Genomic DNA, 72,089 nt, shown 5'->3' on the forward strand with positions numbered 1-72,089 from the left:
ATACAATGCATTTAAAAACACACTACAACCTCCCCTGGATACAATGCATTTAAAAACACTACAACCTCACCTGGATACAATGCATTTAAAACACACTACAACCTCCCCTGGATACAATGCATTTAAAAACACTACAACCTCCCCTGGATACAATGCATTTAAAACACACTACAACCTCCCCTGGATACAATGCATTTAAAAACACACTACAACCTCCCCTGGATACAATGCATTTAAAAACACTACAACCTCCCCTGGATACAATGCATTTAAAAACACACTACAACCTCCCCTGGATACAATGCATTTAAAACACACTGCAACCTCCTCTGGATACAATGCATTTAAAAACACACTACAACCTCCCTTGGATACAATGCATTTAAAAACACTACAACCTCCTCTGGATACAATGCATTTAAAAACACACTACAACCTCCCCTGGATACAATGCATTTAAAACACACTACAACCTCCCCTGGATACAATGCATTTAAAAACACACTACAACCTCCCCTGGATACAATGCATTTAAAACACACTACAACCTCCCCTGGATACAATGCATTTAAAAACACACTACAACCTCCCCTGGATACAATGCATTTAAAAACACTACAACCTCCCTTGGATACAATGCATTTAAAACACACTACAACCTCCTCTGGATACAATGCATTTAAAAACACACTAAAACCTCACCTGGATACAATGCATTTAAAACACACTACAACCTCCCCTGGATACAATGCATTTAAAAACACACTACAACCTCCCCTGGATACAATGCATTTAAAACACACTACAACCTCCCCTGGATACAATGCATTTAAAAACACACTACAACCTCCCCTGGATACAATGCATTTAAAAACACTACAACCTCCCCTGGATACAATGCATTTAAAAACACACTACAACCTCCTCTGGATACAATGCATTTAAAACACACTACAACCTCCTCTGGATACAATGCATTTAAAACACACTACAACCTCCCCTGGATACAATGCATTTAAAACACACTACAACCTCCCCTGGATACAATGCATTTAAAAACACACTACAACCTCCTCTGGATACAATGCATTTAAAACACACTACAACCTCCTCTGGATACAATGCATTTAAAAACACTACAACCTCCCCTGGATACAATGCATTTAAAAACACTACAACCTCACCTGGATACAATGCATTTAAAAACACACTACAACCTCCCTTGGATACAATGCATTTAAAAACACTACAACCTCCTCTGGATACAATGCATTTAAAAACACACTACAACCTCCCCTGGATACAATGCATTTAAAAACACTACAACCTCACCTGGATACAATGCATTTAAAACACACTACAACCTCCCCTGGATACAATGCATTTAAAAACACTACAACCTCCCCTGGATACAATGCATTTAAAACACACTACAACCTCCCCTGGATACAATGCATTTAAAACACACTACAACCTCCCCTGGATACAATGCATTTAAAACACACTACAACCTCACCTGGATACAATGCATTTAAAAACACACTACAACCTCCCTTGGATACAATGCATTTAAAAACACTACAACCTCCTCTGGATACAATGCATTTAAAAACACTACAACCTCCCCTGGATACAATGCATTTAAAAACACACTACAACCTCCCCTGGATACAATGCATTTAAAAACACACTACAACCTCCCCTGGATACAATGCATTTAAAAACACTAAAACCTCACCTGGATACAATGCATTTAAAACACACTACAACCTCCCCTGGATACAATGCATTTAAAAACACACTACAACCTCCCCTGGATACAATGCATTTAAAACACACTACAACCTCCCCTGGATACAATGCATTTAAAAACACACTACAACCTCCCCTGGATACAATGCATTTAAAAACACTACAACCTCCCCTGGATACAATGCATTTAAAAACACACTACAACCTCCTCTGGATACAATGCATTTAAAACACACTACAACCTCCTCTGGATACAATGCATTTAAAACACACTACAACCTCCCCTGGATACAATGCATTTAAAACACACTACAACCTCCCCTGGATACAATGCATTTAAAAACACACTACAACCTCCTCTGGATACAATGCATTTAAAACACACTACAACCTCCTCTGGATACAATGCATTTAAAAACACTACAACCTCCCCTGGATACAATGCATTTAAAAACACTACAACCTCACCTGGATACAATGCATTTAAAAACACACTACAACCTCACCTGGATACAATGCATTTAAAAACACACTACAACCTCCTCTGGATACAATGCATTTAAAAACACACTACAACCTCCCCTGGATACAATGCATTTAAAAACACTACAACCTCACCTGGATACAATGCATTTAAAACACACTACAACCTCCCCTGGATACAATGCATTTAAAAACACTACAACCTCCCCTGGATACAATGCATTTAAAACACACTACAACCTCCCCTGGATACAATGCATTTAAAAACACACTACAACCTCCCCTGGATACAATGCATTTAAAAACACTACAACCTCCCCTGGATACAATGCATTTAAAAACACACTACAACCTCCCCTGGATACAATGCATTTAAAACACACTGCAACCTCCTCTGGATACAATGCATTTAAAAACACACTACAACCTCCCCTGGATACAATGCATTTAAAACACACTACAACCTCCCCTGGATACAATGCATTTAAAAACACACTACAACCTCCCCTGGATACAATGCATTTAAAACACACTACAACCTCCTCTGGATACAATGCATTTAAAAACACTACAACCTCCCCTGGATACAATGCATTTAAAAACACTACAACCTCCCCTGGATACAATGCATTTAAAACACACTACAACCTCCTCTGGATACAATGCATTTAAAAACACTACAACCTCCCCTGGATACAATGCATTTAAAAACACTACAACCTCACCTGGATACAATGCATTTAAAAACACTACAACCTCCCCTGGATACAATGCATTTAAAAACACACTACAACCTCCTCTGGATACAATGCATTTAAAACACACTACAACCTCCTCTGGATACAATGCATTTAAAACACACTACAACCTCCCCTGGATACAATGCATTTAAAACACACTACAACCTCCCCTGGATACAATGCATTTAAAAACACACTACAACCTCCTCTGGATACAATGCATTTAAAACACACTACAACCTCCTCTGGATACAATGCATTTAAAAACACTACAACCTCCCCTGGATACAATGCATTTAAAAACACTACAACCTCACCTGGATACAATGCATTTAAAAACACACTACAACCTCACCTGGATACAATGCATTTAAAAACACACTACAACCTCCCCTGGATACAATGCATTTAAAACCACACTACAACCTCCCCTGGATACAATGCATTTAAAAACACTACAACCTCACCTGGATACAATGCATTTAAAACACACTACAACCTCCCCTGGATACAATGCATTTAAAAACACTACAACCTCACCTGGATACAATGCATTTAAAACACACTACAACCTCCCCTGGATACAATGCATTTAAAAACACTCTACAACCTCCCCTGGATACAATGCATTTAAAACACACTACAACCTCCCCTGGATACAATGCATTTAAAAACACACTACAACCTCCCCTGGATACAATGCATTTAAAAACACTACAACCTCCCCTGGATACAATGCATTTAAAAACACACTACAACCTCCCCTGGATACAATGCATTTAAAACACACTACAACCTCCTCTGGATACAATGCATTTAAAAACACACTACAACCTCCCCTGGATACAATGCATTTAAAACACACTACAACCTCCCCTGGATACAATGCATTTAAAAACACACTACAACCTCCCCTGGATACAATGCATTTAAAACACACTACAACCTCCTCTGGATACAATGCATTTAAAAACACTACAACCTCCCCTGGATACAATGCATTTAAAAACACTACAACCTCCCCTGGATACAATGCATTTAAAACACACTACAACCTCCTCTGGATACAATGCATTTAAAAACACTACAACCTCCCCTGGATACAATGCATTTAAAAACACACTACAACCTCCCCTGGATACAATGCATTTAAAACACACTACAACCTCCCCTGGATACAATGCATTTAAAAACACTACAACCTCACCTGGATACAATGCATTTAAAACACACTACAACCTCCCCTGGATACAATGCATTTAAAAACACACTACAACCTCCCCTGGATACAATGCATTTAAAAACACTACAACCTCCCCTGGATACAATGCATTTAAAAACACACTACAACCTCCCCTGGATACAATGCATTTAAAACACACTACAACCTCCCCTGGATACAATGCATTTAAAACACACTACAACCTCCCCTGGATACAATGCATTTAAAACACACTACAACCTCCCCTGGATACAATGCATTTAAAAACACACTACAACCTCCCCTGGATACAATGCATTTAAAAACACTACAACCTCACCTGGATACAATGCATTTAAAAACACACTACAACCTCCCTTGGAAACAATGCATTTAAAAACACTACAACCTCCTCTGGATACAATGCATTTAAAAACACACTACAACCTCCCCTGGATACAATGCATTTAAAACACACTACAACCTCCCCTGGATACAATGCATTTAAAAACACTACAACCTCCCCTGGATACAATGCATTTAAAACACACTACAACCTCCCCTGGATACAATGCATTTAAAACACACTACAACCTCCCCTGGATACAATGCATTTAAAAACACACTACAACCTCCCCTGGATACAATGCATTTAAAAACACTACAACCTCACCTGGATACAATGCATTTAAAAACACACTACAACCTCCCTTGGATACAATGCATTTAAAAACACTACAACCTCCTCTGGATACAATGCATTTAAAAACACTACAACCTCCCCTGGATACAATGCATTTAAAAACACACTACAACCTCCCCTGGATACAATGCATTTAAAACACACTACAACCTCCCCTGGATACAATGCATTTAAAACACACTACAACCTCCCCTGGATACAATGCATTTAAAACACACTACAACCTCCCCTGGATACAATGCATTTAAAACACACTACAACCTCCCCTGGATACAATGCATTTAAAACACACTACAACCTCCCCTGGATACAATGCATTTAAAACACACTACAACCTCCCCTGGATACAATGCATTTAAAACACACTACAACCTCCTCTGGATACAATGCATTTAAAAACACTACAACCTCCCCTGGATACAATGCATTTAAAACACACTACAACCTCCTCTGGATACAATGCATTTAAAAACACTACAACCTCCCCTGGATACAATGCATTTAAAAACACACTACAACCTCCCCTGGATACAATGCATTTAAAACACACTACAACCTCCCCTGGATACAATGCATTTAAAACACACTACAACCTCCCCTGGATACAATGCATTTAAAGTCATAGAGGATGACATTAAAAAAAAAAATTATTCAAAAGAAAAAAGCATTTCCATTGTGTCCTTTAATTTTAATACTGTAGAATTCCATTCATTCCTATGGAGGACTGTTCCTACTGGGGAGTACCAATATGTCCGGCCGGGAGCTTCAAAGCCTCTCAATGGCCAATACATAGCATTAGCAATTCAGGGTTTATATTTACTGAACAAAAGTATAAACACTTGATACATCATGATACATCAGAGAGAGAGTGTATTTTGTTACAAAATACAGCACTGAAGCAGAGAACATTAAAATAATCATAAAAAATAATTGAGGAATCATCCAAAGTGATACGCTACTACGCCAAGTCTTCCCTGAGCCACCAGGCATAAGCTTCAAGAGATGTCCTACCCTAAATGACAAATTTGTCCACAGCTATCTTCCTGGTGACTCTCATCTATAGATTGGAATGTCCACAGTGCAAGGTGTCCTACATTGGACAGACAAAGAGATGCCTTCAAGACCGTTTAGCGGAACACAAGTACGCCATACAGGTAGGCAATGAAGACTATCCAATGGCAAGGCTCTACAAGTCCCTACACCATGGCAACCCTGCCTCCCTACAAGCTATGGGTATTGATCATGTTCCGGTCTCAATTAGAAAAGGGAAAGCTTTGGGATTTACAAGCTACAGGCCACTGAGTACCCTGGTTTAAATGAAGATCAGGATTTCTCACCTTTCTTGTAGGGTTGTGATAGGTCCATTTGCTGTCATCTAGTGGACATTTTGCTCAATTTCCCTCAGCTATGCTAATACTGTTGTTCATGTTTTGCTGTGTTCTAGTGTACTATGGAATATATTGCTTTCTTATTCTTGACACTTCTCACAGTCATATTTAAGGTTAGAACTACCTTTCCAGGTGTTCTGATACTTCTAGCTTGGAGTTGATTTTTTTGATAACACAGTTACATTATTTCACTTTTTATTGTGTATAGTATTGCTTACTAGGTGTGTCCAATCAATTTTGTAACCACTCCCTCTTCAAATTATGGCTAATTGGAAGAGATGTTCAAAAGAGGACATTGTATTATATCTTTGTACTCCCTGACGAAGGCCATGCAGCCAAAATGCGTCTATTGAACTTTCTTTCTATTGAACATGCCATACAAATAAAGGCATTTTAATTAATTATATGAAGAGTGCCTTGGTCCTCCTTTCTTTTTGATTACCAATTTACCCCTTTTACCAAAGAGCACCTTCTGTCTACCAAAATGTACTATTGTAACCTTAGTAGCACTTCCCTTCCTCCTCTTGCAACATGTAAAGTGTTGGTCCCATGTTTCGTGAGCTGAAATACAATATCCCAGAAATGTTCCATATGCACAAAAAGCCTATTTATCTGAAATGTTGTGCACAAATTTGTTTACAACCCTGTTTGTGTGCATTTCTCCTTTGCCAATATAACCCATCCACCTGACAAGTGTGGCATATCAAGAAGCTGATTAAACAGCGTGGTCATTACATAGGTGCACCTTGTGCTGGGTACAATAAAAGGGCACTCTAAAATGTGCAGTTTTGTCACACAGCATAATGCCACAGATGTCTCAAGTTTTGAGGGAGCATGCAATTGGCATGCAGACTGCAGGATTGTCCATCAGAGCTGTTGCCAGAGAATTGAATGTTAATTACTGTACCATAAGCCGCCTCCAATGTCATTTTTGAGAATTTGTCAGTACATCGGCCTCATAACAGCTGACCATGTAACCACGCCATCTCAGGACCTCCACATCCGTCTTCTTCACCTGCGGGATCGTCTGAGACCAGCCACCCGGACAGCTGATGAAACTGAGGAGTATTTCTGTCTGTAATAAAGCCCTTTTGTGGGGGAAAACTCATTCTGATTGGCCTGGGAGGGCATGAAATCCATAGATTAGGGCCTAATGATTTTTTTTTCAATTGACTGATTTCCGTATATGAACTGTAACTCAGTAAAATCGTTGAAATTGTTGTGTTTATATTTTTATTCAGTAGAAATGATTGCTTTTTTGCGCCATATGTAGTTCTCTGTAGTAAAACTGCATCCACCCGGGGGCGCTAATTTGTGTTTCTGGGTTCGCCATACCCACTCATTAGAACGGAAGAAGAAGACAACACGGATGTAGAACTGGGAGAGCGAGTTTCTTTTTTAACATTCCTTCCTCGTAGACGAATTGTAGACTACATAGGTGAATAAAACCTGAGAGGAACAGGCTCTTTTGACAATAATAATACCACAAGTCTACTAACAATGTCTAAATTACAGTCTTTGAATTCGTTTCTTTCTGAGTGTTTGACTGCGGCGACGGTGGAGATTTTGGGGGCAGTTGAGAAAGTCGTAACTGAGTACCAGGATGAGATCTCACGATCTAAAGAGGAGAATGATCGTCTACGGAGACAACTTGGGATTACACCGGGTATAAAACTATGTACAATAGGTTTGTGTGTAGATCCCATTTACTCACTTAATATACTGTTTAGGCTATCAGCGATTATCATTTCATTATCTTTTTAGTTGATTTTGCAAAAATAATGTGTACTCAGTCATGTCTGCGCCTATCATTTCTTCCATCCAGACTCCCAGCAGCTCTCTCTCCCTGTCTCTGAAGAGGAGTTTCCCCCTGAGCAAAAACACTGTGAGCAGGAGTGGTGCCCTAGTCTGGGACAAGAGGAACCAGGGCACATACTGATTAAAGAGGAACTGAGGACCAGCCAGGAGGAAGAGCAGTTTCAAGGGCCAGAGGGTAATACCATAGAGTTTATATTTAGTTCTCCCTGTGTGAAAAGTGAATGGGATCAGGAAGCCATCAGCCACTGCTCAGCTGTAATTAGTGACCAAGTAAACAGTCCACCATTGGCTCCCGAACCAACATTGGGGGCATACTGTTCTAAACTCAGTACCATGTCTAAAAAATCTCACTGCTGCTGTGACTGCGGCAAAGTATTTGCTCTAAAAGCTGACCTTCAGAGGCATGTGACTCTCGCCAGGGAAAGACCCGTTGAATGCCCCTACAACTCCACCAGTAAACTGAAGGCCCATGTCCCACTCTGTCACGGTGGGAACCCCTGCCTTGTTTGTGGCAAGACCTTTAAAAACAGAGCACATCTATCCCAGCACATGAGGATTCATACACGGGAGAGGCCATTTAGCTGTGGTGACTGTGGGAAATGCTTCTATAGCGAGGGGCTGCTGAATGTGCATATACAGACTCATAAAGGAGAGAAAGCATTTAGCTGTGGATACTGCGGGAAAAGCTTCTATCAGAAGGGGAACCTAACCCAACATGTACGTACTCACACAGGAGAGAGACCATTTAGCTGTGGTAGCTGCGGAAAGAAATTCAGTCGAAAAACACATCTGAACAGGCATATACTGACTCACACAGGTAAAAAACAGCATGGCTGTTCTGTGTGCGGTAGAAGATTCACTGGGAATGCTTACCTGCTGAAACATGTGGATAAAGTCCACAAATGACAAAAACAGAACCAAAACAGAATGGCGAAAGACAGTGAGGACACGGACATCTCACGTCAGAAGATGGGACTAAAAATGCAGGATGTGGACAAAACTCGAAAGGAAAGCAACTGGATCATTCATGCTGTTGGTTCCAAATTAATATATATAGACTCTTTAAACATTAGCCTGTTAACAATTAGATTGTTTTGGAACGTCTGAGCCACGGTGAAGAGAAAATGATCAGACTGATGTTAATACAGAAATAACAAAAAAAAATGATAACAAATGTGCCTGGGGTGATCAATGGTGCTGTTTTTTGAGGATTTCAGCTTTAACCCAACATCAGCTTTAATCCAAAATCTGTTCATATACACCCCCAGGAAAATGACACCTTTAAAATAAACATTTATAATAATCTGACAAGCGAGCACTTAGATATGATAATTCATAGAATGTTTGGGATGTATAGTACTGCTTTTGTGAAAATTCTATAGCAATATAGAGTGGGAAAGCAGCTGATATTTAATAGACACTGCAGTAAATAAAACATCTGTCTAGGACCAGAGTTTACGCAGACCGGTGCGCCATAGCCAATCAGAGCTATAGTAAGCCTATATGCAAATATGTCTTTTGCCACACGGGCCTGCCATCCTTAACTTTGAACTGGACTGTGTTTACATGTAATAGCAACAGTGTGACTTTAGATCATTAGAATGTATTCGCCCAAAAGCCTCAAAATACACCTGAATGGATTTCTGCAAACATGTAAATAGTCCTCTTCCATTTGGGAACTTCACAGTCCTATTGATAAAACAACCATGAAAAGGTAGGCTGTCTCTCCCTCAGTTGCCGATGCACATCAACAACAACAAAATCAACATCTAATGCTATTGTTAGCGAGATAAGCTAAAATCTAACGAGGACACCTTAGATAAACCCTCTCAAACCTGTTAAGCTAGTTGGCCATCAAAATTCCACTGAAACGATGGGGAATAGTAGCCTGCTCGTCCTTCTGCAGCTTGCCTGCCAATGCCCGCTTGTTCCAAACCGGGTTTTGACATCTGAATGGGAATTTGCCCGTCTGCCCGCCCATTTGATCGACGCCAAATACATCATTTGGTTGACAACTAGGAGATATGCTAACTGTGGATAAGTTCAAGTTCAGCTCAGCTAGCAAAGCAATTTCAAATGTTTTGAATAACACCTGCATCTCTAGCTGTAGCCACTGAAAAACTATGAGGGGGGAAAAAGTCAGTCACTCACCCACTCCTCCAATGACAAGACATCCTCCCAGCAGCTAGCTGGTTAACGTTAGCCTCTGTGTTTTTAGCTTGCTAAATAAATAGCTAGCTACATAAATGCACTGAACAAAAATATAAATGCAACATGCAACAATTTCAAAGATTTGACTGAGTTACAGTTCATATAATGAAATCAGTCAATTGAAATAAATATATTAGGTCCTAATCTATGGATTTCACGACTGGGAATACTAATATGCGTCCGTTGTTTACAGATACCTTTAAAAAAACAAGTAGGGGTGTGGATCAGAAAACCAGTCAGTATCTGGTGTGACCACCATTTGCCTCATGCAGCGTGACACCTCTCAGCATTGAGTTGATCATGCAGTTGATTGTGGCCTTTTGAAATGTTGTCCCACTCCTCTTCAATGGCAGTGCGAAGTTTTTGGATATTGGCAGGAACTGGAACACACGGTTGTGCACATCGATCCAGAGCATCCCAAACGTGATCAATGGGTGACGTGTGCTGAGTATCCAGGCCATGGAAGAACTGGGAGGTTTTCAGCTTCCAGGAATTGTGTACAGATCCTTGCGACATGGGGCCGTGCATTATCATGGTAAAACATGAGATGATGGCGGCCTTGGGCCTCAGGATCTTGTCACGGTATCTCTGCATTAAAATTGCCATCGATAAAATTGGATTTGTTGTCCGTAGCTAATGCCTATCCCTGCCCATACCATAACTCCGCCACCATGGGGCACTCTGTTCACAATGTTGACATCAGCAAACCACTCACCAACACGACGCCATACACGCTGCTTGCCATCTGCCCGGTACAGTTGAAACCGGGATTCATCCGTGAAAAGCAAACTTCTCCATGTTGCCAGTGGCCATCAAAGGTGAGAATCTGCCAACTGACGTTGGTTACGTCACCAAACTGCTGTCAGGTCCAGACTGGTGAGGACTACCAGCACACAGATGAGTTTCCCTGCAAACCCACAGTTTCCCCAGTTGTCCAGGTGGCTGCTCTCAGATGATCCCGCAGGTGAAGAAGCCGGATGTGGAGGTCCTTTGCTGGTGTGGTTACATGTGGTCTGTGGTTGTGAGGCCGTTGGACATAATGCCAAATTCTCTAAAACGACGGAGGAGACTTATGGTAGAGAAATTAACATTAAATTCTCTGGCAACAGCTCTGGTGGACATTCTTGAAGCCAGCATGCCAATTGCATGCTCCCTCAACTTGAGACATCTGTGTTATTGTGTTGTGGACTTTTATTGTCCCTAGCACAAGGTGCACCTGTGTAATGATCATGCTGTTTAATCAGCTTCTTGATACGCAACACCTGTCAGGTGGATGGATCATTTTTTGCGAAGGAGAAATGTTCGCTAACAGTGATGTAAACATTTGAGAAAAATAATATTTTTGTGCATATGGAACATTTAAAAAAAAAAAATTAAGCTAATGAAAAATGGGACCCACACGTTACATGTTGCGTTTATATTTTTGTTCAGTATAGATACGCTAGCCCTAGGGTGTCAAACCGAATCGGCAACAGGGCCAAATTTCTTTATTTTGAATTTTTTTTTTATTACAAAACAAATGTGCAACCGAGACCCAAATTGGCAATTTTTTAAAGAATAAATATGGCACTTTATAATGCCAATTTATTTACATAGGAGGCTGCTGTATATAGCATTTGAACATATTTAAATAAAATATGAAATTATATTTGTCCAGCCTTTGTTGTTATGCTTGTAGATGTGCATGATATGCTGTGACCCTATTTTAAAAAAATAATTTAAAAAAAGTATTTCACTCCAAATAACAAAAACGTAGCTATAGGTTTGTTGTAACATTTAAACTTAAATGCAACGTTGCTGTAGGGTACACTCAAAATGTAAGTCATTGTAGTTGAGTAGCCAGCCTAGGCCATTGCTTTAATGTTGCTGTAATAGGCCTACATCTTTCTCCTTTGTGTGGTGTTTTGTTGCAGGTTACATTTTTGTCAAGCTTTAAAAACCGAAGCCAGACTGCGACATTTTAGTAACCTTCCCTCAGCTGTGCGCTGTAAACGGGATACACGACAGCAGCACAATTGGAGTTGAATTCACCGGATGGGAGCAGTGATGCCAATTTAGCAATTTTGTTGCTAGATTTAGCAACTTTTCAGACTACCCTGGCAACTTTTTCAAACAGCACCTAGCAACAAATTTAGCTACCTTTAAAAATGTATTTTGAACTTTTAGCAACTTTTGAAAAGTGACAAACTCTAAAATGCATGCATTTCCCCTCTAAATGACACAAAATTGCAACTCCTGGATAGTCTGTGGTGCAATGTGGTGTTGGTGGATGGAGCGAGACATGATGTCTCAGATGTGCTCAATTGGATTCAGGTCTGGGGAACGGGCGGTCCATAGCATCAATGCCTTCCTCTTGCAGGAACTGCTGACACACTCCAGCCACATGAGGTCTAGCATTGTCTTGCATTAGGAGGAACCCAGGGCCAACCACACCAGCATATGGTCTCACAAGGGGTCTGAGGATCTCATCTCGGTACCTAATGGCAGTCAGGCTACCTCTGGAGAACACATGGAGGTGTGCGGCCCCCCAAAGAAATGCCACCCCATACCATGACTGACCCACCTCCAAACCGGTCATGCTGGAGGATGTTGCAGGCAGCAGAACGTTCTCCATGGCGTCTCCAGACTGTCACGTCTGTCACATGTGCTCAGTGTGAACCTGCTTTCATCTGTGATGAGCACAGGGCGCCAGTGGCGAATTTGCCAATCTTGGTGTTCTCTGGCAAATGTCAAACGTCCTGCACGGTGTTGGGCTGTAAGCACATCCCCCACCTGTGGACGTCGGGCCCTCATACCACCCTCATGGAGTCTGTTTCTGACCGTTTGAGCAGACACATGCACATTTGTGGCCTGCTGGAGGTCATTTTGCAGGGCTCTGGCAGTGCTCTTCCTGCTCCTCCTTGCACAAAGGCGGAGGTAGCGGTCCTGCTGCTGGGTTGTTGCCCTCCTACGGCCTCCTCCACATCTTCTGATGTACTGGCCTGTCTCCTGGTAGCGCTTCCATGCTCTGGACACTACGCTGACAGACACAGCAAACCTTCTTGCCACAGCTCGCATTGATGTCCCATCCTGGATGAGCTGCACTACCTGAGCCACTTGTGTGGGTTGTAGACTCCGTAGACTCTGTCAGCATTCAAAAGTGACCAAAACATCAGCTAGGAAGCATAGGAACTGAGAAGTGGTCTATGGTCACCACCTGCAGAACCACTCCTTTATTGGGGGTGTCTTGCTAATTGCCTATAATTTCCACCTGTTGTCTATTCCATTTGCACAACAGCATGTGAAATTTATTGTCAATCAGTGTTGCTTCCTAAGTGGACAGTTTGATTTCACAGAAGTGTGATTGACTTGGAGTTACATTGTGTTGTTTAAGTGTTCCCTTTCTTTTTTTGAGCAGTGTAGTTGGTAACGAATGATTGATCTTGAACAGAACTTACAACATCAATCAACAAGTGTCAAACAAAATTGTACAGCCAGAAGTACAGAAAAGAGTGGGAGTCGACATGAACAAATGTCAAATCTTATTTTTTGCAGAGATGGCCAGTCAATCTGAGTAACGTTATTGTGTATTCTACGTAACGCAGTTTTACGTTATCACGCAATGACATCACAACGTCATTTAGCAACAAATCAACCTGCCTCTAGCAATTTACCTTGAAAATTATTTGGCAACACTGGATGGGAGCACATCAGGCTGTAATTTCATAGAGTAGATGACTGAACTGTTGACTAATTTATACTTGCTTGTGTGTTCTATTTGGCCCGCAGGCCTTGTTTGACACATGTGCGCTAGCCTATTAACCCCATTGTGACTGATTTGGGATTATTGCCCTTGCTAGTTTGATTGTATGGTCATTCCCAGCCTTAGTTACAGTTGTCCATTTTTGTTCAAAATATGGAGTAATTGAAACTGAAACAGTGCATCCCAAATGGGTGGAGGCAGTAAACAATCTACCAGGCCAGCTGTGATTTACAACCTGCTAGCAATAAAAAAATTAGACTACCAAGAAATGTAGTGGTGTATTATGTAAATCATGCATTGAACTGTATCCATCTATTCTGCCAACAATGCCTTATTGTAAGTCACGTCGTGGATTTGTCAAAAATAAGCTAATTTTTAAACCTCCTTAATAAAGTTGGTTTTGAAGCATAAACTGAGATTTTTATATTTTTGACTGATATTATGATTGTCTGTTTGTTTCATATCTGCAACGTATTTAAAACCCTGTCACTTCCACTTTCAGTGGCAAAGGAATGTTGCCGTGTGTGGATACTAATGTTTAGCTATGCAGTGAAATAATTTAATCATTCAACGATGGTGCATACATTTTGTAAATGCTTTGGAGATAATTATGGTTTAAGAGTGATGACTTGACAGAAATAATAGGTTGTATATTATGATGAATATTATTATTCTGGTTGAAATACTGACTGCATTTATGTTATGGTTTGGATACTGGCTCTGAAGTTATGTGCTGGGGATAATTACATTTATGACATTATGTTTATAATATACAATATGATATGAATATGATCATGTGAATTCCTTATTCAATTATTTGAAATATGCTAATACAAATGTTTATTTGTTTTAGCAGATACAGGTCATGTAGTGTATGTGGACACCTGCTTGTCGAACATCTCATTCCAAAATGATGGGCATTAATATGGAGTAGGTCCCCCCTTTGCTGCTATAACAGCCTTGACTCTTCTGGGAAGGCTTTCCACTAGATGTTGGAACATTGCTGCGGGGACTTGCTTCCATTCAGCCACGAGCATTAATGAGGTCTGGCAATGATGTTAGGCGATTAGGCCTGGTTCGCAGTCGGCGTTCCAATTCATCCCAAAGGTGTTCAATGGGGTTGAGGTAAGGACTCTGTGCAGCCCATTCATTTCTGTATGAACCACACTTTTTGCATGGTGGCATTGTCATGCTGGAGCAGGAAGGGGCCTTCCCCAAACTGTTGCCACAAAGTTGGAAGCACAGACTCGTCTTGAATGTTATTGAATGCTGTAGATGGTGAAGCGTGATTCATCACTCCGGAGAACTTGTTTCCACTGCTCCAGAGTCCAATGGCGGCGAGCTTAACACCACTCCAGCCAACGCTTGGCATTGCGCATGGTGATCTTAGGCTTGTATGCGTCTGCTCGGCCATGGAAACCCATTTCATGAAGCTCCCTATGATCGGTATTGTCCTGGCGTTGCTTCCTGAGGCCGTTTGGAACTCTGTACTGAGTGTTGCAACCAAGGACAGACTATTTTTACCTGCTTCAGTGCTCGGCAGTCTCGTTCTGTGAGCTTGTGTGGCCTACCACTTCACGGCTGACCCGTTATTGCTCCTAGACGTTCCCACTTCACAATAGCAGCAATTAGAGTTGACCGGAGCAGCTCTAGCAGGGCAGAAATTTGACGAACTGACTTGTTGGAAAAGTGGCATCTTATGACGATGCCACGTTGAAAGTCAATGAGCTCTTCAGTAAGGCCATTCTACTGCCAATGTTTTGTCTATGGAGATTGCATGGCTGTGTGCTCGATTTTAGCAATGGTTGTGGCTGAAATAGCCAAATCCACTAATTTGAAGGGGTATCCAGATACTTTTGCATATATCATTTATATCAATAAGGAAACAAGGCAACAGTAAATATGTCGTCCCCTACCAATGATGCAGCCGCCCCCACCCCCTTGGACCAATTGAGATTATGTGTGACTAATACATTTCAGTTAATTATCTACCCCCATTGTAGCCTTGTGCGAACCATCCTGATCTCACAAGCTTACATTCTGTATCGCTACACATAACAGAATGTAAGCTCGCTAGATCAGGATTGTATCAAGATGGACCAGAGCCTGTCATTTCAAATAGGAACAAATGAGCCATAGTGGGCGGAAAAATCTAAGAGATGGGCAGAGCCAAGCACGAGCTAGCAAGATTCGATTGGCGCATTCTAGCAGGCACTTGCATATTTTCGTTGGGGAATGCCTACTCTGTGAAGTGCGCTTGTGCAATAACTCAATTTGCATTTGCACCTTTATAAACTTTTGCAAAGGGTAAAGTCTACAGAACTTAGTCCACTCTGTTCGTAACAGATGGTAGTTTTGGGAACAGATGCCTCACAAGTCCTCAACTGGCAGCTTCATTAAATAGTACCCACAAAACACCACTCTCAACAGTGAAGAGGTGACTCCGGGATGCTGGACTTCTAGGCAGAGAGAAATGAAAAAAAGCCTTATCGCAGACTGGCCAATAAATAGAAAAGATTAAGATGGGCAAAAGAACACAGACACTGGACAGAGGAACTGTGCCTAGAAGGCCAGCATCCCGGAGTCGCCTCTTTACTGTTGAGTTGAGACTGGTGTTTTGCGGGTACTATTTAATAAAGCTGCCAGTTGAGGACTTGTGAGGTGTCTGTTTCTTAAACTAGACACTAATGTACTTGTTTTCATGCTCAGTTGTGCACCGGGGCCTCCCATCCCTCTTTCTATTCTGGTTAGAGACAGTTTGCGCTGTTCTGTGAAGGGAGTAGTACACAGAGTTGTACGAGATCTTCAGTTTCTTGGCAGTTTCTCGCATGGAATAGCCTTCATTTCTCAGAACAAGAATAGACTGACGAGTTTCAGAAGAAAGGTCTTTGTTTCTGGCCATTTTGAGCCTGTAATCAAACCCACAAATGTTGATGCTACAGATACTCAACTAGTCTAAGAAGGCCAGTTTTTTGCTTCTTTAATAAGGACAACAGTGTTCAGCTGTGCTAACATAATTGCAAAAGGGTTTTCTAATGATCAAGTAACCTTTTAAAATTAGCTAACACAACGTGCCATTGCAACACAGGAGTGATGGTTGCTGATAATGGGCCTCTGTACGTCTATGTAGATATTCCATTAAAAAAATCGGCCGTTTCCAGCTACAATAATCATTTACAGTGTAGACATTAATGTTAATGTGCTTTTCTTTAAAAACAAGGACATTTCTAAGTGACCCCAAACTTTTGAAAGGTAGTGTATGTATGTAGGCAATGTCCTTGTCTATAACTGTTCCGTACTTTGTCATGTTTTTGTACGTTTTATGTGGACCCCAGGAATAATAGCTGCTGCATGTTCCGTAGCTAATGGAGATTCATAATAAACTAATCTTTCCGCCCCGGGAGATGTAAAACGAACGCTGCCAGCATACGATCTGTGACGTAGGTGGCGACAGAATTCGGTCTTTTGAATTTATACAGAAGTAGTTTTGACAGCTCAGGTTTGCTAGAACCTTGTTCACAATTATATCGAGATAGACCGATGCATACCATTGTTAACATTGCACTTGTGAATAATTGACCGTAGTATTAGCTATCCAACTCCATAAATGCGCACTTAATTCAACACAATGGTGATTATAGGTAGAATTTCGGACGCAGACAAATCAACAAACCAAAAGTCTTCACAACCGGACGCCGATTTTCAATCCCCGCAGAATTTACCGAGGAAGTCCGCACGCTTGACTAAGGTGAGTTGAACAATTCTAGTGTCCTCATTTGAAAACTATCAGTCACCTCAGCTCTTCGCAAAATCTGCAAATGTCAACCGATAAAAAAAGATATATATAATTGTTGTACATTTCTAAACTTTGTCTTAACAAACTACTACTATTTTTTTTAAAATTTGAGTTCTGCTGTTCTCTTTCTCAGGGATATGTTGATGAGAAGGAACGGCATATTATCTCCTTGGAAGAGCTAAATGAACAAACACCAGAGAATGGGAGACCTGTCAGAAAGATAACAAGGCAAGTCAGAGTACGCACGAGTTAAATATTAGGGATGTATACTGAACGAAAATATAAACACATCATGTAAAGTGTTGGTCCCATGTTTCAAGAGCTGAAATAAAATATCTGACATTTTCCATATGTACAAAAAGCTTATTTCTCTCAAATTTGATGCTCAAATTTGTTGCGTCATACCCAAGACTCGAGGCTGTAATCGCTGCCAATGTGCTTTAAAAAGGTGAAGGGTCTGAATAGTTATGTAAATGTGATATTCAAGTTTTATTTATATACATTTGCAAAAACAATTAACTTTATGGGGTATTGTGTGTAGATTGATGAGGAAAATGTCTTATTTAATCCATTTTAGAATAAGGCTGTAATTTAAGAAAATGTGGAAAAAGTCAATGGGGTCTGAAATACTTGCCTAATGCACTGCATAAACATTTTGGCATGTGGTAAGCTAATGTTTCTATCCCTAAGCCAGGTATAAAGTCAAGATGCATCGTTGTCTGCAGTCTTACAGTAGCCTGGGTACCAGTCTGTTTAGGTAACGTTCCACTCCCTGTAGGCCTACTCCATGTCATTGCTGGGGTGGAATGTTAGCTAAACAGACTGGTACCCAGGCTACTGTAAGACTGATTTTGATACCATCAAGTATTCTTCTTCTGACATTTTAAGGTAATTGTTTTTCAATGTTATTTTTGATTCCTTCCCAGGAAATCACCCAGGTTTCAGGTCAATGGGGCCAGTGAAGATGACCAAACTGGTGAGTTTAAAGCATGTTTGACATTACACAATGCAAACACAATCTAGGTCTTTCCTAGAACACAACAATTCACCTATTTAGACATGCCATAAAAAACACACAGCAATAAAAATAAAAAAATAAAAAGAGGATGTCCCACAATTGACTCAAAAGAATCATTCACATTCACACTCATTCACCTACACGGAATTGTGAATAAGTTATGAATTGTGTTTTGAATACCTGTTCCAGAGAGGTCCCCTAGACCCGGAGGATCCCAGGGGGTTTTGAGACGCAGCACCAGAACCACCAGGGACCAACAGTCCATTATCTACGACTGCCTCATCACTGAGTAAGGAGCATCACCACAAAATCCTGATTTCCCCCCGTGTGTCCTTGCTCCCTAGTCTCTTGTTTACTTCCCCGGTAGAGTGTGTAACATGGGGGATAGTCTTAATACAGGGACTATTTGGGTTATTACAGATGTCAGACGTGGGTTATTATAGGCATATTACAAATTCCTCTGCTTTTCCCCCAAAAAATAAGTACACAATTAATGCTTATTTCATTGGGACCCAAAACCTCCACGAAGTCATGCTAAAGAAGGATACCATCAGAAGTTTTTATGTCGTCACTTGTTTTTCTCCGTAGTACTGCTGAGGCGGTCCTCCACAAGATTGATGACATGAAGATGTGCCGCCACTTGAAAAACTCAAAACAATCAGTGAGGCCTTTTCCATCTTGTGAAATATAATTTTGTCATTCAGCCACCCACAAAGGCAGGGAATAATTTGCAAACAATAAGAAACCATTCATTGACATTGAAGACCCACACTAACTGTACCCAAACACAAGGGCTTGTTGCCCTGTAGAAATGTTTACGTAGTAACTGGCCACTTTTTCCAGGTTCTGTATCTTCTGCTACCGCACACAATCTCTTATCAGGCCATTGTAAGGGTGTTGCACCCATCTGTGGTCCACCACCCTCTCTCTCTCGCTCTCTCTCTCTCTCTGCCCTCAGCAGTCCTCTGTGCTGTGGTTTTGGGGAAAGTAAACACACTATTGTGATGTTGTTGCCTCATTCACCAGCAGATGACTTATAAAGGGTTTATCAGTGGCCACCATATTTGAAGAAACCGGAGTAGTAATACATTTAATTAGAATTTCACACAGTTATCCCTGGCTTATAGCCTTGAGAAATGAGACTAATGCATGGAAATGACCAATGATCCCCTTTGAGATTTGAAGTCTCACTGAAATATGTACCATTGTGTCATACCGGTCATTGAAAAAGGACATGGCTATACCATACCAGTTGTATCTATGAAGTTTATAGATTTTTTTTGTTAAATCGCAGATGATGTATTCTAAAGCCCAGCGAAAGAAGACTACCGCCTCTCCAACAGTAAAAACTGTTTCCAAACAAGAAACTGAAGGTATGTTTCTATTGTAGTTTAGGGGAAAGCTACAGTATGTTTGACCATAACGCTCTAAACAGGAGTTCATTAACTTTTGGTCCAACACCTATTTCCAGAGTACTCTGATGACGGTGGAGACGATGAGGACGACGACGATGATGAGGACGACGATGATGAGGACGACGAAAACGACAATAACGGCAAGCGCTATGAACCTCGACAGAAAAAAGCGGTGGTTCGTTACCATGCGCCACTGGATGGTTGGTCCTTTTCACATTTGAATCCCGTAAAAAGCACATCCCAACGTATGACTCTTCACTGAACTAGAGCCTTCTGAGAAATGTTCTCTGTAAATTAGCGTAGTTCCACCAATTCGGTGCCTTTTGAGAAGTGTAACTTAGTTCAAATTAAAAATAAAAGGATTTCATCACATTTTAACGTTGTTTAACATCAACCTTCATCAGAGCATATCTCCACAAACAATATTCTGATCTAGAAAGCAAAACTGAGCCTAGATCAACACTCCCACTGAAGTGCTTGACTATGGGCAGGGAGATCAGTGCTTATCATGTTACTCCTCTCACTGTTTCATCTGTAGAATCCAGGAATCAGCCGCCCGTGTTTTTCGACCGTCAGGCAACTTCCACTAGAGGGAGCTACCGCATCAGTGCCTCAGTGCCCAGGAGTGCCTATACTACCAGCCGAAGGAGTGGCAGGTCTGCACTGTTGCTCACCCTCCCACAGTACTCTACATCACTGGCACTTTACCAATAGTCTTAGTCCATATGTATATTACATTGGTTTTTTTTAGGATCAAAATCTGTTTTAACCAGAATATATTGTAGGGTCCAATAAGGCTGTGTTTCATGTGTTTGGTCTTTGTAAATGGTTCTGGTTTGTTGTCTAAGGGCTACTCTTGTAGGACATTGTGAATATAGATTACTTTTCAATGTGAGGTTTTAATGTTTTTCATCTCTTTTCTTGTTTCACTGTTTCAAACAACAGGATTGGGTCCATAGGCAGGTGAGTCTATGGCACAATTTAAACAACTTTGGTCTCACATTTGCTATTGGGGACTGACAGCTTGGGAAGAGAGGAGCACCGTAAAGTAGTGAAGAAGTTTGTCCTTTCTCTGTCTCCTTACGGTTTGGTTTGACCCACAGGAAAAGGTATGCTTGGCACACCCGGGAAGCCAGCTCCTCTGATGAGGACGACTCCTCTGATGAGGAAGACGCAGAGCAAGAAGCCAAGAACAGGTCAGTTAACATGTCATCAGTTTGATACACTGTAACAGTTTTACTTGTCCCTAGAATGGTAAAATGTTTAATTTAGTTCACAGATGACATCTCCGCTTGAAATTGGTACTACAGAAAGGATTAAACAATGTTTTGTTACATATTACATCATTTTTTATACTGATCGTCTGTTATTTGACGTCACATATTACCTTGGACACGATTCAATCATATTTAAAGGATAATGAACATGCTAGAAAAAAAGGGCCTGCTGAGCAGACAATGATTCCCCACTCTTGAATGTTTTTTGAACTGTGTCTATGACAACATGAGTGGTGGTCGTCGATGATGTAATAATTGACGAAGGTTCCAGCTTGGTTGTTCTAGTAATATCTCCTTGGTGAGGTTCATTGGGAGCCAGACCTTTTAGAGTGAACACATGATCTTACTCATGAGTTTCTCCTATATGAGACTAACACAAGGAACAATATTAATATCTGGATTTGTCAACAAAATCTCAGTCTAATATTTTACACGAGCGGAATCCGGTGTGGTTTTGAGCTTTTGCTCAGAATAAGCTTGCCAAAACCGCACATTTTGGGATCCCTCTCAGGTGTCTGCCTCTGAATTTGCGAAAAGAGGACATTTTGGGAATCCATAAGGACAGAATGAAGATGGGTGCGAGCCTGGCGGATGTCGACCCCATGGTGATTGACCAGTCGGTACGTTCTAACATCACAGTCAGCTGAATTGAAACGTGAAATGATTTTTAAGCCATTTTTTTAATTTATTTTTTCATCTAAAAGTTGGTTTGCCTACATGCTATGGTCTTTAAATGATCTTCCTGTTTCTTCTGTGTAATGTACCAACCCTCTCTCTTCCCTCAAGGTGCGCTTTGACAGCGTTGGTGGTCTGACAAGCCACATCTCCGCCCTGAAAGAGATGGTAGTTTTCCCTCTGCTCTACCCAGAGGTGTTTGAGAAATTCAAGATCCAGCCCCCAAGGTGAGCACTTGTTTTAGGGTTGAAAAGCTAACATAGTTTATTGGGTAACTAGCAGTTGATTTACTTACTTGTGGGTGAGCAACTAGAATGGATCCTGTCAATGGATTTAAGCCCCACCCCCAACCCTAATCACAGCCTTATCCACTCATTTAATTGGCTCTTGGATCAGTTGTGTCCTTTGCAAGGATCAGTACTAAGACAATCCCTGTTGTCTATTGCAGGGGCTGCCTGTTCTATGGTCCCCCGGGTACGGGGAAGACCCTGGTAGCCAGAGCGCTGGCCAACGAGTGCAGCCAGGGGGACAGGAAGGTGGCCTTCTTCATGAGGAAGGGGGCCGACTGCTTGAGCAAGTGGGTGGGCGAGTCGGAACGCCAGCTCAGGCTGCTCTTTGACCAAGTACAGTACATTTCCTCATACAACACACTGGAGATCATTCATACAATTATCACTGGTGCGTTCAGTTTTTGTGAGACCATTGAGTCTAGTATTTGCCTATCTATCAGAATTTTCTGCTCAAGTCACTATTGGTCTCTTGTTGTAAATCTGCAAAGTGAAATGCGAGGGTGGCTGGCTGGCTATACAGTGTTTTAGGGTAATGCCTATTATATAGGGATGTACTTGCACTGACCGCAATACTCATTATTTGTACCCACAGGCCTACCAGATGCGGCCAGCCATTATCTTCTTTGATGAAATCGATGGGCTGGCTCCGGTTCGCTCCAGTCGCCAAGACCAGATACACAGGTGAGACATTTCAGCCACTCTTCATTTCACACCAGTGAAGTCACTGCTTACAGAGACTTACCCTTGATTGCACCTGCATGCCAAACATTGTGTACTCCCCCCTTGTGGTTCCTTCCCACAGTTCCATCGTGTCCACCCTGCTGGCCCTGATGGATGGCCTGGATAGCCGAGGAGAGGTGGTGGTGATTGGAGCCACCAACCGACTGGACTCTATCGACCCCGCCCTTAGACGCCCCGGACGCTTCGACAGGGAGTTCCTCTTTGGCCTCCCTGATCGTGAGGTAAGACTGATCGCCTGTGTGTGTGGGGGGAGAATCCTCACTTGAGTTGATATGTGTGCATGTGTAACTCCAATGTTTATCTGACTCTTCCACTGAAATCGGAGACCTACGTGCAGTTACGTTTCATTTGTGTGCTTTACCTTTGAATTTATTTCTCCAACTCCAGTCCCGGAAAGATATCCTAAAGATTCACACCAGACAGTGGAATCCTACACCGTCCGATCCTTTCCTGGAGGAGTTGGCTGATAAATGTGTTGGTAGGTGCCTAATGTATTCCAAATCAACTGTAGCATTGGGGAAGTCGAGATTTCACTATAATTGTGAGAACAAAAAGGACTATGTAGTTTTGCTGTCTCATAATATCCAGACATCACCACAATTCAACTATCGATTTAACACAGTTCCACAGTCAATCTGACACATGCCACGTATTAACCACAACATCTTCCCACTCTGTACTCCAGGCTACTGCGGCGCCGACATCAAGGCGGTGTGCGCCGAGGCGGCCCTCTGCGCGCTACGCCGCCGTTACCCCCAGATCTACGGCACGTCCCAGAAGCTCCTGTTGGATGTGGGCTCCATCAACATCAACAGCAGGGACTTTGTGGCCGCCATGAGGAAGATGGTGCCAGCCTCCCAGAGGGCCGTGTCGTCCCCTGCCAAGGCCCTGACCCCCGTGGTCACGCCTCTGCTGGGCCCCGAACTCACCAACGTGCTGGACGCACTGCAGAAGGTCTTCCCCCACGCCGAGCAGGGCCTCAAGAGGAAGAGGGACACAGGTGGGTCCGGGTCGCGGTTCAGTTTGGTCTGGAAACACAGTCACGGTCGTTGATATCTGGTCCCAGATTTATTTTGTGCTGTCTTGCCGATTCCTATGGTCATTGTCATGCCAATGTTGGCTATACAGCACAAACAGATGTGGGACCAGGCTAGGTCACTGTTAGAGTGGATCGTTGGTTAAGTTCAGTTGATGCAACTTCTTAATCAACTTTTTCCTTTGATCAGATCTGACAGCTAGCATTCTGGAGGATGACCTCATGTACAGTGGGGACGAGGGCCCCTCATCCAATAATTCCATCACCAAACAGACCACCACCAAAGGGAGCTTCCTCCATTTTGCCAGGTAAGGCAACCTATAAGCTACCTATAAGCTATAAGACGTAGATATGTAGATTAAATAAACCCCCTATTCTCGTTGTTTTCGTTCATAATCACATCCCGGAGTCTCCATTCACTTCACCTCTCGCCTCCTGTTCCAGGAGTGCGACCTGCCACCCCACCACCTACCGGCCCAGGCTGCTGCTGGTCGGGCGTCCCGGGGCGGGTCAGAGCTCCCACCTGGCCCCCGCCGTGCTGCACGCCTTGGAGAAGTTCACCGTCTACACCCTGGACATGGCCGTGCTGTTTGGAGTCAGCTGCACCTCCCCGGAGGAGGCCTGTGCTCAGGTACTTGCTGAACCGAATGTAGTCTTCTAGAAGTGAAGTGTTAACATGCTCCTCTCATTTGTGGTGGAGAGAACTATAGCCCGAAAGTTGACTTCATCAAGCACATAATTACTAAGTCAAGTGCAATTTGCATCCCGAACTAAGTGCTAGGTTGGTGAGTGATAGTGTCGGTGACCTCTCGCCCTGCCTTCCCCAGGTGTTCTGCGAGGCCAAGCGGACCTCCCCCAGCATCCTGTACATCCCCCACATCCAGCAGTGGTGGGACACGGTGGGCCTGACCCTCAAGGCCACATTCCTCAGCCTGCTGCAGGACATCCCCTCCTTCTCCCCCATCATGCTGCTGGCCACCAGCAACGTGGCTCACCACGACTTGGCTGACGAGGTAGGTCTTACCTGGGCCTCCCCCGCCATATACAGTGGGGCAAACCACCTGGGATGTATCGCTTCATTGCGCTTGACTTATCAGAATTAATCACATTACAACTTGTCAATGAACGCCGTTAGGAATTAAGCTCATCGCCGATACAGTTAGGCTACTTTAAAAAGTGTGTGCAAGACTGGGGTAAAACCAGGACCAGTTTATAACAATCAGCCCAAAGCGAGATGGAAGCTGTGTAAAATGGAGCTAGGCAGGAAGCTGCTCATTCGAAGATGTAACAAACTAACCTTAAATTACAATACACAGTGCATGACAGACAAAATGAGGGAAAAAAATCCAGAAAATCACATTGTAGGATTTGTAATGAATTTATTTGCAAATTATGGTGGAAAATAAGTATTTGGTCATCTACAAACAAGCAAGATTTCTCGCTCTCACAGACCTGTAACTTCTTCTTTAAGAGGCTCCTCTGGCCTCCACTCCTCCACCTGTATTAATGGCACCTGTTTGAACTTGTTATCAGTATAAAAGACACCTGTCCACAACCTCAAACAGCTCAACTCCAAACTCCACTATGGCCAAGACCAAAGAGCTGTCAAAGGACACCAGAAACAAAATTGTAAACCTGCACCAGGCTTGGAAGACTGAATCTGCAATAGGTAAGCAGCTTGGTTTGAAGAAATCAACTGTGGGAGCAATTATTAGGAAATGGAAGACATACAAGACCACTGATAATCTCCCTCGATCTGGGGCTCCACGCAAGATCTCACCCAGTGGGGTCAAAATGATCACAAGAACGGTGAGCAAAAATCCCAGGACCACACGGGGGTACCTAGTGAATGACCTGCAGAGAGCTGGGACCAAAGTAACAAAGCCTACCATCAGTAACACACTACGCCGCCAGGGACTGAAATCCTGCAGTGCCAGACGTGTACCCCTGCTTAAGCCAGTACATGTCCAGGCCCGTCTGAAGTTTGCTAGAGAGCATTTGGATGATCCAGAAGAAGATTGGGAGAATGTCATACGTTCAGATGAAACCAAAATATAACTTTTTGGTAAAAACTCAACTCGTCGTGTTTGGAGGACAAAGAATGCTGAGTTGCATCCAAAGAACACCATACCTACTGTGAAGCATGGGGGTGGAGACATCATGCTTTGGAGCTGTTTTTCTGCAAAGGGACCAGGACGACTGATCCGTGTAAAGGAAAGAATGAATGGGGCCATGTATCGTGAGATTTTGAGTGAAACCTCCTTCCATCAGCAAAGGCATTGAAGATGAAACGTGGCTGGGTCTTTCAGCATGACAATGATCCCAAACACACCGCCCGGGCAACGAAGGAGTGGCTTCATAAGAAGCATTTCAAGGTCCAGGAGTGGCCTAGCCAGTCTCCAGATCTCAACCCCATAGAAAATCTTTGGAGGGAGTTGAAAGTCTGTGTTGCCCAGCAACAGCCCCAAAACATCACTGCTCTAGAGGAGATCTGCATGGAGGAATGGGCCAAAATACCAGCAACAGTGTGTGAAAACCTTGTGAAGACTTACAGAAAAGGTTTGACCTCTGTCATTGCCAACAAAGCGTATATAACAAAGTATTGAGACACTTTTGTTATTGACCAAATACTTATTTTCCACCATAATTTGCAAATAAATTCATAAAAAATCCTACAATGTGATTTTCTGGATTTTTTTCCTCATTTTGTCTGTCATAGTTGAAGTGTACCTATGATGAAAATTACAGGCCTCATCTTTTTCAGTGGGAGAACTTGCACAATTGGTGGCTGACTAAATACTTTTTTGCCCCACTGTACATCACAAGTACTGTAGAGGAGTACCTTACTGGGCTACTCAACCCATTTAGCTTTTTAATTTTAATTTTAAAATTTTAACGTTCAGTTAATACTCTTTATAGAGGTGAAGGCCCTAAATGGTCACTGATGTAACTATTCCACAATTTGTCTCTCGCAGATCCAGACTCTGTTCCGGTTGGAGTACGGAGAAGTGCACTCTATCAAAACTCCCACCCAGCAGGAGAGAAGGAAGTTCTTTGAGAATCTCATCCTTAGCCAGGCTGCCAGGGCACCTGCTTCCAAGAAGAAAGCCTGTAAGTACAAGACCTTTTGATAATCACTTGGTATAATTGCTGTATGTGTCCCATCTCCATTTGAACCATCCTTCTCCTTTACCCGCTCTGCTTCCCCCGCGTCAGTGATGCATGCCATGGAGGTGCTCCCCCTTGCCCCTCCTCCTCCCCCCAGGCAGATGAGTGAGAGGGAGCGTCTGCGTCTGGAGGAGCAAGAGGAGGACACACTCAGGGAGCTGAGGCTGTTCCTGCGCAACGTCACCGAGCGCCTCTCCCAGGACAAGCGCTTCAAGGCCTTCACTAAGCCTGTGGATGTCGAAGAGGTAGGGAGAAAACACAGAGAAAGAGAGAGGAACAAGGAAGGAAGATGTGGTGTTGTCGTCCTGTGTCGGGTGCCGTCTTTTGGATGGGACGTTAAATTGGTGTCCTGACTCTCTGTGGTCACTAAAGATTCCATGGTACTTGTTGTAAGAGTAGTGGTGTTAACCCCGGAGTCCGGAGTTCTCATTCTGGCCCTCAAACCATCATGGCCACCTAATAATTCCCAGCTTCCAATTGGCTCATTCACCCCCCCCCCCTTGTAACTATTCCCCAGGTTGTGGCTTTAAATGAGAATATGTTCTCAGTGAACTTAACTGGTAAAATAAATAAATACAAATAGTCAAGATTACTTTTACTCTAATGTAAGCTGAGTGTTGAATGACCCAAACTTAACTACTTAACTAGCGAGTCTGAATACAAGTACATACAGTCTAAGTGAGCTGTGGTTCCTTGGGCTGCACTGTTATCACCTCAGATCTGTAGCCTCTCTCCGTTACTGACGCTCTCATCCAAAACAACCTATCAGAGTGGTATTGTCCCCCATCTTATCAATGGCTTGTGTTCTTCTCTCGCCAGGTCCCTGACTATATTAAGGTGATCAGGCATCCCATGGACCTCTCCACTGTGCTGTCCAAGGTCGACCTCCACAAGTACGTGACCGTCAGGGAGTTTGTCAACGACGTGGACCTGATCTGGAAGAACGCCCTGGAGTACAACCCTGACAGCGACCCATCTGGTATACCTACAATCATCTCCATCTCATTCAACTGAATGCTGCTATTAAATGATAACTGAAATGTAATTCTAGCCTGGTTCCAGATCTGTTTTCCGCTGTCTTGCCAATGACCGTATGAGTTGGCAAGACATCACAAACAGATCTGGGACAAAGCTTATCTTACTCCATTGAGTATGCTACATTTATTTTTGTTAGTTATCTCCCGTCTCATTGTTCCACTGCAGTTAGTCAGCCTTGCGGATGACAAGGCCCCCTACCTTTGTCATCAATGTCTCTCTCTCTCTCTCTCTCTCTTTGTGTTTCCAGATCGTCAGATTCGTCACCGGGCTTGTGCCCTAAAGGACACGACCCACGCCATCATCCGGGACGAACTGGACGAGGACTTTAACAGGATCTGTGAGCAGATCAGAGAGTCACGCAACAAGAGAGGTAACAACGTTGCCGTATTGCTGGAATTTAAAAGCTACGGTAGTGACGTCCAGGTAACATCTGTAGATGCATCTATCAGTAACATTTCAACTAACTATCTCCTAACCCTTATTCTAAACCTAAACCCAACCGTAGCCTTAGCAAGCAGTTGCTTTATCAACAGATGGTTTGTTGATGGAATTCAAATAAAGTGTGACCAACCACTCTCTAGACGAGTTCAGCTAGTTGTCGTGTCGGTGTCTAGTGTCAGCTTCTTCAACTATTTGTCCAATGATGAGATGAACCCTATCTTATTTTCCCTGAAACGTCTTAGCTTTCACTGGCAAAGCGAATAACATGTGAATGTCTGCCAACAGGGTGCACGTCATCAAAGTTCGCCCCCTCTTACTACCAGACCTTGCCCAGAGAGGAAGGGTTCGCAGAGTCCAAGAGGCCAGGCGGTAACACTGGCAAAGACGCCAGCACCCCGTTCACTGCCAACACCCCACGGCCCGCACGTAGGTCTCACCACTCCACTTCTTAACTGTTTATTGGTAGGTCATTTGTTGCAGAGGAACATCCAGTGGAAATGACATGCCTTCAGAAAGTCTTCATACTGGTAGACACTGGGCAAACATCAAGGTTTTTTTACTGCTTGATTTACAGTACGTAAGCAGTTTTTATCAGTAGTAGTGTTTCAAAATGTAAGGGCAGAAAACTAATACCAGCCAGATGTGTTGCGAGGGATAGAAAGTGGACGTACCAACGATCAGGACAGGAACAGAAGGAGGAGTCTTTCCAGTTGAGTGCACCAGTCAGAAGTCCAGACCAAACAGTTTTTAAAAAAACACCATGACATGGAAGAGCAGAAATTGAGAGCCAGGGAGGAGAGGAAGATGATATTCATGGTTACAGAGAAGTCTGTCTTTCTGCCTGTCCATTTCTCTATCATGTTAAATGACCTTCTCTATTTAACCTCTTTCCTAGCCCCGTGAGAAGAAACGGCCCAAAATTAAAATTGACCTCCGGCATCATAAAGAAGAATTAAAAAGAAAAGTCTTCCTTCCAACAATGAGATCACAAACTCTGGGGAGGAAGAGGGGGATGAGAGGGATCGCATAGAGGAGGGTGAAGAGAAACAAGCTAAGCCTTTGGAGACTATTCTAGAGAACGGCTGTGGAGACTCCCCTATGGAGTGTACCTCGGAGAAGACCAGTGCCGAGGATGTGGAAGAGGCCTGTGTTACAGAGCAGCTCACCACCCCCATCCCCAATGGAGACTGGCAACAGCAAGCTCAAGACCCCACAGAAGAATCACACAGGTCCAATCTGGGGTCTAAGCCGGTTCAGTGGTGGCAGTCAATGGGAGACCACCATCAGCCTGCCAGCCCTCCAGTGGAACATGACCCAAGTCCAGTTAACAACACCCCTACAAAGGAGATAGATCAGGGGGAGAAACACCACGCAAAGACCAAAGAGCCTGACATTTTGGAGGAGGACTGGGACATAGGTCTGTATTAGGGTCCAGGACACGGGCAGCGAAGCAAGCTACTGCTTCTGGCCGACGGGAATCGTTCAGTCAGTCTCACTGACCTTTGGTCTCTGGGGCTCCTGCTGTTGGAGCTCTAACTCAGCACAACGCATCAGTTAAAGGGATACATCCATCTCTTGACTTATTTAAATACTATTGCGAAAGTGAGTGCCTTTGGATGTACTGTAAATGTGATCGCCACAGCATGAGGGCGAGTGAACGCATGCAGAAAGGTTGACTTTGTTGTAAATATCAAACGAGATTAATAGTGCAAATGCTTATAATGGTCTTCTGTGCCTTAGTTTGCACGTTTTTCAAAGTAACACCTCTAAGGTCTAGAATAGGAAACCATGCCCCCACTTAATGCTTCAGATCCAATGTTCGAGTAGAAACCTAATTTGCATGTTAGGAGATATGTATGTCAACACCAATTGCACATTGTGTTAGCAACAGCCTGTTCAGCCAGCAGGGGACTTCAGCTTATCAGCCCCCCCCCCCCCACACCCTTCTGATTGCTTCCTGTGTTTCCCTCCAACAGAGAGGCGTGTGACCCGTGCCACTATGACTCTGGTGCAGCAGTTGACTCTGGTGCAGCAGCAACAGCAGTTGATTGACGTGGACAAGGCCCTGGAGATTCTGACCCAGAAGACTCCTCAGCTGGTTGTGGACCACGACAAACTCAAGGTACTGTACCCTCCTGACCAGTCTTTTAGGTCAGGCCATGCTTCTTACAATGTACCAGAACTACAACCAGAACGTTGTAGATCAGAAATCTGGGTCCCGAAAACAATCATGGTCACAGCCAAACGCTTAACCATTCATCCTATATTCATAGTGATTTGTGTAATATTTCTTGTCCAGCAATTGCTCAAAAGAGCTGTGTCCAAGACTGAGGGTTATGAGGTGCATCAGCTGGAGAAGCTCTATGCGTTGTTGTGTCAGAGCATCTACAGATACCGCAAGAACTTTGATAAGACGGAGCTCGTACAGGTATGTGGCTTACAACTTATGACTCTTTCACGTCACTTGTTGTAGGAAATACAGTGCATTGAGTATGGAAACCAAAAAGATTCCCTACATTGAAATGTGTGCTTAGTTAATTGATGTGCATGTGAGTCACTTGAATGACTTAATCTTTGTTAATTTTCCTTTCATTCATTTTAGGAAATGAAGGGAGACATTGACAACTTTTCCTAACTTCGCTTGATGTTTTGCTTATTTCCATATTGTAATAAAATATGATGCATTTAAAGATTCTCTTTTTTTTCTTTACCTATTACAATGGTCCTAATCATGCATTACATTGGTCTGAAATGAGTTTTTCCATAAGTCCATGCCTCAGATACAGTAAATTGAGTCAGAATTGACTTGAGACTTGCAAATCTTACAAGTCAGTGTGTGGGACCCACAGGACCAAAACAGCTGAGAAGTTTGGCCTCGCACTTCAATGCTCCTAGTTGCTCCTAGTATGCTGTTTACTTTCTGCATATATGTCATATCGCTGAGTCTGTCTTTAATCTACCAGCTGGTGCACGAAATCTAATATTAAAGGTATCCAAACACACCAAGACAGTTGTGAAGAGGGCACGACAACGTCTATTCCCCACAGGAGACTGAAAAGATTTGCCATGGGTCCTCAGATCCTCAAAAAGTTCTACAGCTGCACCACCGACTGCGTCCTGACTAGTTGCATCACTGCTTGGTATGGCTACTGCTCGGCCTTCGACCGCAAGGCACTTGCGGGTAGTGCTTATGGCCCAGTACATTACTGGGGCCAAGCTTCCTGTCATCCAGGACCTCTATATCAGGCGGTGTTAAAGGAAGTCCCTAAAAATTGCCAAAGACTTCCTCCACCCTAGTCATAAACTGTTCTCTCTGCTACCGCACGGCAAACGGTACCGGAGCGCCAAGTCTAGGTCCAAAAGGCTTCTTACCAGCTTTTACCCCCAATCCATTAGACTCCTGAACAGCTAACCAAATGGCTACCTAGAATATTTTCATTGACCCCCAACCACCACCCAATTTACCCCTACCTACATGTAAATATTACCTCGACTAAACTGTTCCACCGCACGTTGACTGCATGCCCCCCCCCCCCCCCCCCTTGTATATAGCCACATTGTCCCCCTGTATATACAGTTGAAGTCGGAAGTTTACATAAACTTATGTTGGGGTCATTTAAAACTAACTTTTCAACCACTCCACACATTTTTTTGTTAACAAACTATAGTTTTGGCATGTCGGTTAGGACATCTACTTTGTGCATGACACAAGTCATTTTTCCAACAATTGTTTACAGACAGATTATTTCACTTATAATTCACTGTATCACAGTTCCAGTGGGTCAGAAGTTTACATACATTAAGTTGACTGTGCCTTTAAACAGCTTGGACAATTCCAGAAAATTATGTTATGGCTTTAGAAGCTTCTGATAGGCTAATTGACATCATCTGAGTCAATTGGAGGTGTCCCTGTGGATGTATTTCTCAAGGCCTACCTTCAACCTCAGTGTCTCTTTGTTTGACATCATGGGAAAATCAAAAGAAATCAGCCAAAACCAGGAAAAAAATGGTAGACCTCCACAAGTCTGGTTCATCCTTGGGAGCAATTTCCAAACACCTGAAGGTACCACATTCACCTGTACAAACAGTAGTATGTAAGTATAAACACCATGGGACCACGCAGCCGTCATATCGCTCAGGAAGTAGATGCGTTCTGTCTCCTAGAGATGAACGTACTTTGGTGCGAGATGTGCAAATCAATCCCAGAACAACAGCAAATAACCTTGTGAAGATGCTGGAGGAAACATGTACAAAAGTATCTACAGATGAAGTCGGAAGTTTACATACACTTTAGCCAAATACATTTAAACTCAGTTTTTCCCAATTCCTGACATTTAATCCTAGTAAAAATTCCCTGTCTTAGGTCAGTTAGGATCACCACTTTATTTTAAGAATGTGAAATGTCAGAATAATAGTAGAGTGATTTTATTTCAGCTTTTATTTCCTTCATCACATGTGGGTGAGAAGTTTACATGCACTCAATTAGCATTTGGTAGCATTGCCTTTAAATTTAAAAGCTTCCCACAATAAGTTGGGTGAATTTTGGTCCATTCCTCCTGACAGAGCTGGTGTAACTGAGTCAGGTTGGTAAGGCCTCCTTGCTCACACATGCTTTTTCAGTTCTGCCCAAATATTTTCTATAGGATTGAGGTCAGGGCTTTGTGATGGCCAATCCAATAACTTGACTTCGTTGTCCTTAAGCCATTTTGCCACAACTTGGGAAGTATGATTGGGGTCATTGTCCATTTGGAAGACCCATTTGTGACCAAGCTTTAACTTCCTGACTGATATCTTGAAATGTTGCTTCAATATATCCACATAGTTTTCCTTCCTCATGATGCCATCTATTTTGTGAAGTGCACCAGTCCCTCCTGCAGCAAAGCATCCCCACAACATGATGCTGCCACCCCGTGCTTCATGGTTGGGATGGTGTTCTTCGGCTTACAAGCCTCCCCCCTTTTCCTCCAAACATAAGGATGGTCATTATGGCCAAACAATTCTATTTTTGTTTCATCAGACCAGAGGACATTTAACCAAAAGTACAATCTTTGTCCACATGTGCAGTTGCAAACCGTAGTCTGGCTTTTTTTTATGGTGGTTTTGGAACAGTGGCTTCTTCCTTGCTGAGCGGCCTTTCAGGTTATGTCGATATAGGACTCGATTTACCGTGGATATAGATACGTTTGTATCCGTTTCCGTCAGCATCTTCACAAGGTCCTTTGCTGTTGTTCTGGGATTGATTTGCACTTTTCGCACCAAAGTACGTTCATCTCTAGGAGACAGAACGTATCTCCTTCCTGAGTGGTATGACGGTATGATTTTCCCATGATGTCAAGCAAAGAGACACTGAGTTTGAAGGTATGTCAACTTCTGACCCACTGAAACTGTGACACAGTGAGTTATAAGTGAAATAATCTGTCTGTATACAATTGTTGGAACAATTACTTGTGTCATGCACAAAGTAGATGTCCAAACTGACCTCAACCCTATAGAACATTTTTGGGCAGAACTGAAAAAGAGTGTTCAAGCAAGGTCTACAAACCTGACTCAGTTACACCAGCTCTGTCAGGAGGAGGTGTATGTAAACTTCCAACTTCAACTGTAGTCTTGTTACTGTTATTTTATTGTTTTTTATTTTATTGCTGCAGTTTTAAGAGTGTTTTAAGGGCTTGTAAGCATTTTACTGTAAAGTCTACACCTGTTGTATTTGGCGCATCTGACAAATACAATTTGATTTAATTGCATATTATTTACATCCTTTTTTATGACTTTCTTTTATTGGTCAATTTTATAATTTTCCAACATTTCACGTTAAAATTATGGGCTTTTAGGATAATTGAGAAGAGTTCAATTCTTTCAAAGATTATTTATATAATAAGCCTCTTCCTCTGGTGGTTTTAATTTTTTTTCCCCCATGGAGGAAGTCGCTTTACGATGACGTTATGACGTAAAATATTTGTCATGACGCTCTGGAAGAAAAAATGACTCGTTAGAGTCGATGAGCTATCGATGCCTACATCTAGGTCGGTTTTAATGCATGAACAAACCAAACAAGGCGACGTTTTGTAGGCAAAGGGAGTGAAAAACCAAACGAATCTCGGCGCATTCACTATTCTGCTCAGCGTCTATGGTAACAACAGATGGACTTGCTGCGCCTGTGTGCCACTGCCGGAGTCGACAGTGCATTTGTTGGTGAGGGAACGACGGCAAAGGCGGAAGAAGGCGCATCAGCAGTCAGATTGGAAGCTAAGTGGTTGTTGCAAGATGCTTGTAAACGACAGTTATCTGCACGGGTATGTAATAAAATGAACACCATGCGAAGTTAATCATACATTCACGTAATAGCTGCCTTTAATAAGATTTGACTACCATTTCCCACTTTTTGCAAAATACTCCCATCCCCCCCAAAAAACAGCAACATACCGTACACTCGTGACAGAGGCACAAGGGTACAACTAACAGATGAATATTCTTTGCAGTGTAACTGACTGACAAGTTGTTAAACACACTGGTAGTTAGCAGGCTAATGATACAGAAGTATTATCAATATTCCACGATTTAGGAATCAAATGTTTTATACTGCAGTTTTCTCACATCCATTTGCGTTGGGAATGCATACAGAATGCATACAGTACAAACAGCCACTTATTAAGCGTGTTTTGTACAGCGCTCGCGCTATTTAAAGTCTAGCATCAATGTTGCGCGTGGAGTTTAGTCATGGCAGTGGAAACAATGCAACGACTTAATGTTTGCGTATTAGTGGAATTAAACTTGATATACATGTCCCACCACACCTACAACAATCTGTTAAAGTACACTGAACAAAAATATAAACGCAACATGTAAAGTGCTGGTCCCCTGTTTCATGAGCTTAAATAAATAAAAGATCCCCGAAATGTCAAATCAAACTTTATTTGTCACATGCGTTGAATACATTAAGTGTAGACCTTACTGTGAAATGCTTGCTTACAAGCCCGTAACCAAAAGTGCAGTTTAAGAAGAGTTAAGAAAATATTTACCAAACAAACTAAAGTAAAAAATAAAATAAAAAGTAACACAATAACGAGGCTATATACAGGGTACCAAGTCAGTGTGCGGGGTACAGGTTAGTTTAGGTAATTTGTACATGTAGGTGGTGGTGAAGTGACTATGCATAGATAATAATGGGGAGGGGAGAGTGTCATTGTAAATAGTCCGGTGGCTATTTGATTAATTGTTCAGCAGTCTTATGGCTTGGGGGTAGAAGCTGTTAAGGAGCCTTTTAGTCCTAGACTTGGTGCTCTGATACCGCTTGCCGTGCGGTAGTAGAGAAAAGTCTATGACTTGGGTGACTGGAGTCTGACAATATTTATGGTCTTTCCTCTGACACTGCCTATTATATAGGTCCTGGATGGCAGGAAGCTTGGCCCCAGTGATGTACTGGGCCGTACGCACTACCCTCTGTAGTGCATTACAGTCGGATGCCGAGCAGTTGCCATACCAGGCGGTGATGTAACCGGTCAGGATGTTCTCAATGGTGCAGCTGTAGAACTGTTTGAGGATCTGGGGACCCATGTCAAATCTTTTCAGTCTCCTGAGGGGGAAAAGGTTTGGTCGTGCCCTCATCACAACTGTCTTGGTATGTTTGGACCATGATGGTTTGTTGGTGATGTGGACACTCTCGACCCGCTCCACTACAGCCCGTCAATGTTAATGGGGGCCTATTTGGCCCGCCTCTTCCTGTAAATCACGATCAGCTCCTTTGTCTTGCTCACATTGAGGGAGAGGTTGTTGTCCTGGCACCACACTGCCAGTTCTCTGACCTCCCTATAGGCTGTCTCATCGTTGTCGGTGATCAGGCCTACCACTATTGTGTCGTCAGCAAACTTAATGATGGTGTTGGAGTCGTGTTTGGCCACACATTCGCCAGTTGGTCCGCACATGCTTTGGGTACACGTCCTGGTAATCCGTCTGGTTCCGCGGCTTTGTGACTGTTGACCTGTTTAAAGGTCTTGCTCACATCGGCTACCAAGAGCGTTATCACACAGTCATCCAGAACAGCTGGTGCTCTCATTCACGCTTCAGTGTTGCTTGCCTCGAAGCTAGCATAAAAGGCATTTAGCTCATCTGGTAGGCTCGTGTCACTGGGCAGCTCGCGTCGGGGTTTCCCTTTTGTAGTCCGTAATAGTTTAAGCCCTGCCACATCCGACGTGCGTCAGAGCTGGTGTAGTAGGATTCAATCTTAATCCTGTATTGACACTTTGCTTGTTTGATGTTTCGTCTGAGGGCATAGCTCGATGCGGATTTTGCCTGTAATCCATGGCTTCTGGTTGGGATATGTACGTACGGTCACTGTGGGGATCACGTCATCGATGCACTTATTGATGAAGCTGATGACTGAGGTGGTATACTCAATGCCATTGGATGAATCCCGGAACATATTCCAGTCTGTGCTAGCAAAACAGTCCTGTAGCTTAGCATCTGCGTCATCTGACCACTTCCATATTGAGCGAGTCACTGGTACTTCCTGCTTTAGTTCTTGCTTGTAAGCAGGAATCAGGAGGATAGAATTATGGTCAGATTTGCCAAATGGCGAGTGGGGGAGAGCTTTGTATGCATCGCTGTGTGTGGAGTAAAGGTGGTCTAGAGTTAAAAAAAATAATAATTCCCCTTCTGGTTGTACATGTGACATTTGGTAAAACTGATTTAAGTTTGCCTGCCTTCAGTCACTGTTAGCTATGAGCACCGCTTCTGGAGGAGCATGCTTATGACCGTATAGAGTTGGTTGACTGCGGTCTTAGTGCCATTATCGGTCTGTGGTGGTAAATAGATGAGGACTCTTTTGGCAGATAGTGTGGTCTACAGCTTATCATAAGGTACTCTACCTCAGGTGAGCAATACCTCGAAACGTCTTTAATATTAGACATCGCGCACCAGCTATTATTGACAAAAAGACACACACCCCCACCCCTTGTCTTATCAGACATAGCTTCTTCTCTGTTCTGCCGGTGCATGGAAAATCCAGCCAGCTCTATTATCCATGTCCTCGTTCAGCCACGACTCAGTGAAACATAAGATTTGACAGTTTTTAATGTCCCTTTGGTAGGATACTTGTAATCGTAGGTCATCAATTTTATTTTCCAATGATTGCATGTTAGCAAGTAGAACGGATGTCAGTGGAAGTTTTACTCGCTCGCCTACGGATTCTCAGAAGGCAGCCCGCTACCTGCGCCCTCTTTTCCTCCGTCTTTTCTTCACGCAAATTACGGGGATTTGAGCCTGCTCCCGGGAAAGCAGTGAATCCTTCTCATCAGACTCATTAAAGGAAAAACCTTCTTCCAGTTCTTGGTGAGTAATCGCTGTTCTGATGTCCAAAAGTTATTTTCGTCATAAGAGACAGTAGCAGCAACATTATGTACAAAATAAATAAAAGAAAGTTACAAACAGCACAAAAAAAACCTAACAAAATAGCACAGTTGATTAGGCGCATGTAAAATGTCAGCCATACTCTTCGGTGCCATCTTATCACTTTCCATACACACAAACTAATTTCTCTCATTTTACCAAATCTGTTTACATCCCTGTTAGTGAGCATTTTATCCATTGTCAAGATAACCCATCAACCTGACAGGTGTGTCATATCAAGAATCTGATTAAAGAGCATTATCAATACACAGGTGCACCTCTTGCTGGGGGACTAAAAGGCCACTCTAAAATGTGCAGTTTTGTCATTCAACACAATGCCACAGTTGTCTCAAGTTTTGAGGGAGCATGCAATTTGCATGCTGACTGTAGTAATGTCTACCCGGGGCTGTTTCCAGATAATTTGATGTTAATTTCTCTACTGTAAGCCGCCTCCAACATCATTTTAGAGAAGTTGTCAGTACATCCAACCGGCATCACAACCACAGACCACGTGTAACCACGCCAGCCCATGACCTCCACATCTGGTTTCCTCACCTGTGGGATCAGAGGGGGAAGGGCGGGGTGCTGAGGAGTATTTCTGTTTGTAATAAAGCCATTTTAAACGATATCTTAACCACCACCGATAAGAAACATTACTGTGCAGCTGTATTCATTGATCTGGCAAAGGCTTTCAACTCTGTCAATCACCACATCCTCATCGGCAGACTCGACAGCCTTGGTTTCTCAAATGATTGCCTCGCCTGGTTCAACAACTACTTCTCTGATAGAGTTCAGTGTGTCAAATAGGAGGGTCTGCTGTCCGGACCTCTGGCAGTCTCTATGGGTGTGCCAAAGGGTTCAATTCTTGGACCGACTCTCTTCTCTGTATACATCAATGATGTCGCTCTTGCTGCTGTTGAGTCTCTGATCCACCTCTACGCAGACGACACCATTCTGTATACTTCTGGCCATTTGGACACTGTTACCAACCCTCCAGGCAAGCTTCAATGCCATACAACTCTCCTTCTGTGGCCTCCAATTGCTCTTAAATACAAGTAAAACTAAATACATGCTCTTCAACCGATCGCTGCCTGCACCTGCCCGCCTGTCCAACATCACTACTCTGGATGGCTCTGACTTAGAATACGTGGACAACTACAAATACCTAGGTGTCTGGTTAGACTGTAAACTCTCCTTCCAGACCCACATCAAACATCTCCAATCCAAAATTAAATCTAGAATTGGCTTCCTATTTCGCAACAAAGCATCCTTCACTCATGCTGCCAAACATACCCTTGTAAAACTGACCATCCTACCAATCCTCGACTTCGGCGATGTCATTTACAAAATAGCCTCCAATACCCTACACAATAAATTGGATGCAGTCTATCACAGTGCCATCTGTTTTGTCACCAAAGCCCCATATACTACCCACCATTGCGACCTGTACGCTCTCATTGGCTGGCCCTCGCTTCATACTTGTCGCCAAACCCACTGGCTCCATGTCATCTACAAGACCCTGCTAGGTAAAGTCCCCCCTTATCTCAGCTCGCTGGTCACCATAGCATCACCCACCTGTAGCACGCCCTCCAGCAGGTATATCTCTCTGGTCACCCCCAAAAACCAATTCTTTCTTTGGCCGCCTCTCCTTCCAGTTCTCTGCTGCCAATGACTGGAACGAACTACAAAAATCTCTGAAACTGGAAACACTTATCTCCCTCACTAGCTTTAAGCACCAGCTGTCAGAGCAGCTCACAGATTGCTGCACCTGTACATAGCCCACCTATAATTTAGCCCAAACAACTACCTCTTTCATTACTGTATTTATTTTATGTATTTATTTATTTTGCTCCTTTGCACCCCATTATTTTTATTTCTACTTTGCACATTCTTCCACTGCAAATCTACCATTCCAGTGTTTTTACTTGCTATATTGTATTTACTTTGCCACCATGGCCTTTTTTTGCCTTTACCTCCCTTATCTCACCTCATTTGCTCACATCGTATTGACTGATTTCCTTATGAACTGTAAATCAGCAAAATCTTTGAAATATTTGCATTTAGATTTTTGCTCAGTACATATTGCAGTAAAGGCCCCCCTCTAAATTTTCTAGTAGATAGGCATTCATGTAAATTGTTTAGACCTTGAATTTCTCTCTCAATTATGTGCACATAATATGGCTCTATCTCTTGCAGGATTTAAGAATAAGCCAACTTTCAAGTTTGAGTGCCTGAATGGAGCAACAAGTCCTGAACCAAGATTTAGATTAAAAAAAAGATATATATTCAACACAAGCTCAGACAAGACAGATAATGGCAAGCAGAAGAAAATCAACGACGCCTTGCATGGTCCCCCCTGTTCAAATGGTGGATTCAGACCCTGATATGGAGGTCGTTACAGAGGGAGACGGAGAGACTGAGGAGGGGGCCGCTAACTGTCCTGTGGAAAACTCAACTGAAAGCATCCCGAATGAGGAGGACTCACAGGCCATCGACCACTTCATTAAAACTATGGACTCGAGTACGGCAGAAGGAGGTTATGAGTGCAAGTACTGCAGCTTTCAGACCTCACAGCTCAATATGTTTACCTTGCATGTGGACACTGAGCACCCAAATATAGTTCTAAACTCATCTTATGTGTGTGTTGAGTGTGACTTTCACACCAAGAGGTATGATGCATTGTTGGAGCATAATGCACGCCACCACCCTGGAGAAGACAATTTCACCAGGACTATGGTGAAGCGCAACAATCAAACCATCTTTGAGCAGAGAGTCAATGACTTGACCTTTGATGGCAGTTTTGTTAAGGTTGAGGAGGATGAGGACACATCCTGTAAGGGTATTGCCCTAAGCAAAACGCCAATCATGAAGATCAAGAGTAGGGCGGAGGCCAAGAAGTTTACAGGGTCACACAAAATGGCAGATTACAGTGTCATTAAAGTGGAGAGTGATGGTGAGGAAGAGACTGAGGAGGTGGTCCCCCCTCCTGTCACCCCCAATGTAGTGGCTGTGTCGACCCCTCTGACCGTTCAACCAATTCAGCAGAGCATAATGGTCAACAGCCCAAACGTGCTCCAAATAAAGACCAGTAACTCTGCCACAATGCTCCCCCCAGGGACATTGGCTCAAGTTCTGTCTGCCCTACAGAATCAGCAGACCTCCCAGACCCAGCTCCTCATCCCAGTCAGTAGTATCCCCACATACAATGGGGCCATGGACAATAATGTCCTGCTGGTCAGCGCCTACAACAGGTTCCCTTACCCATCTGTGTCAGAGATCATGGGTCTAGCAGCCCAAACCAAGTTCACAGAGGAGCAGATAAAGGTGTGGTTCTCTGCTCAGCGGCTGAAGCACGGTGTGAGCTGGACCCCAGAGGAGGTGGAGGAGGCCAGGAGGAAGAAGTTTAACGGCTCAGTGCAGGCGGTGCCACAGACCATCACTGTCATCCCAGCCAATTTTGCAACAGCAGCCAATGGCCTGCAGTCCATCTTTCAGACTTGTCAGCTTGTAGGGCAACCAGGGATGGTTTTGACTCAGGTAGGGGGTGGCAACGCTGTCCCTGTGGCCTCACCCATCACGTTAGCTGTAGCTGGGGTCCCCAACCCCAGAACCAGTGTCAGTAAGATGCCAGAATCCTCCACCACTGAGACTGCTTCTCCACTCAGTCCTGATTCCCTGGGAGCACGGCCTAAAAAATCCAAGGAGCAACTAGCAGAGCTGAAGGCCAGTTACCTGAGACGACAGTTTGCCACTGAGGCAGAAATCTCTCGGTTGATGAAGGTCACTAACCTCACCAAAAGGGCAATAAAGAAGTGGTTCAGCGATACACGCTATAACCAACGCAACTCAAAGGACCACCACGGCGTTGCCTTAAATGACATTTCAGTCAGCACCAACAGTAACGACGCCAGCAGCAGCACAGCCATTGTGATCGACTCCAGCGACGAAGCCAGTGAATCCTCTCCGACAACCCAAGGGCCCATTTATGATCCACGAATCAAGTTCCGCCATGCCTTTCCTGACTTCACACCTCAGAAGTTCAAGGAAAAGACTCCGGAGCAGCTTCTGCTTTTGGAGGCCAGCTACCAGAAGTCTGACACGCCTAGCGATGAGGAGCTAAGTAGGCTTAGGATGGAGACTAAACTGACTAGGCGAGAGGTGGATGCCTGGTTCTCTGAGAGGAGAAAAATGCCAGTGGACTCTGATGGCACAGAGGAGCCGGAAAGTGAACGGATCAAAGCGCCTTCCTCTGGGCAAGAGGCTCAGATTCCACCCAGCGGCCGAAAGATAATGAAGAAAACCCCAGAGCAGCTCCACGTCCTGAAAAGCACCTTTGTTCGTACCCAGTGGCCCTCTGCTGAAGAGTACGACAAGATGGCAGAGGAGAGCGGGTTACCCAGAACCTACATTGTTAACTGGTTTGGAGACACCCGGTATGCCTGCAAGAACAGCAACCTGAAGTGGTACTACTTGTACCAGAGTGGAAAAGTTAACGAGGCAATGAACGGAGGTGAACTTAAGAAGAAGCCACGGAAACGCTTTCGAGGTTGGTCCAGGAGGACGAGGCGGCCATACCCCTGCAAACAAACAACCCCTACCATCAAAGTCAAGACGGGTAAAGAGATTTTAAAGGAGCACTACCTCAAGCATAAGGTCTTAAATGAGAAAGATTTGGATGAACTGGTGGCCAAGTCCAGTATGAGCTATGAGCAGGTGCGGGACTGGTTTGCGGAGATCAGCAGGAGGGAAGAGAAAGGCCTTGACCCTTTCAGTGACGGTGAAGAGGAGACACATGGCGACAGTGAGGCAGAGATGGAAGTGAAAGAGCAAGGGGATGTCGTCACTGATGAAATGAACAATGACAACGATAACAAAGATGATGAAAATAACAATGATGAAGTTGACAATAATGACAATGAAACCACGGGAGAGCCTCAATGTATCAAGCAATCACAGCCGGAGTCAGAGGATCAGTGATTTAAAGGTGAGTGACGATGAAAAGGATGGGTAGAATGAGCTCATGAATGAAATAATTGTATAATTGTATAGGCATTCATTCCTTGTGTGTCCTGGATGTTTTTATTTTAACATGGCAAATCCCCCCCCCCCCCCCCCCCCCTGAATTAAATTAAATTGGCCTAATACAACTGTAATTACCTTTTTTTACCTTGATTTCCTCTTTATACAGTCAATGAGGAAATGTGAACACTTAACATGAGGTTTTCTACTTTTCTCATTTGGGATGTGTTTTGCTCCCACAGAATTCACAATGTTTGCCTACAGAAGAGGAGATGAAAAACACAGGTGAAATGTACTAAGTGTTATACTGCATGGACCAACCAGACACAAAGAAACAAGAGAAGGTGTATGATGCCAAATAATTTTAGCAAGGAATAATAGATACATACAGTATGTTTTACCTTTGTTTAAAATGCTATTTGGTCTTTTGGGATATTTTAGTCATTTAACCTTGCTATCTTTACTAAATCCAAGACATGTGGATGAGGTTAAACCTCACCTTTTTCCTGTAGGTTTAGGTGATAACATTTAACCGTTTTTTTTTAAATTGTGAAATTGTGTCTCGGTTCAAGGGAATTTCCCATGTATTTTCTTTGATGTACTGACAACGGTTTTTAAAACCTCACAGATTTGTGAATATTACTTAAATCAGTGCCATGTTTTTGGTTTATGTTTTAAATGGAACCAGTGCTTTAGTTCTACAAAACTGTTTTTATATGTATTCAAGTTCTTTGTTAGTCTTAAATGACGAAATATGGCGTAAGCTTGGTTAATATTGTGCTCAGTTTTTGGGGGTGTTTTTTTGTTTGTATGTTGGCTTTCCAAAAGAAAAAGGCATGTGTGCTGTAATTCAGGACTTAGTAAACATTACCTCAGTCTTTTTAAGCTATGAGTTGAAGAAAGTGACTGTTCATTTTAGATGCGTTATAAAAATACACATGAAACATCTTCATTCAATTTGCTTCAGATGGCAGTTTTTTCTAAAGTAAGTAACTTGTGCTTTCCCCCCCAAAAAAAATTACGGGTTAAAATCTTTCAGGTGTACAATGACAATATATAGGGTGAAGATACCACAAGCACTTGGTATGGTTCCTTTATAATCAAGAGCCAATTTTACTTTAACTTTTAAAACTTTTCTTCCTCTGCTTATCTTCAAGAACTATGCTAAAATCTGGATGTACAGGTTATATGCAACTGTACATCAAATAACAATCAATTGAGGGGGATGGTAAGTTATTGTTTTGGTTTTCAGTAGATGGGGAACCTTAGTACAGAATTTATATGATAAGCCTTTTGCCATCCTTAATTGCTGTAATAATTGACAAGTATGATTAGTCTATTTATTATATCTTACTTTCATGAATACTTTTTATCCGAAGCTAAAATAAACTTTGTCAAGAAAATGTATTTAGTTTCAGACCAGTGGTTTTGCAGGGAAGAAACAGATTTTCAGTAGTCAATGTCAAGCTATAGGAAAACTGCAACTAACTGTAAGCCAATTGAGATCAAAATGTATAATTTTGTTTTACAGTCAGACAATACATTTGTTTGTGCCATGCTTATTAGAAATGTGGACAACACTGCCCCCTTGACTTTTGCGCAATTATTGTTCGATCTACTACAAACTCAAGTTAAGATGCATTTGCGTTCCACAATTTGTCATAACTGACATGCCATTTCAGAAGTATTTTAATATAGACATCTACGCAGCAAAACATACTTGAAGGAAATATGATTTTAATAGGTTATTAGATGTAATTATTTGAACCGTACATCATTAAATGGCAATATTTATACCACCTGATAGGTTTATTAAGAATGAGCCGTGCTGAGGTATACTCTATGGTTCAGATTCTTCTGGTATGGCTGTCTTTTTATTCCAGGAGGTGGAGCTATTTGCAATGTTATTGTTTTTCTAAACCAACTTTGAATAAAGTAAGCCAGAGTGGGGTGATATAACATTTCAAGTACAGTTTTGACCATACTTGAAATTGTTATCACCTGTCCTACCAGTGTTACAACGATGGACATAGTGAAGGGGACTGGCTTGGTAGAACTAGTCACTTTTGCAGTCAACTTATATTATCTTCATATAATTAGTTATATTAGGGCTTCACACAGTAACAAGTCCAATTCACTGGAGATGCATTTACCCCAAGAGAAATGTCCCGTTGTGATGAAATTCCCCACAAAAATGTGTTGGCAGGCTGAAAATCCCCACTTAAGATATATTGCCTTGCTCAATGGGAGACTGCTTGATATTTGGCCATCGAAGAGTTAACGTTAAAGAGAACCGGCCAAATCAAGGGTGTGACCAGCTGTGGGCTTCCATCCTAATCAGAGAGGGGGGCGAGGGAAAATAATTAGATATGCAAGAAAGTTAAATAAATGGTGTCAGCGACCAGCAATGAGAGGTAGAATAGATACCCATTCTCTGCTGACCCAGATATGCATACCCAGGCAGTGCTATGTAAACATGCATGGCGGTACAGATGAGCATGTGTTAATGCTGTACGCTCTCGTCTTGGCAGCAGCGGCATCTGTGCCAGCCGCAGCTACTGCTTTCCCCCAGCGATTACGCAGCAGAGGGCGAGCGAGGAGAGAGCAACCCAGTCTCTGGTGCTCACTGGGTCATGTTAAGGACGACTCTCCCCGTCTCCCCGCCCTCCCCCACGTATCTGCTGCTGCAGCCTGAGGTCCCTGAGCACTGCGTCGGCCTACATATCAAATGCCTGGCTGCCTGCTCCCATGTTGCGACACACTGCAAATAAAGCATTCCCAACGTCTGTCGCACAACGGTCTACAGTGCAAACCATTTTTTAATCCAGTTAATCCCCAATAACCCCACCTGGAATAATGTCCCCACATGACTATGTAGCCTATATGAGACGAATAGAGAACACAGAGTTCTTTACTGGGCTGAACCAACCCACGACGGGAGGGACTGCTTTGACGCAGCTATGGCAGTGTCCAGAGATGCGCCTCCCATGAACTTGTCCTTACATTACCCTGACTCGCAAGGCAAAGGGGATTCATGCTGTATAGCTGTTGACAGATATACCATTAAGCCACCATCTCTAGACTCCCAAACGGTTCAGTCCATGCACGCCACCCATCACACCGAATCCAGTCTATCGTCTCATATTTGCCTTTGTGTTCCGAGTTTGAAACTGGGATATGATCCAGGGTAGAGTGAACAGAGGCCTGTTCTCAATGTACTGCACAGCACTGTTGAACCCAGCCTAAAAAGCCTGGGCTGAAGACACCATAGCTGGATCTCTGTGTCTGAAAAGGGGGCTGTTACACAATTGTATGAGGGCATTGAAATCTGAAGTATACAAAGAATGTATTCAAACAGTGTGCTATTTTTCGGGCAGCATGTTCTGTTTAAAATCACATTTGCCATCTGGTGGCTGAGGGACATTATTCAGGTAATGAACTGATACAGCCGAGAACAATGTTACATAGCGATCCCATTCAAATCGGTAGGAGACCAAATTAACCTGAATTAATTTAGCTTTTAAACGGAACAGAGCATCCCATCAACGTATCGCAGTGGAGCGGTATTGAAAATGACTTGGCTGAAGGAGTAATGTGTTGCTGCTACAGCGACTAGTATAACGATGTAATGTTATTGTGACTCTTGCACAAGCTTTACAGTTGGTCACAGGAAGCGGATGATCTTTTCACTTCACCATCTTCCGTTTGGGACATCTCTTATGGTTCCACTGGTCTCAAATATTCCAATATCAAGAATAAATAGACAAATCAAATAAAGAATCCTGACCAGAGGAGTGACCCAATTTCAAGCTCATGTCTAGAATTAACTTTGTCTTCTCTCTGCTCACAACCTACGCCATTATACCGAGGGACTGTCATCTTTGCATGTATTCATTGCCCCAGTGATACAATCCAATAATATAGATGTTCATATGCTGAACATGATATGTCCTGAATATATTTTGTTGCCTCTGATGTGTTCCTTCAATGCAGTCAGTGCATACAATCCAATAATATACAATTATGGCAAAGTTCCTCTTGGGGTTAGAGAAGTGTCACCCCCTAACCCTGGTTCCAGTAGTCCACTCTGCGTTGTTACCAGTTCACCTTCATCTGCCTGGCTTTTTGTATTGTGTCAGCGAGGTACTTTTCCGACCGTACCAAGTCACCACACAGTGTGCCGGTTTATCTAGGTCACAGCTGACATGAAAGCGTGTCGTGGGTACAGACATTTTAATCACGCCCGCTCTAACCGATCCTTCAATGCCACAGTTTTAACAAACCATTCCCAGACGTTTTGAACAATGTTGTGCCCCCCCCCCCCCCCCTTAGTTTTCATGTCAATGCATTTGCTGCACTGCCACAGATAGTAAAGCCTGATTTCAAACTGGTTACATCAACTCTCAATTCCGGCTTCGCAAATGTCATTGGTTGTCAAAGAGAATGCAGTGTCCTCAAAGTGCCGCTGACATTCTCCTGTGCAGTTTCCTCCTGTGGTGCATCCGTGTCTATGGAGGTCAAGTTAACAGTCATTTTTTAAAATCTCATTTTGATCAGTCACCAATCCCCAAGGTTTTCTTTGACGTAGATTGTATCTGACCTTGTTCCTGACTTCATAGACCAGACAAATACACATCTCAAATCAATGAAAATATCTAAATTTATGCTTTCAGCAAATCACACAACTGTATCTGTGACTTCTGAAAAGTGGACCAGGAAACCTGTTCCATATCAAATGACTATGTGCCACTGGTATGATCCTTCATCTGTCCGTATTCTCTATTAAAGAAAATATCCCCTAATGTTGATGATGGACTGAGTTGGTTATTAGCATCACTAGCCTTCTTCTACCAGGTGATGCATACACCCTCACTCACACACACTATCACACACACCTCATACTCACTCAAAATGGTGGCCGGCAAGTTCGGCATGGCGGCAGCTGCAATCTAGATGAAAGAACTGTAAATTCTCAGCAACTTCTCAGTCATGCTGACACTTTTGGAAGAAATGTTTTATACCAAACTTTCATAACACCTAGGCACAAACCAAAACGATAATCAAAAGCCAGTCTGAAATCTCAAATGAATCTCAAATAATAACTCTATGCCTTCTCTTATCGGGTGATATCCATCAATGCCCTGGACCTCAGTTTATCACCAACACCATCAAATGGCCTATGCAGCCATGTTCCTCCTGCGAACATTAGATTAAGAGTTAAAGCAAAGGTCTGGTATGTTTGGAATGCATGCAGTGGATTCATCTAACATGCAGTGAACCTAGCTTTGGGCAAGGGGTCAATGAAACGTATCTTTGCTGTCTGTGTGCTGTACCCGCTGGGTATGTGAGGATTGAAGGTGGAGTGGGACCAGAGGACTTACCTGGGGGGGGAGTGTGCAGCGGGAGGATGGTAGTGCAGTAGGAGGCGAGTTACAAGTGAATCAGGAATTCAGAATTCTTCTTTAGGGAAGAAAGGTTTACATTTTGTGCACTTCAACGTCCGAAGCCTACAGTCGTGGCCAGAAGTTTTGAGAATGACACAAATATTAATTTCCACAAAGTTTGCTGCTTCAGCGTCTTTAGATATTTTTGTCAGATGTTACTATGGAATACTGAAGTATAATTACAAGCATTTCATAAGTGTCAAAGGCTTTTATTGTCAAAGGCTTTTAATTACATGAAGTTGATGCAAAGAGTCAATATTTTCAGTGTTGACCCTTCTTTTTCAAGACCTCTGTAATCCGCCCTGGCATGCTATGCTGTCAATTAACTTCTGGGCCACATCCTGACTGATGTCAGCCCATTCTTGCATGGGTTTTTCTTTGTCCACCTGCCTCTTGAGGATTGACCACAAGTTCTCAATGAGATTATGGTCTGGGGAGTTTCCTGCCATTGACCCAAAATATTGATGTTTTGTTCCCCGAGCCACTTAGTTATCACTTTTGCCTTATGGCAAGGTGCTCCATCATGCTGGAAAAGACATTGTTCGTCACCAAACTGTTCCTGGATGGTTGGGAGAAGTTGCTCTCGGAGGATGTGTTGGTACCATTCTTTATTCATGGCTGTGTTCTTAGGCAAAATTGTGAGCGAGCCCACTCCCTTGGCTGAGAAGCAACCCCACACATGAATGGTCTCAGGATGCTTTACTGTTGGCATGACACAGGACTGATGGTAGCTCTCACCTTGTTTTCTCCGGACAAGCTTTTTTCCGGATGCCCCAAACAATCGGAGAGGGGATTCATCAGAAAAAATGACTTTACCCCAGTCCTCAGCAGTCCAATCCCTGTACCTTTTGCAGAATATCAGTCTGTCCCTGATGTTTTTCCTGGAGAGAAGTGGCTTCTTTGCTGCCCTTCTTGACACCAGGCCATCCTCCAAAAGTCTTCGCCTCACTCTGCATGCAGATGCACTCATACCTGCCTGCTGCCATTCCTGAGCAAGCTCTGTACTGGTGGTGCCCCGATCCCGCAGCTGAATCAACTTTAGGAGACGGTCCTGACGCTTGCTGGACTTTCTTGGGCACCCTGAAGTCTTCTTCACAACAATTGAACCGCTCTCCTTGAAGTTCTTGATGATCCGATAAATGGTTGATTTAGGTACAGTCTTACTGGCAGCAATATCCTTTTTGTGCAAAGCAATGATGACAGCACGTGTTTCCTTGCAGGTAACCATGGTTGACAGAGGAAGAACAATGATTCCAAGCACCACCCTCCTTTTGAAGCTTCCAGTCTGTTATTCAAACTCAATCAGCATGACAGAGTGATCTCCAGCCTTGTCCTCGTCAACACTCACACCTGTGTTAACGAGAGAATCACTGACATGATGTCAGCTGGTCCTTTTGTGGCAGGGCTGAAATTCAGTTCATTTGCATGGCAAAGAGGGACTTTGCAATTAATTGCAATTCATCTGATCACTCTTCATAACATTCTGGAGTATATGCAAATTGCCATCATACAAACTGAGGCAGCAGACCTTGTGAACATTTATATTTGTGTCATTCTCAAAACTTTTGACCACGACTGTACTATCGAAGATCAATGAGATACGCCTGTTGGCTCGCAAATCAGAGGTGGGTGTCTTGTGTTTTACAAAGACATGGTTGCATTCATCTGTTTGAGACTCAAAAATGTAGATAGTAAGGATTGGAATCAGAAAGGTGGAGGGGATATGTGCGTTTGTAAGATCGGACATAGCTTATAACGTCAGATCGGATTTAAGCGTTGATCTGGAGATTGTCTGGCCACCCAATCAGAATGCATTCTATGAAGGTCTTAAACTTGTGTTGTCAAACTGTAATGATTCTCTGCTGAAGGAAATCATTTTGTTAGGTGATTTCAATACTGATGTCTGCATAAAGGACTGAACATCAGGGGGAGATGGAATATGAAAAAGCAGAGGATGCCAATGAATTCAACTATTTTTTTCAACTTATTTTGCCAGCAAGCTGCCTGCCACCTGTTCTGGTTTGTATGGAAACGACCAAGTCAAGAACTATTATGCAGAGTAAGGGGTTCAGCCAAACTCTTTTTCTTTTGCAAAGGTAGCAACAGCCAAATTAGCCCGTATGCTAGCAGAGCTTAAATGCTCCAAAGCCACAGGCCTGGATAATATTCCTGCAAGGTTTCTTAAAGATTCTGCTGAGCACATTGCCCCTTGTATTACGCATATTGTTAATCTCTCGCTTGAACAAGGCATCTTTCCCAGGGACATGAAACACACTAAAGTTATACATCTGTATAAGAAGGCGATACAGTCTGACCCTGGTAATTATAGGCCTGTATCTATCCTCAGTATAACATCAAAGATACTGGAGAGAGTTGTACATGAGCAAATGTATAAATATGTCAACAAAGTCTAATGTATGATTTTCAGTCGGGTTTTAGAAAAAATTATTTATACTTTACTTCACTGACTTCACCAGGAAATAGATTGATGAGGGAAATCTCTGTGGAATTGTACTGCTTGACCTACAGAAGGCCTTTGATACAGTTAACCACTGTATCCTAATCTCCAAACTGGAGGCACTGGGGTTAAGCCGTATTCATCTAGGCTGGGTAAAGTCCTATTTATCAGGTAGGAAGTAAGTAGTAGAGGTTAATGGTTCACTGTCTCAGGCAAATCCAATGAGTTGTGGCGTTCCACAGGGGAGCATTCTTGGGCCTCTACTGTTTTTACTTTATATTAACGATATGAAAGATGCTTGTTCTTGCCGTCTTCCTTTATGCGGATAACTCTACACTTCTGGTGTCTCACGAAAGTAAAACTATGTTGGAGAGCATATTTAGCACAGAGCTTACTAACATTAGCAAGTGGCTTGGAGATAAGCTATTAGGGAAAACTGAGGCAATTATTTTGGGATCCAGTCCAATCAGAGTATAGTTAGGGGTTGAGGTGCTGACTACCAAAACCTATGTTAGCTACCTGGGATGCATCCTTGATGGAAGCTTGGGAGGTGTGAGCATGGCCACTAAAGTGCGAGGGAAGGTTAATGCTAGGACTAAGTTTTTGTTCAGAAAGCCCAAGCTGCATGATAAGGACTTGAAAGTGCTAGCTCCTTCAATGCCATTTTGACTACGCTAGTACATCCTGGTTTGGGGGCTTATCCAAGCTTATGAAGGAGAAGCTCCAGATAGCCCAGAATAAGCTGATCAGGGTAGTATTGAAGGTGAGTCCACGTACTCACATATGCAGGAGCTGCTTTCAGGAACTCAGCTGGCTGCCTGTTGAGGCTAGGGTATCCCAGATTAGACGGTTTGGTTTACTGTAGTATTTACATTTCTGTGCCCAGATATCTAACTGATTAATTTCCCTGTGTTAGGGATGCACACAATCACAGCACCAGATCAGGTGTTTCTAATGTGTGCTTATACAGGTTCAGGAGTAATGATGGGAAAGGTACTTTCTTGTATACTGGAGCCCAGAGTGGAATGAGTTGCCTCTGCCCATAAAAACAACATCCTCTCTGGCTAGCTTAAAAATAAAGTATTCTGGTTCCATATGAATGGCCCCTATGACGTAACTGCAATGATTAGATAGATGTTCTTCTTCTTTGTTTTATTATCGAGCTGTCATACTGTGTTCCACCGTGTTCGATCTTGCCTAGCCATCTTGTCTCAAGAGGACCACAATGGAAATAAGTCCAACTTTTTGTGTGTTATCCTCAATGATTTACCTCATGTGTATGCATGTATGGCTTTTTCAAGGTTTGTGTGTGCTTGTTTATAAAAATTATTCAAATGAATAAACTAAACTAGTCCATCATACACATTCATACCCTTATCTTTCACTTTCAGATGTTGGACCAAAACATTACGATACGGGTTTAAGTATCAATCCATCCAGTTGTTTGGGACACGATGAGGGAGCACCTGCTTTGAGTTGACATGGGCGGCAGCGCCTTTCTCTTGACGCCGGAGTTCCTGTGAGCTTGTAATCACTTCCTCCTATTAGGCACTCCGCATTGTTGGCTGACCTTGGCTCAGAGGCCCAACAGTGAGGGGCATCTGATTTCTCTTCCACCTGGCCCATTATTCCTGTGCCTGAGTCCCTTAAAATGTGACCATCTCTTTATCAGAAGCTGAAACATAGGCCTGCAGGTATTGCAGCAGGTTGTGCAGGGCAGGCCATCTTCTTGTTGATAGTGGCAAAATAACAAGTGAAGCACAAGCAAAGCCATATAAATCTCCGGTTGTTCTCAACAATGTTGGCTGCTTCTGTTAAGACCCACACTTCATCTCCATTGTGCATCTTACCTGTGTTGCTCTGACCACTAATATCCCAGCAGACAGAGCCTCAGGACCTTTAACCAATATTAGATGTACCCCAGCGGGGCTAAGTGGGAAGTAACAGAACTTCAGCTCTGTTGTCTGATGGTCTCGAGTCAACAGTGGTGGAATTTAACAAGTGATGCTTGTCATCTCTTTTGCAGGATGGTAAGCTGAAGGGTCATCTTTTTCTCCTGCTTTTGCTGATGACATGCAGAAACAACCCCAATGGCTGATGCTGTATTTGTGCTTTAACACTTTGCCAACTTCATGTTAATTAATGACGCTTGAATTCGGCTTAAGAGCTGAGGGATGGACAGTGTCCTCAAGGTGTACACCCTGCTGCATTGGTACTCAGACAATTTGTGGTGTCAACATTTGAATACTATAAAATAGGAGGCTTGCGCTTTGCCTAAATTAATTTACTGCCGTATCGGGTTCTGTTGGTGGGCCCATGGCCAGTCAGCCCGGAGTGATTAGCTCTGTCCTGTACCAGTCAAATCTCAAGGTAAACCTTCTGAGACACATTACATCTGCCAAGAGCAGAGGAGAGAATGCCAGGCCAGTGCCCTCTGTGTCCTATTACAGCTGTTACTCTACTCTCTAAGCCCATACTAGACTTTAAAATAAGGTTGGTACAGTAGATGGTGAACTGACATCCCAAAATGAATTGTTAAAATTGGCCTTAGCCATCAGGAAGTGGAGGATTTCCAGGAGGTGAGACACCATTATACTGGATGCCCAAAAAATGTTTTCCTCAGAAGTGGATGGCAAAGGCCAGAAATCACATTACTGCCCGATAGTGGCACAGGATTGAAAGCTGTGCTGAGTTAAAGGCATCATTGTAGAGTAAAGGCTGAATAGTTCCCTCTCGTGCCATGACATTGGTGAAGTGGTCCATTTAGAGAAGCAATCTGTGTTTTGTAAATCAAATAAGTAGGCTGCAGATTAGTGCATTAGCACTGAAATAGTGCAAGTTTCCTGCAATAACAGAAAAGTCCCATATGGTCTGAAGTGGTAAAATATGGGGTATGAGTAAAGGCCTAAAAAAAAATCCTAATTGATATACCCTATACAAGCTTGTTCTATCCAAAAAAAGAGAGTGCACACTTCCAATATGCATGAATTACTTAATCCACACAGTGTGTTAAGGTAACATTACATGGTGGAGCTTGTAACATTACACAGTTCAATGATTGTTTGGAAATGACCACATTAAATCTGAATGAAAAATCCAAACAAATGCAATAAAACAATTACACATGATAATTGCATACAAATTAGACTGTTGGCTGTCTCACAAACTGTTGTATGCTATATTGAAAGATGGCCACATTCAAATGGTTCTCCCAATTATAACCACACAAATAAGATGGTTACATAATGGTTTTCAGACAGAACTAATATCGAAAGGCTAGGGTAATTTGATTGGTAGTCCAGCAGAAAGTATTCACAGGATTTGGCTCAAGATCCGAGTTTACCTGAGCTCAGAAAGGTTTCTTCACAATATGTTGCATCCAAGTTACCCCATGACACGCTGCATACATGGGACAAAGAGTAAACACAGCGAGTTACCTTTAAAAAGGCTGTTTTATTGGATTACAGCAGACAACTGGTTTTTGAAAAGAGTAAGCAGGATCTTGGTATAAGTGGAGTATTTCTTGTTATACAGTGCCTTCGGAAAGTATTCAGACCCCTTGACTTTCCACATTTTGTAAAGTTACAGCCTTAATCTAAAATGGATTAGTCCCACCCCCCCAATCTACACACAATACCCCATAATGAGAAAGCAAAAATGTACCTGTTTTTACAAGTTAAAAAACCTGAAATATCATATTTACATAAGTATTCAGACCCTTTACTCAGTACTTTGTTGAAAACCTTTGGCAGGGATTACAGCCTCGAGTCTTCTTGGGTATGACACTACAGGCTAGGCACACCTGTATTTGGGGAGTTTCTCTCATTCTTCTCTGCAGATCCTCTCAAGCTCTGCCAGGTTGAATGGGGAGTGTTGCTGCGCAGCTATTTTCAGGTCTCTGCAGAGATGGTCGATCAGGTTAAAGTCCGGGCTCTGGCGGGACCACTCAAGGACATTCAGAGACTTGTCCCGAAGACACTCTTGCGTTGTCTTGGGTGTGTGCTTAGGGGCGTTGTCATGTTGGAAGTTGAACCTACACCCTAGTCGGAGGTCCTGAGCATGTTTTCATCAATGATCTCTCGATACTTTGCTCTGTTCATCTTTGCCTTGATCCTGACTAGTCTCCCAGTCTTTGCTACTGAAAAACATCCAAAGCTGCCAACACCATGCATCACCGTAGGGATGGTGCCAAGTTTCCGACAGACGTGACACTTGGCATTCAGGCCAAAGTGTTGAATCTTGGTTTCATCAGTTCAGAGAATCTTGATTCTCATGGTATGAAAGTCTTTAGGTGCCTTTTGGCAAACTCCAAGCAGGCTGTCATGTGCCTTTTACTGAGGAGTGGCTTCAGTCTGGCCCCTCTACCATATAGGCCTGATTGGTGGAGTGCTGCAGAGATGGGAGAACCTTCCAGAAGGACAACCATCTCCACAGAGGAACTCTGGAGCTCTTTCAGAGTGACCATCGGGTTCTTGGTCACCTCCCTGACCAAGGCACTTCTCCCGATTGCTCAGTTTGGCCGGGCAGCCAGCTCTAGGAAGAGTCTTGGTGATTCAAAACTTCTTCCATTTAAGAATGATGTAGGCCACTGTGTTCTTGGAAACCTTCAATGCTGCAGAAATGTTTTGGTACCCTTCCCCAGATCTGTGCCTCGACACAATCCTGTCTCGGCGCTCTACAGACAATTCCTTCGACCTCATGGCTTGGTTTTTGCTCTGACATGCTCAATGAGCTGTAGGACCTAATATAGACCGGTGTCTCTCTTCCCAAATCATGTCCAATCAATTGAATTTACCACAGGTGGACTCCAGGTTGTAGAAACATCTCAAGGATGACCAACGGAAACGGGATGCACCCAATTTTGAGTCTCATAGCAAAGGGTCTGAGTACTTAAGTATATAAGGTTTTTCTATTTTTAATACATTTGCAAACATTTCTAAAAACCTGTTTTCACTTTGCCATTATGGGGTACTGTGTGCAGATTATAGGTCGACCAATTAATTGGAATGACCGATTAATTAGGGCCGATTTCAAGTTTTCATAATTTTTTTATTTATTTTTTAAAACTTTGAATTATTTTAACTAGGTAAATTGTGTCACTTCTCTTGCAACAGAGTCAGGGTATATGCAGCAGTTTGGGCCGCCTGGCTCGTTTGCGAATTGTGTGAAGACTATTTCTTCCTAACAAAGACAGCCAACAAAAAAAGCACAATTGTTGCACGACTGTACCTAACCATAAACACCAATGCCTTTCTTAAAATCAATACACAGAAGCAAATATTTTTAAACCTGCATATTTAGCTAAAATAAATCCAGGTTAGCAGGCAATATTAACTAGGTAAAATTGTGTCACTTCTCTTGCGTTCATTGCACGCAGAGTCAGGGTATATGCAACAATTTGGACCGCCTGGCTCGTTGCAAACTAATATGCCAGAATTTTTCGTAATTATGACATAACATTGAAGGTTGTACAATGTAACAGCAATACTTAGGGATGCCACCTGTTAGATAAAATATGGAACGGTTCCGTATTTCACTGAAATAAACGTTTTGTTTTCGAAAAGAGTTTCCTGATTCGAGCATATTAATGACCAAAGGTTCATCTTTCTGTGTGTTATCTTATAATTAAGTCTATGATTTGATAGAGCAGTCTGACTTGAGCGGTGGTAGGCAGCAGCAGGCTCGTAAGCATTCATTCAAACAGCACTTTCGTGCGTTTTGCCAGCAGCTCTTCGCTGTGCTTCAAGCATTGAGCTGTTTATGACTTCAAGCCTATCAACTCCCGAGATTAGGCTGGTGTAACCGATGTGAAATGGCTAGCTAGTTAGCGGGGTGCGCGCTAATAGCGTTTCAAACGTCACTCGCTCTGAGACTTGGAGTAGTTGTTCCCTTTGCTCTGCAAGGGCCGTGGATTTTGTGGAGCGATGGGTAACTTGTGCTTCGAGGGTGGCTGTTGTCGATGTGTTCCTGGTTCGAGCCCAGGCAGGGGCGAGGAGAGGGACGGAAGCTATACTGTTACACTGGCAATACTAAAGTGCCTATAAGAACATGCAATAGTTAAAGGTATATGAAATACAAATGGTAGAGAGAGAAATGGTCCTATAAATACTATATTAACTACAACCTAAAACCTCTTACCTTGGAATATTTAAGTCTCATTTTAAAAAGGAACCACCAGCTTTCATATGTTCTCATGTTCTGAGCAAAGAACTTAAACGTTAGGTTTTTTTACATGGCACATATTGCACTTTTACTTTCTTCCCCATCACTTTGTTTTTGCATTATTTAAACCAAATTGAAAATGTTTCATTATTTATTTGAGGCTAAATGGATTTTTATTGATGTATTATATTAAAATAAGTGTTTATTCAGTATTGTTGTAATTGTCATTATTACAAATACATTAAAAAAATTAAATAATAAGCGGCCGATTAATCGGTATCGGCTTTTTTTGGTCCTCCAATAATCGGTATCGGCGTTGAAAAATCATAATCGGTCGACCTCTAGTGCAGATTACTGAAATGTTTTATTTAATCAATTTTAGAATAAGGCTGTAGCGTAACAAAATGTGGAAAAAGTCAAGGGGTCTGAATACTTTCTCGAAGGCACTATGTCTTGACCATGACACTAAAGCGGTACATAAAGAGCTTGTATTGGTTTGTTTCTAATGTCGGAATGGAACTAGCACTACTTCTATTAAGTCAACATGTACGTAGGTATAAAGGCTATTACAGATGTGTATGTTCATTTGCAGGACAACAAATAAATCAAAAGAGAAAGATTAGAATATGATGCAGGCAGGCAGCATGATTCTGGATTTGTTTCAATGTGATTATTTCTTTCTGGTTTTGCCACTGACCGTTTCTTTTCTCTAACAATGATCCACAACATCACTTGGTCAAACAAGCATGTTCCTTACCAAAGTGCAGGTTGGCTTAGAGTCCAGGGAGTACAATAGCACTTCAGAACCGTAAATAGTTTGATTTGATATAAGTCCACCTGACAGGAGGGAACTGCAACGGAAGTTCAGCATTGGAAAACGGACTGAAGTATTGCCAACGGTTGTAGTGGTTCATGGTGTTTCATTACAAAATGTAGGACAGACCACTAAGATCCGCTGGAGCGAAAAAAAGGGGCAAGTTGCTCCCATTATAAAATGTAACAAAATTCCCCCAAAATTGTACAAATCTGTAGCAACACAGAAAAAATATATTTACAAGAACCCTTTTTTTAAAAGTGTAATAACACAGCAAATCCAGCTTTGGCACTCAACGATCACCACCTGGTCAGTGCTTCAGGCACACATTCAGTGCACTGTGCCTTCTACCTCATCCTAAATCACACACAACATTACCACCATGTTTTTGAAAACGTTCTACAAAGTTAACTCAACCTTGAGGAAATGTTGGGCACAAACTGGGATGGAACAAGCAAGAAATAATTTGTTCAGAAAATACAATATTCAATAATTAAACTCTTTCCTTTTCAGCTCCTGTGTGCAACTGACAGTGGCAACGGTTTTCACCTGCAAGGAAGAAAAATGGTCCCGTTATTACATTTTATACAATTGGCATAACACTCTCACAAGAACCCTGATAATTCCCAAAAGGGATTAAAATGCTATTCTACTGCCAACAGTCAGGGCTCTCAGTGCCTTGGTCCCATTAGTAACTAGGACACGTTGTGAAATGCAGCTACTACAGCAAGAAAAACATGCCCTATTCTAGTGGCAGCAGGTAGTCTAGCGGTTAAGAGGTTGGGCCAGTAACCAAAAGGTTGCTGGTTCAAATCCCCAAGCTGACTAGGTGATAAGTCTGTCAATGTGCCCTTGAGCAAGGCACTTAGCCTTAATTGCTCCTGTAAGTTGCTCTGGATAAATGACTAAAATGTAAATGTCTACAAAACTAATAAATTAAAAGTTAGATACACTTTCTTACCCTTTATCCAGTCACCCTTCCAGAAGCATCCTCCATCATCCTGTCTTTGTCCGAGACCAGCTCCTTAGCACCCATGCGTGCATCCATCCCCTTGGTTTCCTCCATCCAGCTCCCGAACCCCTCTCGAGAGCCTCCATTTTGGCCACAATTCTGGCTGATATCAGATGTGTTTTGTCTCAATTTGCTGGCAAACCATTCCTTGATCTCCTGGCTGCTAAGACTGGCATGCTCCGTTAGCCTCCCAATATCCTCCACCTTGGGTGCCTTTACTTCCTGGTAGCGCTGGATTATGCTGAAAGCATTCTCTGTGCTCAGTAGCGCCCCCTCGCCATTTTGCCCACTGCTGTTCAGTTTATGGAAAAACTCCATCCACTCCAAGGTCCCACTCTTCAGTGCTGACCTACTGTCCTTGAACCAGCGGACAATTTCTGTGCGAGCCAGGCTTGTCTGGGCCTCAAGCTGATTGTATTCTTCAGGGGAAGGCCACCGAGTTTGTGCAAAAACATCCTTGAGAAGAGCCAAGGATTTGCTGTCTAGAGGCACTGAGCAAGTGGTGGTGGGGGCAATGATGGCAAAGGGAGAGCTTCTTGGATGGCCACCTTGCTTGCGCACACCATTCAGCGGTCCGTGTTGTTGCTGACGCTTATCAACATTGAGTCTCTTTGAGCCTATGGAGTTTAGAAGAGCTTGTTCAAGGTTGTCACGCAGCGCCCGGCGCTCTAAAAACCAGCTGTCAATTTCCTCCCGCGACAGTTGGGTTGCAGTCACTAGATTGTCAACATCATTGTATGTTGGAGAGCTGTTTCTCTGGAAGTTCTCTTCTAGAATCTTCAACTGCTCAGAAGTCTTCCCTTTCATTCTCTCCAAGAGTGGAAATTGAGTCTGAACTGATTGTTGCTGTTCTGGTTTCGATGCTAGCTCGTTGTACAACTGTAGAATGCCGTTCTGTGCATGAGGCCCTTGGTCATGAACCCACTTTGCATCCCCACGAGAGACACCATTGGCTTCCCCAAGAGGGGTGAGCACTTTGTCCTCTGAGAGACGTCCTCTGACATATCTGGCCTTCATCTCTGTTATTTGCGTTTTTGTTTTCTTGCGGTCTTGGTAAAAGCTAGGGAGTTGGAACGGGCCCTTGAGGGGAGTCCACACTGACTGGATTATTGTTGGCCTCCTCACTTGAGGGGCAATGAGAGGGGGTGAGATTGGTAACTTTAAGTCTGAAGCCAATAGAGAGTGGGTGATTGGAAGTTTGTCTTTGGAAACTAATGAAGGAGGAGGCAGCATGTAACTCTTGAATTGAGGGGTGACAATAGGTCTCTTCATCTTAGGGAAGACTGGAGAAGGTGCCATTGGCAGCTTGTTTTTGGGGTTCACAAGTGGAGTGGCCAAGGGCAGTTTTCCTTTAGAAACCATGAGAGGTGCTGCCAAGGACCTTTTCATCTCCGAGGCGATAATAGGAAATGCTACAGATCTCTTTAATTCTGGGGGCACTGGGGGTGGGGCCATGGGAAGTCTCTCTTTTTGTGGAACTGGAGGAGGGGCCATTAGTATCTTCTCCGTTGGGTCTTCTGCAGGGGCCGCCATGGGGCGCTTTAATTCTGGGGCGAATGAAGGAGTTGTCAGGGGTCGCTTGAGAGGTTGCACAAAACTAGCTACAGTCACTGCAACAGGAGCACAGGTCATGGTTGATCCATTAGCAATACTTGTCAGTACTAGATTAGACTGCCCAAAGCTAGTCTGAATAAGGGGCTGGGTGGCTTTGGCAGGATGAGAAATTGGGGTAGGCAGAACGGTGAAGGTCTGATGTATGGGTGGGATGGAGCCATTAAACATTTTCTTCCTGGCTTCCTCGACTTCTTCTGGTGACCAGGTGATGCCTTGCTTTAGCCGTTGGGTAGTGAACCACACCTTTATTTGCTCCTCTGGGTGCTTGGACGCAGCAGTTAGCCAGGACAGCTCAGAATGGGTTGGGTAAGGGAATTTGTTAAAAGATGTCATTAGGGTTGTGTTATTGTCCAGTGAAGGATTATATTTGGTGGAGTTCAGAGGAACAGCAATTGTTGGCACAGAACAGAAATTGGGTGGTCTTTGAAGCAATGGCATTACATACGAAAGCCCTTGAATGATTGTTGGTTCAGGGATGATCATTGTGCCGTTTATGTTCACAGCTGTGATTTGATCTTTTGGAATAAAGTTTTCCAACCTCTTTTCCAAATCATTCCCTTGGTAGAGGGACTGTATGTTGTCCATGTTTGGCTTTCCGATATTCCCCGTAATTGGTTTGCTCGGTGGAAAAGTGACAACGCCTTGTCCGTCTACAGTATTGCAGAGAACTGAATTGGTCTTGCCTTCGATTGTCTGCTCCAAGATAGTCTGGTTATTTATTTTTACCCTCTTGAACTTGAAGTTGGTCTCTCCAGGGTGTTGGGTCTCATTGTGGTCTGTAAGAGAGTCAAACTTTTTGGTGCTGAAGTTGCACACGGCACACAGATAGAGGGGGTTGAGTATGACATTGGGGTGACTGGAGTCTACGTGCTCTTTGAAGTCATTGAGTTTCTGGGTGGAGAAAGGACAGTATTTGCACTCATAACTTCCATGCTGCCTCAGTTGGGGCATAGGATCAGCTTCCGCCACAACTTTTGTTTCAATCTCACTTCCTAGATCTTCTATAGTGTCTTGTACTGTATGGTCTTGATTTTCCACAGACTCTGAAGACCCATTGTTGGTCACATTGGCAGTGGACACTTCCATTTCTTCAGAGTCATCCTGCTCTATTATGTCACTAACCCGGATCATGCAGGGGGTGGAGGATTTCCTGCGACTGGACATGCTGGTGACTGATGTGGGATGTTATTTGGGTCAGGGGGAGGGTAAGTCTCCAGTGTTTGAAGAAGACCCTGCTCCTCTACTGTCCTGGGTCTGCAGTGGTGTCTCCTGCGGACTGTGGACGTCAGCTCCCGTGTGCGGCTTCATGAGAGTTCATCACAGATGGCATTCACCTGGAATAAAAAGGGGAAAATAGGAAATGTTAAAAGGGGCAGTTGAAAAAAAGCTGAGGGATGGGGCTGGAGAAATGTAACCACTCAAACTCAGACAGAGCTATGGATGCAAGGTTTGACCATCCATTTAAACATGTTTTGAGGCTATAGTGTTTGTTTACAAACAATGGAGTAAAACAAGCTTATATTTTGGGTTCTCATGGAGTGTGACAGTTAAACTAAGTTCAAGAGGCATTTCTAAATCCCATTGATTATTGAAGAATATATCATTAAAGTCCAAAAATGTATGGAGCAACTACAGATAGATGTCATTTAAAGGGCCACCTTTTATTTTCACTCTTGTAAAACTATAGCTGTACCACCTAATCTGGAAAAACAGTAGGTCTATAAATTCAACATATAATTCAATATCTACAGAGTGGGCCTAAAATGCAGTACTGAGGTGTGACTTTCAGTACAAAGTTTAACTTCAAAGAAGCCAGACTGACATTCACACAAACTCAAAAGTGGAGAAGTTTTTGAGTGCCGAAAGAGTCTCACATTCAGGCATTCTGAAGTGTAACATGTACGCCAATGTGAGCACAAAGCAGAAGATAAACTAGGCCATGGCCTGAGTGAGACCGTTGTGATGGGGGGAGGAAGGGAGAGAAAATCTAAGACACATGATAACCTATTTATCTAATAATGACAGTATTACAAATCTTAGTGTATTAGCCATTTTAAGTCTTTAAACAAAACTATCACTTTTAGCTTTGTTGTTTTAATAATTAAACTTCTAGGCTACATGCAATGGTCCTACCCAAGCCAACCTACACTTACTACATTATTACAATAATTAGGCCTACAGTACAATTACATTTTATTACCAACAAGCTGAACTAATTGCATCTAGTTTTTTTGGTTCAGGTTAATAGACATAAGTTTAATTATGATGCCGTGTCAGTATGCTTTTATCAATTGCACACCTAAGGTCAGTCTGACAAACTTTACATCTAGAATGAAATACTCTGAACTTAAACTCAAGATCCCTAGAACTTTCAACACCAGTCTGAAAGTAGCATGACTATTGTCTGTAGGAAAACTACCATATAAACTCTGCAAAAGAAACATCCCTTTTCCAGGACCGTGTCTTTCAAAAATAATTTGAAAAATCCAAATAACTTCAGATCTTCATTGAAAAGGGTTTAAACACTGTTTCCCATGCTTGTTCAATGAACCACAAACAATTAATGAACATGCACCTGTGGAATGATCGTTAAGACACTAACAGCTTACAGATGGTAGGCAATTAAGGTCACCGTTATGAAAACTTAGGACACTAAAGAGGACTTTCTACTGACTCTGAAAAACACCAAAAGAAAGATGCCCAGGGTCCCTGCTCATCAGCGTGAACAGGCATGCTGCAAAGAGGCATGAGGACTGCAGATGTGACCAGGGCAATAAATTGCAATGTCCATACTGTGAGACACCTAAGACAGCGCTACAGGGAGACAGGACGGACAGCTGATCGTCCTTGCAGTGGCAGACCATGTGTAGCATCACCTGCACAGGATCGGTACATCCGAACATCACACCTGCGGGACAGTTATAGGATGGCAACAACTGCTCAAGTTACACCAGGAACGCACAATCCCTCCATCAGTGCTCAGACTGTCCGCAATAGGCTGAGAGAGGCTGGACTGAGGGCTTGTAGGCCTGTTGTAAGGAAGGTCCTCACCAGACATCACCGGCAACAACGTAGTCTACGGGCACAAACCAACCGTCGCTGGACCAGACAGTGCTCTTCACTGGCGAGTCGTGGTTTTGTCTCACCAGGGGTGATGGTCGCATTCGCGTTTATCCTTGAAGGAATGAGCATTACACCGAGGCCTGTACTCTGGAGTGGGATAGATTTGGAGGTGGAGGGTCCGTCATGGACTGGGGCGGTGTGTCACAGCATCATCAGACTGAGCTTGTTGTCATTGCAGGCAATCTCAACGCTGTGCGTTACATGGAAGACATCCTCCTCCCTCATGTGGTACCCTTCCTGCAGGCTCATCCTGACATGACCCTCCAGCATGACAATGCCACCAGCCATACTGCTCGTTCTGTGCGGTATTTACTGCAAGACAGGAATGTCAGTGTTCTGCCATGGCCAGCGAAGAGCCTGGATCTCAAATCGAATTGAGCACGTCTGGAACCTGTTGGAGCGGAGGGTGAGGGCTAGGTCCATTCCCCCAAGAAATGTCCGGGAACTTGCAGGTGCCTTGGTGGAAGACTGGGGTAACATCTCACAGCAAGAATTGGCAAATCTGGAGCAGTCCATGAAGAGGAGATGCACTGCAGTACTTAATGCAGCCAGATACTGTTACTTTTGATTTTGACCCCCCCTTTGTTCAGGGACACATTATTCCATTTCTGTTAGTCACAAGTCTGTGAAACTTGTTCAGTTTATATATCCCAGTTGTTGAATCTTATGTTCATACAAATATTTACACATGTTAATAAGTTGCTGAAAATTAATAAGTTGCTGAGTTTGTATTCAGTAGCACCATGAGACGCATGACAAAAAGCATTGATCAATCATTCATTATCCACACAGGGCCTGAAACAGTAATTAGGCTACATAGTGTTAATGTGCCTCAAGGTGCACGGCACACCAAGACATGACCATATGACTGCCTTCCTCAAGTTTGCATACAGTATTTACTATTCATGTGACGCAGAAAAAAAACACCATGTTTTTAAAACGGAACTGACAGATCTAGGCCGATATTCAGTAATCAAAAGGAATATTGTTAATTGTAAAAAGCTCAACAACAGTGTCCTCAGCTCTAGGTCTGTCAATATGCTGGGCAGCAGGGATGATGTTGTCTTGCACCTTAAGAATGCAACATGCCAGGCATCTCGTCACCTCTACCTAAACAACAATCTATGGCATGGCCACAAATTATTTGTTATTTTTTTATAAATATGGAAGATTGTTCGAACACACACTTGCCTCACAAATATTATCCAGCCTCATCAAGGGTACACTCTATTCTACTCAAACTTGAATTGTCATGCCCATATTGCCCAGAACTGAATGATGAACTAAAACATGAATAAATAATTATTTCAGTCCTCCCTCATAAATGAAATAGATTCAGTGGCTCCTTATTAAAAAAGAAAAAAAAAAAAAGAAAAAAAAATCTAAAATAATTAGACTGCCTTCATTGCCATGGTGTCACTATGGCAACAGCCAAGGCAGCGAGGTGCTTTTCTGCTACCTCACCACTGCATATTAACGATTTCTTCTCACAGGTGCTAATTAGGCGAGGAGGGCTGTGGTCGAGCGGAGCTGGGGCCAGCCACAGTGAACAGCGTGTGGCAAGGGTCCCCCGCGAACCCCGTCGGGACGATCCATTCTGGCTGATCCGTGACGCTCGCCTGGGTAGGCCTTCTCCATGGAGGCGGCAGGGCTGGGCTGGGCTGATCAAACATGCATGCGCCATTCTGTCTCGTGTCCTTTGGCAACTCTCAAAGCGCCAGTCAGCCACGGGGGACATAAGCCGGCCTCCAGACTGCCTGGGATATGACTTAAACCTCATCTGTGCATACTGGCCGATTAACGCACTTCATAAATGGTGGCAACACTGCCTAAAATCAGGGCAAGAAAATTCCCCCTAAAATCTGGGCAAGACAATTCCCTCTAAATAAGGCTGACAGTGACATATGCCAGGGATGTTCAGGGATCTATACCGTGGAAAAGACTAGCGCTGAAGATTTCTAAAATGGTGCATTGAACTCTTCCGGTACCAGTTCAGAGAACAAACGCAATGCATCATCGTGGATGATCAATGTCCTGTACAGCCAGAGCAGACTGTGTAAAACCCCAGAGGCAGCCTCTACTAAGTCACATACACGCAGCCCTGCCTCGCGGTCAGCTCTCTCAATCACAAGAGAAAACGACAGACAGCGAGAAAGTAAGAGGGGAGAGAGAAAAACAAGAAAAAAGACTGAGTCAATCTGAGCATGTCATGTAGGGCTCAAACAAATTTGACAAGTGGATAATGGCATTTGTGATTGACTGTAGGCTAATTAGTAACACAAAAGGAATTTCCTAGTTACTATAAAACTATGATTATCAACACCAGTAAGGATAAAGATTCAAACGATTTAGGCTGCACTTCCTAAAAAGACAAGGCATAATTTGTCCTCAAATGAACGCAGGTTCATTCAGAGACATCGATCTTAGTTAGAAGTTGTCCTCAAAGCTCAGAGAGCATCATGCAATCCAAACAAGCAGTTCTAGAAAGGATCATGTTTTATTTTCCCGTGTAGTCATTTCCATTTCAAAAGGTGGTGACTGACTGACATGCAATATCAAAGTCCTCAAATAGTGCACTGCACTGAGGAAACGTTGCATGTGTCTGATTTCAAAAGCATGTTAAGTACAAGCTCATCAGCTAAATCTTGCTCTATTTGGTTAAACATTTTAAGAACTGCTTCGCCAGTGAGAGGAGACTAAACCCAAATAACAGAGCAGCTCATCTCAATGAGACAGAATAATTTGAATGAGCACAGAATTAATTTAAATCTCATCAGGCCACCCTTTAATACCTTATCAGTTCTGCATGGAGACAGAGGTAATTGCATTAGTCCCCCTTTGGTGTTTCGTAAGTCAGTGTAGCCTATTTGAAGTGGTTAGACAGTTACCTTCTAGGGGAAGAGCTCATGGGGAAGTTATGCACTGTGCTGTTGTCTCTGGCAACATAGGTCAGGTTTAATATCTTCACACAGTGTAGAACTGTACATTATATACAGGCTCCCACAAAGCCAAAGCACTACGAGTCAAATACAACAACAAAAACAAATTATACAAAACAAATGCAGTCACACAATGTAGACCACACAAATAGTATAGGCTATTCCATACTATTATGTAAAGATGTAATAAAAACAGCATTTCCCCATAGCTATATAAATGCTAGGGGAAAGTCTGTGGCAGCATCAGTGTGTAAGGGCTATTCCAAACAACTCTTACAACGTTTAATCATTACGCTCAGATTGATGCCCCTGAAACTTTGATGGCAGATTTGGGTCCAGGCTACTGGGGTTTAATTCTCCTCAGACGGCCATGGGACTGGCAGGTTGCTATGGAAACTGCCAAACCGGAGATAAGAGTGATTCAATCTCCTCCAAGACCTTTTGATGGCAATTGTTTCGCTCCGTTTGAATTTAGAGATGTGAGGGTCTTGTTCATACTTTTGAAGGACATTCATATAGATTTTGGTTCGGAGTATAATGGTTAAATTTTTGGCCAACGATAATTTGGTGACTAATATTCCTATTCCTTGTCCTTCGTCTTGATTAATCACGTTTATTCTCCTGCGAACATGTCTCAAACTAATGTCTGACTGTCTCTTAGTTCATGAAAACATCTCTAAACTTGGTCTTTGAAATAAACTACAAACTAAACCACGGAGACAAACACAAGATCAGACAAAGGATTAGAAGTATGTTTAGGCAGGATCCCGTCCCGCCCACCTGTGAATAAAAGGGACGAAACCACATGACATCCACAGGGACTGCTGTTCTCCGAGAACAGAGGACTCCATCTTGTCTGCAAACTCCACACATTAAAGACATTTATTTCAAAAACGCCAGCCAAGCAGGGAAATAGTTTGGCTGCACATCCTGTGCTGCTTGTTTAAGCTCCGATCTGGAAAACGTTTTTTTTCTTCTCCCCCCATGCTTTCCTCCTTACACCCCTGCAGACAAAGAAACCATTGATCCTTACATTGTGGTAAAGCAGGGTTTGTGGTCACTCTAAACAATGCCAAAAACGCAGGAAATGGTTTTCTGCTGACCACTGAACTGCGGATGAAAGGCTAAAACGTCCAGCGACTCAAAATAAAACGTTGGAGCTCGCTTATGAAAAGTTATGAAACAATACATTAGCCTATTAAAAAGTGTGATGCTGTAAACTGTGGTGGAGAAACCATTCATTTGTATATATGTGTAAACAGACTGAGAAAAGGGCTACGTAAAGGACAGGAGCACGAGTGTGTGTGAGAGAGAGCTGGAAGGGGTATGTGCCGAATAACTGTGTGGTGGCCAGCTGCTTCTCTACATGTGGGGATGTCCAGCAGGAACTGGATCCAGTAGAGCGGCAGACTCCCATGGCTTCTTTCCCAGAGAGTTTAGAGGCAAAGCAACGTTGACGAATCCGAGGGGGTGTCTGGGGGGGAGAGGGGGAACCGAGAAGGGGGTCTGATGAAGACAAGGGGGAAGGAGTGGGTTGAGTTTTCGGCTGTTGTTCGACAGCAAATACGTATCTTTTGCCAGACACATGGTCTAAGGAACAAAACGGTATCAGAACTCGTAGTAGTTCAAATGGGGACAACAGAATCTTCAGGCAGGCCTAAATGTTTATCTTTTTAGACAAATTAAAAGAGACTAGTCTGTTTAAAATATAATGTCCACCCAACAGCGTATGCATGTAGGATACATGTGAGATCAAGTCACAAACACTGTCCATGCACAAATGAGACAGCAGACGTAAGTAAATTATGAGAGCAGTTAAAAATATAGCTAAACATTGGCAAACAAAGTATGGAGAGCGGAATTAAGCCTCCCATGTACCCAGGACAAGCACACAGGTGAGACTCAAGGAGAAGCACAACATCAAGATCACAACAAGATCACTTGATGCCACAGAACCAATTGGGGAAAGCATTTGGTATTAACAAGGTGTGCTTGTCATCTTGTTAAAGTGATAAGGAAAAATTCTTCACTGCAGGTATGTTAATATACACTGTGTACAAAACATTAGGAACACCTGCTCTTTCCATGACAGACTGACCAGGTGAAAGCTATGATCCCTTATGGATGTCACTTCAAATAAATCAGTGTAAATGAAGGGGAGGAGACATGTTGAAGAATGATTTTTAAGTCTTGATACAACTGAGACATGGATTGTGTGTGTGTGTGCGCCATTCAGAGGGTGAATGGGCAAGAGAAAATATTTGTGCCTTTGAATGGGTTATGGTAGGTGCCAGGCGCACAGGTTTGTGTCAAGAACTACAACGCAGCAGGGTTTTTCAAGCTGAACAATTTCCCGTGTATCAAGAATGATCCACCACCCAAAGGACATCTAGACAACTTGACACAACTGTGGGAAGCATTGGAGTCAACATGGATCAGCATCCCTGTGGAATGCTTGACAGAGTCCATGCCCCGACGAATTGAGGCTGTTCTGAGGGCAAAAGGGGGGAGGGTGCAACTCAATATTAAAAGTGGTACACAAGTATGAAGAAATTTATATTTATTTAACAGTTCCCTACGTGGCTTTTAAAGTTGGTATTCTTCATGTTTGTATGCGTAGCCATCTATTATGGCACTTTGAGTGGGAAGGCATAAAAAATGCCCACCCCCTTGATGAATTATTAAATGTGGCCTTGATCAAGGGTACACACAGTAACTCCAGTTGCAGTAGGCAGCAGTGGCTGCTTGTCAGTGAATCGAGTCAACTTACCTGGTGACTCAGGACTTGGATTGATTGAAAGGGAAAACGTGCTGGCATGTCAGCTGTTGAAAGACCGGAGATATGGTTCCCAAGTTTAACTATGCACCAAAAATCACTGTTTTCCTGCCAAATATGAATTATTCTATTAGCTCTGGCCGGGTAGGAGACAATACTTGAGTGAACCGCTTTAACGGCGGAGGTCAAGGAGAACTAATATTGCGAAGTGTGAGACGGATCAAAGACTGTCACTGCGGCGTGATGACCCATGGTGATGCATCGTTGCACAAATAAACATACCCCAGATGGTTCTCGCTCCAACATTCAAATAAATACTGTAAAGTGTCACTTGTTATGCGGCCCATTAATTACAGTGGAATTTCAAGTGAGCGCCAAACATAATATTAACTTATCTGTACCAAAAACCATTACTTCTATTGCTTGTTCTTCTGAAAAAGTCTGACACATCTACAATGAATTGTGTGGTAATTACTATATACAGTATTATATTGGTAACACTGAAGTTCCCTTTGCTGCATGTTGAACCATCTGACTAACCATCACAGGGATTTTTCTGCCATCAAAATCCTTGGGTGGGTTGCCTAGGCGTTCTTTCGAGCCACCAAACAGTGTAAAAAAATATACATATATATCATTTTCAGGATGGAAAAGCGCCTTCAGTCTAAATGACTAAAACCAGATATAAAGTATGTAAAAAAGATAATGGGACTACATATTTTGTAATAATATAATCTTTGAGAACCAACAAATTCACAAAAAAAATCTAGACAGCCAGGTAGAATCAAAAATTCAAAAAACAATGAATTTGGCAGTTTTGATTTGTTATTAAGTTTGAACAAAATTACACAGCATTAGCCAAGGTAAAATGCATAGAATTGAAGGAAATTAGCTTAAAAACTGCTAACATTTTTCTCAGCTCTATGGATAAATGTTTAGAATTTCAGGAAATTGCCTTAAATTCAAGAATGTCTACACCGCCAAGATGGGGGCCTCTAAAATGTACTCAAATTCAGCTGGGCCAACTACGCCCACCACCTTAGCCCCTTTTGATCCAGATATCCAGTGGAATCCAGTCGAACGAGAGGGGGTTATTGGGTCTGTAGGTCGGTTAGGACACTTCTGCACCACATATCCCCCACAGTGTGTTTGTGGTGTGCAAAGAGAATGTCTCTTGAAGCAGACAAGTAAAACAGCTCATATCGAAAACAGAAACAACATACATTTGGAGACTTGTTTATCAAACTTTTAGGCCTAGTTTTAATTGCAGTAACAGCCTGTTACTTTCTCATTGACAAAAAAAGGAAAACAGTACATAGTTAGCTAGCTAGGCAAATAGATGTTTTGAAGTGTTTAAAAAGTAAATGAAGAGAAATGTTTACCATGGGAACTACCTGTGTTAAAATGCAGATTGATAGTTTTGTATTTGAAATAATAGCCTGCCCTACTCGATGCATGACTGAGAAGATTCAAATCAGCCAACAAACGTTAACTATGCTAGCTAGGAATAGTAGCTCGTATGCAGCTTTGTGCTGTGCATTCTGTTGAGTTTGCTGAATGGAAAATTTGACTTCTGAATTGTTGCATATATTATGTTCAATATGTTTTAGATGAGCATCTGTTTGCTTTGTTTGTATTTATAGCTATCTATTGTGATATTTACTGTATGCTGAGTGGGCTTAAAGCTGCGTAGTGTGAACGTGGCTTTGCCCATACCACATCCAAGGATGTCCTAAGGATAATATATATTGAAAACTTGCAAATCTGATGTCAACGAAAGGCAGCGCCGTCTAAAGGGCCTATTTCAACAAGCATAGCAATTACAACAATAGAGTAGTTTCCCCCCTGAGCATCCCGCCCCCACCCGAGTGTTGCCCCGTTGTGAAAGGGCACTCACTGCACTTCCGCAGTAGGGTGGGGCTTCCCTTGGGGGGGGTTGCCTATCTTGCTCCAGTTCCGCCTCCACTCTCTCCAGCTCCTTTTTGGTCTCCGGTCCAGCGGCACTCTGGGTAGTCTCCTCTGGAATCTGAGACGAGACAAGAATGTCAGTGGCAGGGGGGGGGGGGGTAGCTCGGAGGCAGAGCCCTGCCAAGGCCCTGAAAACTGCACCGCTTTGTGTTTGCCGAAAAATTGAAGGTTGTTACCTTGGAAACGTGCCGAAAGAAAGAGCCGGACAGCTTTGGAAGGTTATTTGAATGACAAACACCACCTGGGATGTATCGTTTCATTGCGCTTGACTTATCAGAATTAATCACATTACAACTTGTCAATGAACGCCGTTAGGAATTAAGCTCATCGCCGATACAGTTAGGCTACTTTAAAAAGTGTGTGCAAGACTGGGGTAAAACCAGGACCAGTTTATAACAATCAGCCCAAAGCGAGATGGAAGCTGTGTAAAATGGAGCTAGGCA

The 72,089-nt window shown here is 43.0% G+C and overlaps 4 protein-coding genes across 6 annotated transcripts in view; 3 read left to right on the top strand and 1 right to left on the bottom strand.

The window, feature by feature from the left end:
• Window positions 1–7,604: 7,604 nt before the first annotated feature.
• Window positions 7,605–9,239, top strand: LOC110496251 (oocyte zinc finger protein XlCOF6.1). 2 transcript variants are annotated; one of them, XM_021572033.2, is made up of 2 exons: window positions 7,605–7,954; window positions 8,093–9,239. In XM_021572033.2, exons 1-2 carry the CDS (start codon window positions 7,768–7,770, stop codon window positions 8,989–8,991), a joined length of 1,086 nt encoding a protein of 361 aa, XP_021427708.1. In that variant the 5' UTR covers window positions 7,605–7,767; the 3' UTR covers window positions 8,992–9,239. The 2 variants fall into 2 exon arrangements, with proteins under 2 accessions (XP_021427708.1, XP_021427709.1); XM_021572034.2 differs by having other exon boundaries at window positions 7,622–7,933.
• Window positions 9,240–11,092: 1,853 nt separating this feature from the next.
• LOC110496819 (ATPase family AAA domain-containing protein 2) lies at window positions 11,093–31,623 on the top strand. The gene is made up of 28 exons (XM_036951046.1): window positions 11,093–11,172; window positions 18,761–18,810; window positions 19,042–19,141; window positions 19,441–19,513; window positions 20,147–20,225; window positions 20,324–20,467; window positions 20,806–20,923; window positions 21,371–21,475; window positions 22,056–22,164; window positions 22,331–22,446; window positions 22,668–22,842; window positions 23,102–23,190; window positions 23,312–23,471; window positions 23,638–23,728; window positions 23,936–24,250; window positions 24,477–24,594; window positions 24,731–24,917; window positions 25,114–25,299; window positions 27,262–27,397; window positions 27,503–27,699; window positions 28,274–28,433; window positions 28,740–28,862; window positions 29,219–29,359; window positions 29,829–29,832; window positions 29,881–30,350; window positions 30,910–31,055; window positions 31,233–31,361; window positions 31,536–31,623. The coding sequence occupies exons 1-28, from the start codon at window positions 11,093–11,095 to the stop codon at window positions 31,566–31,568; spliced, it is 3,834 nt and encodes a 1,277-aa protein (XP_036806941.1). The 3' UTR covers window positions 31,569–31,623.
• Window positions 31,624–34,853: 3,230 nt separating this feature from the next.
• LOC110496252 (zinc fingers and homeoboxes protein 1) lies at window positions 34,854–44,747 on the top strand. The gene is made up of 3 exons (XM_036952829.1): window positions 34,854–35,226; window positions 40,514–43,301; window positions 43,579–44,747. Exon 2 carries the CDS (start codon window positions 40,631–40,633, stop codon window positions 43,292–43,294), a length of 2,664 nt encoding a protein of 887 aa, XP_036808724.1. The 5' UTR covers window positions 34,854–35,226; window positions 40,514–40,630; the 3' UTR covers window positions 43,295–43,301; window positions 43,579–44,747.
• A 12,965-nt stretch (window positions 44,748–57,712) lies between these two features.
• Window positions 57,713–72,089, bottom strand: part of LOC110496253 (zinc fingers and homeoboxes protein 2) — a 20,945-nt gene continuing 6,568 nt past the window's right edge. Inside the window, exons 2-4 of one of the 2 annotated variants that reach the window (XM_021572036.2) lie at window positions 71,576–71,704; window positions 59,176–62,174; window positions 57,713–58,763 (exon numbers count right to left, since the gene is read on the bottom strand). In XM_021572036.2, coding sequence (XP_021427711.2) covers window positions 59,179–62,004 — 2,826 coding nt within the window. In that variant the 5' untranslated portion in view covers window positions 62,005–62,174; window positions 71,576–71,704 and the 3' untranslated portion in view covers window positions 57,713–58,763; window positions 59,176–59,178. The remainder of the gene's footprint in view (window positions 58,764–59,175; window positions 62,175–71,575; window positions 71,705–72,089) is intronic. The other variant, XM_021572037.2, reaches the window with a different exon arrangement.

Source organism: Oncorhynchus mykiss, chromosome 18, assembly GCF_013265735.2.
Source record: "Oncorhynchus mykiss isolate Arlee chromosome 18, USDA_OmykA_1.1, whole genome shotgun sequence".
In the NCBI taxonomy this organism is placed as follows: Eukaryota; Metazoa; Chordata; class Actinopteri; order Salmoniformes; family Salmonidae; genus Oncorhynchus; species Oncorhynchus mykiss.

Bases quoted from the DNA above. Each gene is read 5' to 3' on its own strand.
- LOC110496251 (XM_021572033.2), top strand. From the start codon at position 7,768: ATGTCTAAATTACAGTCTTTGAATTCGTTTCTTTCTGAGTGTTTGACT. The intron at 7,955-8,092 runs GTTTGTGTGTAG...TCTTCCATCCAG, and splicing joins TATAAAACTATGTACAATAG to ACTCCCAGCAGCTCTCTCTC.
- LOC110496819 (XM_036951046.1), top strand. From the start codon at position 11,093: ATGTTGCCAGTGGCCATCAAAGGTGAGAATCTGCCAACTGACGTTGGT. The intron at 28,863-29,218 runs GTAACAACGTTG...GTCTGCCAACAG, and splicing joins AGAGTCACGCAACAAGAGAG to GGTGCACGTCATCAAAGTTC. The intron at 31,362-31,535 runs GTATGTGGCTTA...CATTCATTTTAG, and splicing joins ATAAGACGGAGCTCGTACAG to GAAATGAAGGGAGACATTGA.
- LOC110496252 (XM_036952829.1), top strand. From the start codon at position 40,631: ATGGCAAGCAGAAGAAAATCAACGACGCCTTGCATGGTCCCCCCTGTT.